The following is a 71,882-nucleotide window of genomic DNA, read 5'->3' as shown; positions in this document are numbered from 1 at the left end:
ATTTCTGACAGTGAAACGAATTTCTATATAAATCAGTACTGACATAAATACAACTAAAGACTAAATTACTAGAGAAGAATAGAGATACACAGTAAAAACAACAAGCAACATGGAGGAAATGGTAAGTCATGTGGCACCATTTATAGCAATACTAGATGTATTACATTTGTGCCACATGATTCAGATTTTACTATTCCATTGCAAATTTTTAGGAAAGTGTTTGTTGTCATAAATTATTTTAAGGATAAATCCTTTGTGTAAAACCACAACATGTATTCAATTATGGCAAAAATCTGAGTAATTTGCCATTTTGTAATATTTTTAGATAATATACCGGTTGTGCGACTACAAGTATCATAGGAAGGCAGAAGCATTACCTACTTTAGAGTTTACTGACACAATTATAAAAATTCAAGCAGTGTGACAAGTGACATAGCTTCTAATTACTGCTGGAAGAACAAAAGCATAGTTTACACCATCATATAAATCATACCTAGATTTAAAAGGCCCTCATACCATACTGCCCTCAAACACCAAGGAGTACAACAATAGAAATACACTCTGAGAAGACCTCAAAATCCTTGACGCCTCCCCACCTACGGAATTCAACCTAACAGACCGAGGAGAGGAGGGCTGCTTTAACCAGGTACAGCTCCTACCTGCTGCACTGTGGGCAACCTCACATAACACATGGGCGACAAAGAAACTGGGAAGGATTAGTGAAAAAGACAAGAGAATTGGGGTCAAGTGTGCTCTTGGGGTTAATAACAAGCAAATGAACCCGAAACACCCTGACTCCCTATTCCACAATCTCAATTCTCACTCAGCTTATCTTTACTCCATCTCACCCGACCTCATGTGTGTCCTAGGCCTCCTTTTCGCCCTTACAGAGCAAGGATGTACAGACACACAATATTAAAAAAGGAAACAACTTTGCTATTTAGAGAAGGTAGGCTTCTTGCCTATAAGACACCAATCTCTAATACTGGATTTGAAATGCCCAATTTAAATCCTGTGAAACATAAATAAGGAAATAAAATGGAGTAACCAAATCCAACCACAGAATTTCTGTTAAAAATCCAGAGGCAGAACACAAACACATTCTCAGAATATTTTAAATATATGCTGCTTCTGTCAAGGACAAGTGTGCTGTACAGGAAGCAGTAATCAATGGCGTAGAACAGTGATTTTCAACCTTTTTCATCCCATGGCACACCAAACGGAATTTCTGCACCACGCCAAACAATACATTTTTTGCCAATCTGACCCCAAAAAAGGTATAATTTTGACTCACTCACACAGGAAGGCTATTGTTGTGTTGGCTGTTGTTATTTTTGTATTTGACAATCTAAAGGAAAAGAGGTCAGTGTCCTTGACTAAACAGTCAGGTACTGCATGTTTCAAAAATTCCCTCGGCGCACTAGTTGAAAATCGCTGGCCTAGAATAATTTCTGCTGCTTTTAACTTTATTCGTCACAAAAGTTCTGCGGAAACACTGACTGAAAATTACACTTCAAAGACACCATTCACTACAGAGATGGCAATGAGCACTAGGACCAAGTTTAGGATTCCGCCCAAAGAAGAATTATATAAAATGGAGAAAAATGTGATTTAAGCAAAAAATACAAAAGTAAACTTATTGAGGAGGATTTTAAAGATGAGAAAACAAGGGGATCGGAAAACGGTAGAATTGCTATTAGTAGCTTCTCTCGGGTGAAACCTACCCCGAAACTGCCTTTAGGTGTTAATGTCCAATGAATTGCCTGAAGGTTGCCGGGGTTTCTTTTCTATCTGTCGATAATAGCAGGCGGTGAAACCTGAACTAATTATTACGGGCAAGAGGTGAGTGCCCGCCACCATGCCACCTGGGCGCGCTCCCCAGGACCAGCCTACAGCGGGCGGTACTTGGTTTTGATCAGTTCATTAGGTAAAGGATCCCCGCCGGCGCTCTACGACTTCGTTTAATGAGAAATTTCGGGGCGGGATTTAGAGTGCATTGCTACCCGAATAACCTTTTTGCGGTATCATAAATTTGTTAGAGGGAGGAGGACGCAAAGACAGAAAACCGAACGCCAGTCGCGGGCTTGGTGTCAGCGCTCCGCCCCTAGGGAGACTCTAGGACCCAAAGATGGGGAAAGTAGGGGGTGAACAGGGTGCGTTCCGGACGAGACACTCGCGGGGCGCTCTCCGGGGCGATGCTTCCTGCAGGACGCGGTCACCGCACCCTGCAAACTCCGAAAACTGTGAGCCTCCGTGACCGCTGCCGCCCCCGCCCCCAGTACCTGATGATGTCGTCGCTGTGGCCCCGGTAGAACTTTTGCCGGTGTTCCCGCGGGCTGTACACCACGCCGACGCCCGCCACGAAGTACACGATCTCCTTGGCCGCCGTGTAGTAGAGGTTGTTGCGGCACTGGTGGCCCCGGTAGCCGTACACCCACTCGAGCCGCAGGTGGCAGCTCGGGGCGCTCCGGGCCGCCATGACGGAGCGCCCACCCCGCCGCTCTGGCTCCCGGCTGTGGCGGCCGCTGGCGGCGGCAGTCGGGCGAAGAAAGCCGTCCGGCTGGCGCCCGGGACTCGCCGCCGGGCCGCGTCCTCTAAACCGCGCCTGGCAGGTGCATGTCGCTTCTTCTGGACGCCGCCGCCTCAGCCCACGGGCGGGAGGAAAACCTTCGCCTCGCGAAACATGCCGAGAGCCGCGGGCGCCGCCAGCCGTCAAGTGGATGCCGCGCGCCCTTCGCCCGCCTGGGCTCGCTTCGCCTCAGCCCGCTGCGCCGAGGCGGTGAGCGCGGGCCCGCCTCCCGCCTCCACTCCCCGGCGGCCGCCCGCGCACCGGCTCCCAGCCCAGCCACCTGCGGCGCCCGCCGTGCGCCGCGGCCGCGTCCCACTGCCCCGCGAGCCCGCGCCGCGCGCCCGGGGACCGAGAAAAGCGGCCTCGCGCGGCCCCGCCCACTCGCCGGCGCCGGCGCGCGCTGGTCCCGCCCCTCCGCTCCCAGCGCGGGGCCGTGAGCACGCGGCGTGATCCCGGGAGCCCTCTCCGGGTTGCCGCTCCTGCGCCGTCGCGCTCCTCCAGCGTCGAGCCCCGCCACCTGCGGCCTTGAGCGGCTACCGTGGCGCCCTGATCCCGACCCTCCCGCACACGGGGAGCTGAGCTCTCAGGGAGACGTCCAAGTCGCGGGCGGACCCTCGGCGACCCACGGCCTCTATTGCTGGGAGTACTCGCCGGGGAAGCACCTGCTGGTCTCACCAGGTCTCAGTACCGGGCCAGGAGTACAGTGAGGCCTGGGAAGATCAACACCGGCATGCTAACCTCGTTTCCCCCCTGGTACCGTGTGTGTGTTTCTCGCTGTTTCATAGTGCTCGCTGCACCAGACATTGAGTGGGGATAACACCTGATTTCTTCACTGTACATTTTCTCATTTATGTAGGTGACCTTCAAAGCTAAAGGAATTTAGACCGTAAAATAACATGCCAGATCAGATTTACTAATAAATAGCTATGGTACCTGAAATTTTTTAAAGTATTATTTTGAACGCCAATAAATTCAGGATACTTCTTGCATTTTAGTAATGGCTTGAATATTTTGATCCTGCAGAATGCAATAGATGCCTGGCTGTGTCAATTTCCCTGCTGCTCTGTTTCCTAGGTGCCCCCTTCTCATAGAAATATGGCCAAGGTTAGCCAGTACCTGCAAAAAATATTTTGAAATCCACATTTTAAGAGGTTTTAAGTGCAGGATGATAGCCACAAGTTTTACAACAAGAAATTCTAACTACTAACATGAATCCTGTGTCTAAAAATCACCGTTTTGGTTTCCCTGAGAAATACTAAAACTTGGAAATCTGACAAAAGTTAGAAGAAACTAGCTTCCTTTTGAGGAAAGGGGACTACTCAAAAGTGATGATTCCTATGTGGTACCGATACCTTGTAATGGAGGTAAACAGTCTCTACTTCCATGCAAATTATCAATCTCAGACGAGAGGATACCTTTCAGTTTTGGTTGACTTCCAGGATACATGGAGGGGAGAAGGGCCATATCAGAGGAAGGAATTTGCATAAATGTCATGAAAAGCAACCTGAAAAGAAGCGAGATTTGGTGAACTCTGTGAGGAAGGCTGAAAATAGAAATCCAATTCACTGGAGTTCACTGTTTTCATCTAACAGGGTAGTGAGGAACTATGATGCAGAAAAATCTGTAAGGACTTCATAAAATTCCCAAGCTTTCAGATGTCCTTCAGTTTATTATTTTTGCAATTCTTAGAGTGATTAGTCATAAAATTCTGGTAGTGAAAGGGTCCTAATTTTCAGAAAGCAGCCAAGAATTAGAAGAGGGTAGTGAGCAGGAGTGGGGAAAACATACCCAACTCTGTAGCTTATCTCCCGCTAGGGATAACAAGCATCTTAGCAGAAGAAAGAGAGGAATGCAGATTGGGTTTCTGGTGGAAAGAAAATAAACTCAGGCCTGAGAAGTGGCTCTGCAGCCAGAAGACCACGGTGCCACAGTGTTTGTCACCTATATTTGTTTTTTAATAAGGATATGTTTGCTCACTCACTTGTGAGTTCCCTAAAAACCCCTGGTGAGAAAAAGAATAATTTGAATTTAAGCAGTGACCTTAGAAAAGATGGGTATTTTGTTGCTATACGTTTGTGGTACATTAATTGCTGGTTGATTACTAGTACATGTAATATATATGAGATACAGGATGGTGAATACTTTTTTCTGTGTTTTAGATTTTTCAACACAATGTGTTCTGAATCCCTTGATACACATTTAAGAGGTCATATTAATAACAGACTTAAATATTTTTCCACTATCATATTTTCCATTATGGTTTTTAATGATCCAAGGGTGGAGCGTGAGGCAAAAACATTCTTAATTAAACCACCCGCAACTGACAACCCAAGACCAAAAGAGACAGCTGAGGCACAAAAGTGGCTGGAAAATGAAACACTCATGAATATTAGAGGGAGAAAACCTGATTAGTTCTTACTCCTACAACTTTATATAATCTATTACTAATGTCACATCAGAATGCCTAAGCAAGTTTTCATTGCTAAATGAGACTCCACCATCTGTACCCTTTGAAAGTAATGGAAATGAGGATGCAGGAGGAAGACCCTCAAATTCTGCACATCGGTGAGAGGACACGTGTTACACATTTTACATATAAGCTACAATACCCTTTGGTAATCTACATCGTGAAACTTGAGTTCTTAATATGGAGTTTTCCATTCCAGACATTTGAAATGTCTCTGAAGTTGAAGCAAATAAATTATCTGCTGGCTACTGATTTTAGCTGCCCTTTTATCTAGAAAAGAGAAATAAGGCAAACTACATAAAACCTAAAAGCCAAAATTCACACTATTCTAGCTAGCTGATTTGCCAATTTAGGATTGTAATGATATTTTAATAAGCTCTTCATAAAAATATTTTTGTAACTAGAGCTTTAACTAACCTGTGTTGTGTATGAAGCCTAATACAGTGCCTGGTGCTGCAGTAGATACTACATACACCTTTGTCAGCCATTAAATATAAAAGAGAATTCTCATATAGTTACGATAGGATGCCTCTCGGTTTTACCTTGATTAGCTGAAACTTTTGAAAAGTAGGGACTTTTGCTGGTCTCCAATACTGTATCAGCCAGGACTTCTTTGGTTGTATATGACAGAGGCTCCCTCAAATGCCTTAAGATTAAAAAAAAAATTTAATACCTCATGGAACTGGAAGTCCTAGAGTTGTCGTCAGGGCATTTGGGTACCAGGGCTTAAGTGACACCATCAGAACAAGGTCATTAGGATCAATTCACATCTGCTTTTCGGGGGGTTGACTCTTTTGCCAGACCAGCAAATCCACTGCCAACAGTGGCGGGTCTACATCCTGTCCTCTTCCCAACTCCTGTGGAAAGAGCATTTTTCAGCAGTTCCCCTGGCATCTCCCAGACTTCAGCCCCATTGGCTCTGATTGGCTGACTTGAATTAGGAGCACGAAGACCACAAAAAGGGGGAGTGGGAGAAGGCTGAACCTCCTAAGGGAAACTGAAGTGGGAACAGAAGAACAAGAAGGAATGGATGCCAGCAGCGCCTGCCTAAGGCTGAGTCTGGTAATTCATCATTTTCCGGCCTCGATTTATGTAACCAAATATGCATAAAATCTAAATTTAAAAAACAGGTGTCTGCTAAATCAATGCAGCTTTAAGACACGACTTCTAACCGCATTGCCATCTGAAGACCCTTTTCTAAAAAAAAAAATTCTAAAGCTAGCCCAGATGCAGGCAAGCCAAAGAAATCACAAACCAAATGATCTTCTATACATTTTACTATCTTCTGTTTCTATACTAATTTTCCCCAATTAGGCAGGTAGGAAAGCTAGGCAATTGTCTTTGGCTCCTCACTGTTTCTCACCTCTCAATATCCAGTTACTAACTCCTTTTGACTATTTTAGAAATATTCGTAAACTCTACCCTCACATCCTCACAATCCTGATTGCTATAGTTCAAGTTCTAGTCATTTTTCCATAGTCTTCGCATTCTGAGTTATCTGTAAAAATCATGTGTCTGATCATACTGTCCCCTTTTCAAGCAACTTCTAGAAACAATTTAACACTAGACATCGTGAACCTTGAAATGTCATCCTCTGACTCACTAATTTCTCATCTAATTATTTGTTATAATGTAATAATTAAAAATGAAGATCAAGATGGTTTTTTACATTTCATTTATTTATTTTTAGAGAGGGGAAAGGTTGGTTTAGAAAGGAGAAAGAGAGGGAGAGAAACATGAATGTGTGGCTGCCTCTTGCGCTCCCCCAGCTGGGGACCTGGCCCACAACCCAGGCATGTGCCCTAGACTGTGAATTGAACCAGTGACCCGCTGGTTCACGGGGCAGCACTCAATCCACTGAGCCACACCAGCTGGGGCCAGATTAAGATGTATGTACCAAAATATTTATTATGGCATAATTGAGGACAATAAAAATGAAAAGGAAACCAAATTGTCCAATCGTAGGGAAAACTTCAGATGTTAGCCCACATGAAAAATATTATAAAACCATTGAAAATTAGGTTTTTGAATAAATTTTGGCTCGTTTACATCCTATAATAAAATTCTATTTAATTGCATTAAAATTCCATTGAATTTTCCCATAATAGAATACAAAACATTTTTTAAAATCAGTGTAAAAATCTATGTACAAAATGAGCAAGTTATGAAACGTATAAAGACTGGAACAAAGACTGCCAATGTTAACAGTGTTGTAATAATTTTACAAAATTTGTAACAGTCTGGATAATTTTATACTTTTATTGGTATGTTTCTGAGTTCTTTAGAAAATAATCATATAATGAGACAAGAAAATTTTATTTATCAGAATTCCTCGTGGGAAGGCAATTACATTTGTTTGAGAGAGGAAATATCCAAATAGGTGCTTGGCACAGAAAATAACATCCCAGAGGATCCAAATGTAGACAGAACTGTTCTTCATGAAGATTGAGAAAGAATTTGTTGCTCCGGAAAGATGAGGAAGGAATTAAGTCAGAAAGATGGCAAAGCTGCAGTTTTAGCATGCAACTCTCTTCAAAACCTCTCAAATCTTAAAGTTCCCAAATTCATGAAATGTTAGGTGGTCTTTTTTAAAAAAAAAACGGAAACTAGAGAAGCAGGGCTTCTCATCTAGATGGGCATAGTAGGAAGCGATCCCCCGAGAAGTGCTTTCCCTAGGTGGGCTGCAAGGACAACTTGTGGCTCAGAGTAGCTCATGGAAGGAGGAAGAAGGCAGGGGAATTTGTTTATGCAGCTCTCCCCGCTCCTTCCCCACCACCCTGTCTCCTCATTCCCATTGGCTAATACCGGGAGTTGGTGTTAGTGTCCACATTTCCGGGTTGCGTCATCTAGAATAGCTTCCTTGGTGATCTCTGGGCCACTGGCTCCCTGAGCCCCAATTCCCATGGGGTAATGCAAAGAGGGCCAGAGAGTAACTACACACAGTGAGCTCCGTTACTGGAGAGGAATCTCAACCACGGTCAGGGAACCCAAATCTTTCATAATGGGCAGGATGCCAGATCTGAAGGCCCTGAAGGCCCTGAAGGGAGACATCCTCTTTATTATATTGGACAATAAACAAACCTCCCTTTATCTTCCAAGGTTGTTCACTACACAGACATCCTAGAAAAGATGAGAAAAAAGGCAGTCCAGTCCTCTGCAAACAAGACATGCAGAAACAGGGAAGACCTGTGATGCTGTCCCCTAACACAGATGCAACATTCAGCAGTCTGTGCTTTTTTCTCAGTAGAAACGCTACCAACCTGTGATCGACATGTGAAATGTTTCTGCAGCAACTGAGAGTACTGAGTCAAGCAGATAGTGCAACATGCTGTTGTCCAAGGCTAAGCTGGACATTAGTTTTAAAAAATGAGGACAGATTTTATTCAGTAATATTATATAGCAATAAGGAGGAGGGTCCAGGATTATCGAAACTCAACGTCCCTGAAACAAAGGGCTGGAGACCCTTTATAAGGTTGGTGTCCTAAGAGAAAGGCATGGCAGGTGTTCAGGGGCATTAGTCCCCGTGACCAGGACACCTGGATCTGTTCATTGGAGCTTATCCAGGGGAGAGAGGAATAAACCTCTCCTCTCTTTATCACGGGAGGCAGTGGGGCAAGTTGGGGCAAGGCAGCAACTGAAGTTAGGTGCTAGTCCTCCACTTAGCCATTAGCAGATTGAATTTTAGGAAATTATTTATGCAGACACAGGGACAGAGAGTGAGAGAATGTTATCTCCCTGAATGTTTGCATTTCAAAGAAACAGCTCTCCAGTCCTTGAGGAAACAGTCTGGATGGTAGATTTACATCTCAAAGGACAGAAGTAGGATTCATGATTAATTGCAAGCTTTCTTAAGCATCTTCTCTAAGAGAGAGAGAGTTCAGGGGCCTATATGTTTCAATAGCAGGTTTTGGCTTGAACAAATAGTAAATTCTCCTGACAATGTTCAGCTGATTTTCAGGCAGGCATTTTGAGGTGGGTCGAGGTCATTCCAGAGACATGGCCTTGAGCTGCCAGAGCCGTGATAATCTGGACTCAGTGCAAAGGTTTGGATGGACTTGTTAGATGCCAAGAGTTCTGTCATTCTTGGTATAGCAGTGGTACAACTAGCTACCAATAAGAAGTAAAAAGCATATCTTGACATCAATCTATTAAAAGAAAACATGAGAAATTTTTGCTCAATGAACTTTTTTTTTTTAAGAGCTGACTTGTTTAATGTTTCCCAGGTGGGGACAAGCTATGTCAATGACTAGAACTAATAGAGTGGTAGGGCTTGGCTAACAGCTAGAGCTTCGGTCATTAACAGTCTATCTTGGGAAGGAGTAAGGTTTGTGTCATTGGCTTAACTTCTGCCAGGGCTGTTATCAAAGGGATTCTCTGGGGCTAGGCGATAGAACCTGTGGCTTGGTCCCACATGCCCTTTCATCTCCAAGAATTTTCAGATCTCTGCTTTTAGACAGATCCTGAACCCTTATCCACATGCGTACGCCAAGTCTTCTCATCCAAGCTGGGATCCGCTGGGGAACTGGCCATGTGTATGCCTTTTCTGTTCCTGTTTATCAGGAATTTGCAAAGTCAAATGTCTGCAGGGCCCAGATGAGGTAAATGAATGAAGAATTCTGGTTTTTCCAGTGCTGTCGTATTTAGTCTTCAGTATAGGGGACTCTTGGTCTCAATATAGTTTTTTCAATCAACTTTTAACCAAACACCTTCAGCACAAGAAACAAGTGTACTCAAATGGGAAGGGGACTATGTGGCTGCCGGCACAGACACTGACAGACATTATTATTAGCTGGAATAGTGATTGTTCTGTAATGATTGTTGACTTGCTTCAAGTTCTCAGGCTTCTAATGCCTTCAAGTCTATCACCAAAAATTCTATCCAAAAGCACACCACAGGAGGGCAAATCGTTAAGAACCACTGCCATAATCATTCCTTAACACATATTCAGCACCCACATGTGAATCACTGGGCTTGGTACTGTGGAGGAGTAACCAAGGAAATTGAACTCAGTCTGTGCTTTGAAGAATTTATGTATGAAAAAGGAAAACAAGAAAAAAACACGTTTGTACCTTTAAAAATAAGTGAAAAGAGCCCTGGCTGGTGTGGCTTGGTGGATTGAGTGCCAACTTCCCAAGCATAAGGCAAGCTGGTTTGATTCCCAGTGAGGGCACATGCCTGGGTTGCTGACTGGGTCCCCAGCTAGGGGTGCATCAGAGGCAACCACACATTGATGTTTCTCTCCCTCTTTCTCCCTCCCTTCCCCTCTCTCTAAAAATAAACAAATAAAATCTTTAGAAAATAAGTGAAAAGGTAAACAAGTGAATAATATATAAATATATACACATATTTTAATCTAACTAAAATACCATACCTAAAAAGTTATAAAAGGGTTAATAGGGTAGACATAATCTTATCAAAAGAGACTTTATTGAGTTCTACTGGTCATTAACACCTATTACATTTAAAGAGCGGATGTAGGAAAGAAAAGGAACAAAAGTAGATTTCTCCTAGTCGCTCAAAAAAAAAGAAGCGTAGGTGCAAAGTATGTGTGAAAAGATTAGTCTTAGGCTGATTTTGATGTAGGAAGACGTTTCCTGGAGAGGGCAACACAGTCCAGCTATAGATGGTACAGTTCTGCTAGAAAAAGAAGATATGATAATTAGACATAAAAGAAGATAAAGCCAAGACATAAAAGACAGGACAGTAGTGAAAGGCCATGTGTATTTTAAAGTCACAGATTTTACTATATTGGGAAAGTATTTTAGTCAACAAATGAAACACCATCTCTGAGCACTGTCTTTACATTTGTAATGTGAAAGTAGTATTCTTTCAAATATAGAAAGGCAATTGTATACTTTCCAGCACAAGCTAAAATATCAATTTGTTTTAGGCTGGATCTCATCTTGGATATCATGGCTATTTTATTTTGATATACAGTCTTTGTTTTCCTCCATTTTTAAAATTTTAACTTTGAAATGATTTCAGACTGACAGAAATGATAAAAACAACTCTTGTATATTTTAATTTTTATCCATATCCCTGACTCCTTGAATACCGACATTTATCTTTTTAATATTTTTTCTATTTTTTAATACTTTAAAAAATTTTTTTATTTAACTCTTGTTCAAGTACAGTTTTCTTTCTTGTATTCCCAGCCCTGCCCCCCCAGTGCTCCCCACCTCCCTCCCATCTCCGCCCCCCACCTTAGTTATTGTCCATGTGTCCTTTATACTTGTTCATGTTCTATTTTTAATACTTTTTTAAAAAAACATTTTATTCATTTACCTTCAGAGAGAGAGGAAGAGAGTGAGAAAGAGGGAAGGAGAAACATCAATGTGTGAAAGATATACCAACCTGTTGCTTCTCACATGCTCCCAAATGGGGCACCTGGTCTGCAACTCAGGCACGTGCCCTGACCAGGAATTGATCTGGTGACCCTGTGATTTGCAGGCCAGCACTGAATCCAGCCAAAGCTGGTTTTTCTAGTTATTGATTTGAGAGAGAGAGAGAGGGAGAGAGAGAGAGAAAAACATTGCTTTGTTGTTCCACTTATTTATGCATCCATTGGTTGTTTCTTGTATGTGCCTGTCCAGAGATCAAACCCATAACTGTGACATGTAGGGACAACGCTCTAATGAACTGAGCTACCTGGCCAGGCCAGATCATTTATTTTTTTAGAATATTCCTCAGTTAGTTTGTCTGATGTCTTCTCAATATTAGATTTAGAGTATACATTTTTGGTCAGTAATACCAAAAGCAGAACATCACATCCATAGGCAAATGATATCTATTTGTAAGATGCTGCCTACCAGATTTCTCCACTATAAAGACCCACAATTCAGTAGTATACCGGGGGTCATTCGTCATAAATTTCAGTATGAAATGTTGCTTCAGAAGCATTGGAAAGTAAATTCATAGTTAATAATTGCAGTTTGGTACATGTGATCTTTTAGACGTGCTGTTCATGAGGAGCATTTGATGGGTAATAAAAGATCATAAATTACTGATTTAGTATATCATTCTTTTCATCTCTGGTGATGAAAAATGCATGTAACAATATCTTTAGTTTGTTCATGATGTTCATTATACTCTGTAGAGAATTTCCTATGACTGGTTAGAATAAAAATCTCACTCAGGGTAATTCACTTTGCTTAAAGGACAAACAGCTAGTCTACTATATATTGAAAAATTTTTTTAAAGGACACAATAAGGCATTTTGAATGTTTGTGCATCTTAAACACATTCTTTCATGCAAATTAATCTTTGTCGTTGATCTTTTTATCCTTTTCTATTAATGTTTAAAAAACAGATAATACACAGGCCTGGAAATAAAAATTTGATTATTGAAAGAAAACATTATGAATATCTCATAATAATTTTTTAAAATATTTTATTCATTTATTTCTAGAGAGAGGGAGAAAGAGAGGGAAAGAAACATCAATGTGTGAGAGATACACCAATTGATACTTCTCGCACGCCCCCAACTGGGTGCCTGGCCCGCAACCCAGGCATGTGCCCCTATTTGATTCCCCTATTGGGAATCAAAACAGTGACCTTCCGGTTCGCAGACTGGTGCTCGGTCCACTGAGCCACACCAGCCAGGGCTGAATATTTCATAATTTATGTTGACCAATATCCCAACATTATTCACACAGTACATTATTAGATCCACAGGAGTCTGGAAGACTGCAAGGAAAATAGTCTCATTTAACTCATTCTTCAACGAGTTATTTGAGTTATTCCGTCTTCTTTTCTAAGCAAGACTGTAAAAAAAATTAAAATTTGAACAATGATTTAAAGCACTAGCCTAGAAAAAATGGGCACAGGCTAAAGTGGACAACTAGAGAGAAAGGGGAAAACTTAATAATGTTGAACACAGATTATAAACTTTATTTGTAAGAAAAGCAATATTAACATTATACATTATACATGAAGAAAGTGAGTATTAAATTGGGAAGGCACATAAACAGTATGGTCATTTCAGAAAAGAGTTGTGGAATATCCTTAAAGGAAGCAATGATTTAGCTAATTAATAACTCATCATTAAAAAAACAAATAATAAAATTAAACTAAATCAATGGCATTGATTGTTCTCAGTTTGATAGACATTAGATGGCCTTCAGTTGAGTTCCAATGAACTGGTAAATTAAAAAGGAAAGCAGCATCATAAAGGTATCATATAATACTTATTACTGTGTTATTGTCATTATCATAGGCATAGAGTAAAGATTTGTTTCAAACAATGTCACACACAGGGTCTGGTAATATACCTAGACGAAAATCTGTGCCACGGGAAGAAAGCCTGGATTAGTAACATATAATCATGGGTTGTGCCTTCTGGAATAAAAATAACAAACAAATAAAAAATGTGATGGGCTAAGTTTAGATAACAGAAAAAGTGTCAGAAATCACTTTTTAAAATTTTATTTATTTTATTTATTTATCTTTAGAGGGGAAGGGAAGGAGAGAAGGAGAGAAATATCAATGTATGGTTGCCTCTCGTGAGTCCCCTGTTGGGAACTGGCCTACAACCCAGGCATGTGCCCTGACTGGGAATTGAACCGCGATCGTGTGGTTCGCAGGCCCACGCTCGATCCACTGAGCTACACCAGCCAGGGCAGAAATCACTTTTTAGAAAACATTCTACTGTAGTTGGAAGAGAATATGAGATGGCTTTCAGCTACGTAATCATAAATCGAAGGGTTTGTAGCCTTTGACCACAATGTACCTTTCAGAATAGTTTACAAAGTATACTGCTGAATATTGACATCATCTGATACAGCTTTTTAAAAAAACTTTTTAAAAAGATTTTATTTATTTATCTTTAGAGGGGAAAGGAAGGAGAGAGGGAGAGAAATATCAATGTATGGTTGCTTCTCGTGCACCCCTTGCTGGGAACTGGCCTGCAACCCAGGCATGTACCCTGACCGGGAATCGAACCATGATCGTGTGGTTCGCAGGCCCATGCTCAATCCACTGAGCTATGCCAGCCAGGGCTGATACAGCTTTTAACAATCATTAATTTTGCTAATACTTACTGCTCCATACCTTGTGAAATACTGTTTAGACAAATTATAAAAGTTGTGAAAACATTATTATAGGAGTGCCTTAATGTATGTAATAGAAACATGAAACAACGGTAACTAGGAAAGTTAGCCGTCTTCTTTTTGTGTCAGTGGCTTAATGTAGAATGATGACAAAACGTGTATTGGCTTTGAATCCTTCCCTAGAAAGCATGCAATTTCCTGACTGAACACTTACTTCCATTTTTAAAGGCATGAACTTGTATGTCTAATCTCATTTTTGCATTCCAAATTTGGACTCACATGCTTTTCTTTCAAAACCTAAAACATGTTGTCACGGAATATTCAGTCACTCAGCAAATAGGTATTGAGTGTTGGCTGTGTCCTTGGGGACATGATAGTGAAGAAAGAATCAAAAATCCCTTACTTCATGGAGCTGACATTGTAGTGGGAAAAACAAATAAGAAACACATAGATATTTATCTCTGTAAAGAAAAATAAAAGAAAATAAGGAGATAAGGAATATGCAGGTGAAGTTGCCCTTTTTATGTGACATTCCCAGCGAGAACGGCTTCATGGGGGTGTGGCATGCACTCATGAGTGGCTTAATGCTCTGTGGCTGATGCCTTGAAATTATTAATAACGAAGGGCTCTGTATTTTCACTGTGCTCTGAGCCCGATAAGTGATGTAGCGAGTCCTGGTGGTCAGGGATGACCGCTCTAATGGGGTAACGCTGGCTGTGCGACACGAAGGGAGAGAGGAAGCGATCCTCGGGGACACCTGGGGAATGAGCACTCGTGATAGAGGAAAGAGGAAGTGCAAACGCCCCGAGACGGACTACGTTTGATCTGTTCAAGGAGTAAGACAGAAGAAGCCTGTGTGACTTGGGTACAATGAGCCAATGTGAAGTGGCATTAAACAAGGTCAGAGGGCTGGAGTGGATGCGGGCATAGATCACGCAGTAGGGATGTCTGACCCGTGGCTCACAGGCCACCTGTGGCCCAGGATGGCTATAAATAAGGCCCAACACAACATCGTAAATTTACTTAAAACCTATTTTTTGCTCATCAGTTTTTGTTAGTGTTTGTGTATTTAATGTGTGGCCCAAGACAACTAACTCTTCTTCCAGTGTGGCCCAGAGATACCAGAAGGTTGGACAGCCCTGATAGAGCCTTCCGAGCTAGTGTAAGAACTTGGCTTTTAGGACCACAAGTACACTCTGCAGGAATAAGTGAACATTTAGAGAGAAGAAGTAGTTTAAGCTGGGCCACATAACTGGTAGGTAGATAACTTGTAAGGGGCAAAGACGGACCTTCCCAGAACGTGTAAAGCTACTCAGAAGAATAGGGGTGTGTATGGGGTGGAAGGTGGCAGAATGATACTAGATTTTTCAATTAACATTGTAATATATAAACTCCTTATAACAATTAAAGAAATATTAGAAGTGTGTTTCTTTTCTGAAGAATAAATGTCTAAAAGTGAGGTCACTGAATCAAAGGACTTTTGTATCTGAAACTTCAGAATTCCCAATAGACCTGCAGTGGATGAATAGGTTGTTTTCCCCCTGTTCTTGCCAGCACAGTTTCTGTCTTTCAGATTTTTCCTAATCTGCCAAGTGAAAAACAGCCATTGCTCTCATTTTTATTTCTCCAATTAATAGGAAGATGGAGTAACTTCTGATATGTTTATATTGTGTCTATCATGTATTTCACAATTTGAAGGCTATTAATTGTGCATTTTTTAAACTTTATTCCTAGTTTCTTTTGCTTTACAGGAGTTTAAAATGTGTTATGTAGTCAAATAAGTCAGTCTTTCCAGTGATGATTTTAGGGTTTTTATACTTGTTTGACAAAGACCAGCCCAAGATTTTTTTTTCCTAAAGAAAGCTTCAGGCTTCTTGACTTTTCTTCTTTTATTTTTGTAATTTATGTTAACCAAGAGGTCTTTATTTTTATATACTGGTGAGGTTGACTCAATTTTTTCTCCAGCAGGATAACTATCCCCTTCAATCTGTTTAAAAGACTATCTTATCCTCACCCTTTTTTTAAATACATATGCTAAAATATCACAACCCTGGGGCCGTTTCTGGCTTCTCTGCTCTATTTCTTTTATTCAGCACATAGTTTTTGAGCACATACTATGTGTCAAGCACTGTTATAGGCACTTGGAATGTGGCAAAGTCTGAACTCTTGGTGCTTGCGTTCTGGCAAAGGAGAGTCAGTGGTAGAAATAGAAGACAATGTCCAGGGACTGAGGGAATGCCTGCTTGAGTGTGGTTGGCAGGTTACGTGAATATCTCGCATGAGAGGGACAGCAATTTGAACACTTCACTTAAAATGTCTTGTGGTGTGTTTGCATGTGAGAGTGTTGTGTTACAGAATTACATGCTTATGACGTTGCAATAAAAGATTTTGTAATAAACCAGGGGCATTATTTGTGCTGGACCTAGTATATGTACACACTTACGAAATACATCAAACTGTAGTAAGCACTAGAAAGAAAAATGTGGTAGGGAAATGACAAGGGGGCGGTTTGCATGAGTCTCTAAAATGAAGTGACATTTCAGCAGGGACTTTTATGAAGCGGGAGAAGTCACAGAGGGAAGCAGGTGGATACCCAGGGGATGAGTGTGGCCCTCAGCAAACAGCGAGCACAAAACTGCCCTGCTAAGCCCAGCCAAGAACCAACGGAGGAGGCCAGTGTCTTCTGAGTGAAATAACCAAGTAAAAAGGGGTGAGGGATGATCAGAGAGGTAGCCAGGAGCTAAAACCTGTGGGACTTTTAGGACTTGATAGGGAGTTTGGGTGTTGGTATTAGAACATTCCAGAACATAACGTTTTTAAGAGCAGTACCCTCGCCAAATCAAAGATACTTTCTTACTCATTGCCCTCCTCACTCCTATGTGTCCTGGTGGCAGATCAGAGTAGAAAGCAGGGATATACGAATATAGTGTGTATTGCATTATAAAAATCAGTCCTTTTGGTTTACATTTTAAATATGTGTACCAGGATTCCCTATGCCATTTGATGTGTTGATTTTGGTTTGATAGAAATGCCGTTATTTTACCTAGACATTTTTACTTAAGAAATGTTTTCAAAACAATCTGCATACCTCTGACCAGTGACGAGGAAATAAGGTGCTCTTCCATACCACTTTCGGTCACGTGAGGCTAAGATGCAGCCGGAACTGGTTGTTCACACCAACAGAGTTCTAAGCTCACTTCAGTTGTTGAAAATTAATTCATTTTCAGGCTTCAGAGTCCGATTTTCAGAGCGCAAGAAGCTCGATGGAAAAAGTGGTTGAATGTAATCAGCCTCTCCTGATGTGCTCGTTTTCAAACCGTTTAGGCTGTCGTATATGATATGAATCAGAGGGGTGATGAATATTTCCAAGAGCACTCTAGATGGCTCACCTTAGGTGGGTGTGTAATTGCCTATGAAATTCAGATGGAAACAAGCAAATGTAGAATAAAAGGGAGTGTTTAATGATTGTATTTCTCCTCTCGTATGACCTTTGCCAGAATACCAGGTGGTAACTTCACTGGAAAAGCCAGGAGAGGAAAATGGATCTTGGCAGGCGGCCAGTAATTTAAGGTGGATGTAATGTGGTGCATGTACAGAAATCGAGAAGCACTTTATTTATTTTCAGGGCAGTCGCTACTTTTAAAGTGCTTTTCCTACTGGAGTTTACTATAACAGTAGCAGAGTATTAAGGGATATTTTGAACCAGGGTAGGAAAATTATTGTTTAAGTATTTGGAGCCAGTAATATTGGATTATGACTAACTTTTTAGCATAAAATAGTTGTGTATGTGTGAATAAGGATTCACATGGTTTGAAGGCCTGAAAAATGTGAATATTTGTATACAGAGTTACAGTATAATATCATAAATGCATTAAATATAATAAATATTGGTGTTAAATGTCATAAATATTGGACTTGCCACCCATGGCCCTGAATACACAACCCCAAAACAACATACATTCTATGCTAGAATTTGGCATATAATGAAGGTGCCATTCCAAATCACCGAATGAGTGTCCAATCAATGACAGAATACAAAATAGATATTAAAAAAACAAAAGCTTTCCTACATGACAAAATTTCCTAGAAAAACAGTTATCAGCAATTGGCAAATAATAATAATTTTGGCTCTGCTCTTCCAATAGCCAAACCTCCTATTCTGTTCATAGACTTGACTATAACTTTCTGAACACACACTCCGTGGGTGACTGTTTTTAAAAAATTTTTATTGATTGATTTTTAGAGAGAGAGGAAGGGAGAAGCAGAGAGAGAGAAACATGGATTTGTTGTTCCACTTACTTATGCACTTGCTGGTTGTTTGTGTGTGTGTGTGTGTGTGTGTGCTCAGTCCAACGCATTTAATGAAAAGTGACTCCTACCGACCCCACTCTTCACATCTTAGTATGCCTCCTGTCTTTCTCAAATTGACTAGCACCAGAAGTTAATGAATAATTTGTTTATTGTTATATTAAGTTATATAAATTATTAAAAGTAAATTATTAACAAGGCATCAGACTTGGAGACTTCAGCAACCCTCTGTCAGAAACGGACAGATCTGGAAGACAGAAAATCAGCAAGACCATGTTTGAACTCAACAACACCATGAAGAAACTGGGGATAATGAACATCTGCAGACAACTCCACCTACCAAAAACTAAGTACACATTCTTCCCAAGTTCACATGGGGCATTCACCAAGATAGACCACGTCAGCTGGCTATAAAACACATCTTAACAAATTTATAAATATAGAAATCACACAATGTCTATCCTCACACCACAATGGAATTACACTAGAAGTTGATAACAGAAAGATAGGTGGAAAATCCCCAAATACATGGAGAGTAAGCAATACATTTTTAAATAACAGAGGTAAAAGAAAAAATCAAGAGAAAGTTTAAACTTTTTGAAATAAAAAATAAAAATGCAACTTATCAAAATTTCTGGGTTGCAGAGAAGACAGTACTTACAGGAAAATTTACACCACTGAATGCACATATTAGAAAAAAAGAAAAATATGACATTAATAATGTAAGCTTCCACCTTAGAAAACTAGAAAAAGAGAACATTCAATCAAAAGTGAGTAGAAGAAAAGCAAAAACAAAAATTAAGCAGATATCAAGAATACTGAAAACAAGGTATCAATAGAGAAAATCAACATAACCAAAAGCCAGTACTTTAAGAAAAATCAATAAAATTGATAGGCATCTAGCCTATCAAGAGGACTCAAATTACTAATATCAGAAATGAAAAAGGACAGGCCCGCGAACCAGAGGATCGCAGTTCGATCCCCAGTCAGGGCACATGCCTGGGTTGCAGGCCAGTTCCCTGCAGGCCAACTCCCAACAGGGAACACGCGAGAGGCAACCATACATTGATGTTTCTCTCCCTCTCTCCTTCCCCTCTAAAGATAAATAAATAAATAAATAAAATTAAAAAAAATGAAATGAAAAAGGAGACATCACTACAGATGCCATGAACATTAAAAGTATAATAAAGAAATACTATGAAATTTTCTGTGCCCACAAACTTGATAACCTAGATAAAATATACAAGTTTCTCAAGACACATCCTACCAAAACTCACACTAAGAATAAAAGAACAATCTGAATAGGTTTATGTCTATTAAAAAATTGAATCGATCATTAATAATCCATTAAAAGTGAAGATATTAGGCCCAGATGGATTCCCTGGTGAGCTGCAGCAATTAAAAAATAAAGTATATCAATTCTCTATAATATCTTTCAGGATGTAGAAGTAGATGGAATACTTCCAAATCTATTCTATAAGGACAGCATCACCCTAATATTAAATCCATACAAAGATCTTACAAGAAAAAAACTGGGACACATATCCTTTTTTAATTGTTGTTCAGTTACAGTTGCCCCAATTTATTCCCCTGTTGCTCTTCCCTGCCCTGTCCAACTCCTGCTCCCAGACCATCTCCACCCCATTGTCCTTGTCCATGGGTCCTTTGTACATCCTCCCTGACTTGGCCCTTCCCCTTCTTTCCTCTGTTATTCCCCTCCCCACTTCCCTCTGGTCACTGTCAGTTTGTTCTTTATTTCCATGGCTCTGGTTCTTTTTTGCTCATTTGTTTTGTTATTAGGTTCCACTTATAGGTGAGATCATATGGTATTTGTCTTTCACTGCCTGACTTACCTCACTTAGCATAATACTCTCTAGTCCTATCCATGCTGACAAGAAGGGTGGGAGTTCCTTCTTTTGGCTATGTATTCCATTGTGTAAATGTACCACTCATTTACTGATGGGCATTTAGGCTGTTTCCAAACTTGGCTATTGTAAATTGTGCTGCTATGAACATTGGGGTGCATAGGTTCTTTTGAATTGGTGTTTCAGGATTCTTAGGGCATAATCCCAGTAGTGAAATGTATCAAAAGGCAGTTCCATGTTTAGTTTTTTGAGGAAATTCCATACTGTTTTCCACAGTGTCTGCACCAGTCTGCATTCCCACCAACAGGGCACTAGGGTTCCCTTTTCTTCACATCTCGCCAGCATTTGTTTGTTGATTTGTTTTTTTTTCTTAATTTTATTTATTTATCTTTAGAGGGGAAGGGAAGGAGAGGAGAGAAATATCAATGTATGGTTGCCTCTTGTGGGTCCCCTGCTGGGAACTGGCCTACAATCCAGGCATGTGCCCTGACTGGGAATCGATCCGTGATGGTGTGGTTCGCAGGCCCGCGCTCAATCCACTGAGCTACACCAGCCAGGGCTTTGTTTGTTGATTTGTTAATGGGCCATTCTGACTGGTGTGAAGTTGTATCTCACTGTGGTTTCACCTTGCTTTTCTCTGCTGGCTAGTGATGCTGAGCATCCTTTCTTATGTCTCTGGGCCCTCTGTATGTCCTTCTTGGAGAAGTGTCTGCTCAGGTCCTTTGCCCAATTTTTAATTGAATTGTTTGTCTTCCTGGTGTGGAGTCGTGTGAGCTCTTTGCATATTTCAGAGATCAAACCCTTGTCCTAGGTGACATTAGCAAATACGTTTTCCCACACAGTTTGTTCCCTTTTCATTTTGCTGACATTGTCTGTAGTCATGCAGAGCTTTTTATTTTGATGAGATCCCATTTGTTTATTCTTTCCTTTAGGTCCCTTGCCTCCTCTTTGCTGGGCACACAGCCTCAGGTCAGCGGTCAGCAGTCAGGTCCTCTCTGCTGGTTGCTTCTTACATGTGCTCTGACAGGGGATCGAATCTACAGCCTTATCAGGATGACGCTCTAACCAACTGAGTTACCAGCCAGGGCTTTGAGTGGTGATCTTGTCCTGTCCATCAGAAAGACGTATAACAATATCACATTATACCTCCACCCCAACTTCTTTTTATGGCCTCTGACATGTATCTGTGCCCAGTTACCAACAGAAGATCTTTTCTTTTTTTAAATAAGAGGGTTTTTAAAAAATATATTTATTTATTTTTAGAGAGAGGGGAAGGGAGGGAGAGAGGAAGAGACATCAACGTGTGGCCGCCTCTCATGTGTCTCCTACCGGGGACCTGGCCCACAGATCAGGCATTTGCCCTGGCTGGGAATCGAACCGGCAACCCTTTGCTTTACAGGCCTGTGCTCAGTCCACTGAGCTACACCAGCCAGGACCCAACAGACCATCTTCATCTGGCTGTCCCCAGAACACTTAAAATCATTATACTCCAGTTGAATTTAATCTTTTTTTTTTTTTTTGGTAACTCATTCCCTCTCCTTCATTCCGATCTTGGTGACTGGCCCCCTTATCCACACACTCACAACCTGGAAACCTGGGAGCTAGCCTAGCTTTCCCTCTTAGCCAGATGCCCTCCACCTATCCAGTCTGTGTCCCAGCCTCACTGGTCCTATTTCTTTAATATATTTGAGCCGCTTCTGCGCATCCGCATTCCTCCCAGCATTCTGCACGTTGATTCTTGCTCTAGTATCCAAAGTGACCTCCCTGCTCTCACTCATAGTCAGTCAAGTTGTTTTTGTCCTGGTAAAGCGTCTCTGGTGGCTTTTCATTGAGTATGTGAACTCAGCTGCGTGATATTCCCCTCTCTTGAGAATCTGCCCTCAGCTCACCTTTGCCTCGTTTATCCTTCCTCGTCCTCTTCCCTGGTCACGTGGTTTCATGCGGTTGTGAAACTTCTCCTGAGCTGCTGGCTACAGAGCTCTTTACCAGCCACGCTGTGCGAAGGTGGCATCGCCCCCATCCCGTGCCTTCGCTGCACTCATTTGCCCTGATAGTTTCTATCGAACTTATTTGTCTACGTGCATTATTCACTCTGTACCTCTTGCATCTCATAGTAGCACTTAAAAGCATTTTTGCACAAATACCAGTATCAACAGATATTTATCAAACACCTCCGCAAGAAACTGGAAAAACATATAAACAACCTCTAATTTCTTCGATATTACCTCAAAGTGCTCAGTCTCTAGCTTGAAATAAATGCTGCCTAACAGGAAAGTGAGAAGATCTCTGGTCGCATACATTGTTGGTTCCTACCCCCGTGTGTTTCTATTCGCCTTGAAAAGGCCATGTAATTATGCCTTATTTGACTTAAATTAATTTGACCTCCACAATTATCCCATAAAGTGTCATTGACATCGTCATCGTTGTCATAGTCATTGTCATCATGGGGAGATACTAGGGTGGTCTCTAAGTGTACAACCTGGCGGGCTATCCCAAAGGTCCTGGAACTGAAAGGCTCATAAACGCAATTGAGATGCTCAAAGGAGCCATTAAATCAATGTAAAACATATAGTGAGAAGCAAGAGGAAAGAGATTGGGTAGTTTAAGATATGGAGCACAAGCAGGTGGAAGAACCACACTGCCGTGGGTGTTCAAAGTTCCCGTGTCCTCCCTCTTTGCGTCATTTTCCCTCCCTACAGGTGGTGTTGTTACAAGGAACAGAGCGGAGGGCAGGCAGGAAGTTTCAGAGATGGAAGGTTTGTGGTGCTAACACACGCTCACTCTACTGGAGAGAGGAAGAGATTCGATTAGGTCACTCGATCACCCGATTAGGTCTACAGTACACAAGACTGTAGACCTAATCTGGAGAGTGGTATATGTTTTAAGCACAAGACAGGTGGGCTGCAATGGCTGGTACCAATGGGTGGTCAATTTGATGTAAACAAACCTGATCCATGCTTTGTGAATATTTAAGGTTTATTTTGCTTTCCATCTTTTTCCATCCACAAGTAACACTCTCATTTGTTTCTTTCATCCTTTTAATGTATGTTTAACACATAAATGTCTATTTATTGTATGTTTAATGTGTTGTACACATTAAATGGTTACTTACTACCTATACTTAACATTTCTTATGAGTTTCATCTATCCCATTCTTTTCCTTGTCCTTTAAACTAGAATCAGAAAGTTCCGAGAGTATAGCCAACACACATGACATGACTGATAAAGCACGTATGTGAGCTCCTTGACCAAGGTCCCCACATTTCGTGCATGGAGACTCAAGGTGAGAAAAGTTAATAAGAAGCTAGGAAAATTCCTCGACAAGTGGAACGAGGGAAATGAAGATAAAATAGTGAAACAGCTGAGTAATTAACAGCAAGCTAATAAATCGCAAGACTCGATCATTCCCGACCAAAGATGCTCAGGAGCAGATGGTTTACGCTCCTCCCAGCAGAGAGCGAGGAGCTTAAATCGCCCTGGTCAGGGAGATAGATAACAGAGACCCAGCTGATGCCACTATGCCAGCCAAACCCCAGGACGGATAAAGTTAGGGGAATAAACAACAACCGCAACAACAAAAGCCGGTAAGAGCTAGACAAATCCAAGACAAGGTGAAGCTAACCGGAAAATGAACCCAAACCCCGCTGTACCCTCATTTTAATGTATCCGCATACTGAAAGACTCCCCTGAGAAGCTGGTGAATATTCTGTGGAGATCTGAGCACACCAGCATCTCCCTTCCCTCAGGTGCGTGATTTCACTTCCTTTCTCCTGCGCTCCCAGGGCCTTTCTTTGTCTAACGTCTCCGTGAGCAGCCCAGCCGAGGCTCACTCCTGCGGTTGTGATTTACTTCTTCTATCCTAAGCTTTTCCTCTGTTTCCCCATCCCAAGTTTTAATCCACGTACTCTCAACATGACCCACTAACGAGGATTTCTTTCCTGTACCAAGAACCCACGTGTTCTAAACCCTGCCGGGGCAGACATCTTTCCTCTTTCCTGTGACAAAGGGGTTCACACATAGGAAATCTGGTTTCCTGTCCCACTTCTGATGACCATCCCATATTGACTCCCAATTTGCCTGAGAAAACATGGTAAGTCTGAACTGAAGTTCAATGCTCTTTCCACTAAACACTTTGTACACAGAGTGGGGAAAAAAGTAAGTTTACAGTTGTGAGTACACAAAATACAGTTTATTCTTATAGTATTATTTATTAATTATTGCTTTACTTTCCATATGAGCAACTGTAAACCTATCTTTGCCCCACCCATATATAAATACCCTTGGGGCAGGAGACCTGTCCTGTGCAAAGGGCCTACACAAATACTTGTTGACCGAGAGAATATCTCATTTTATACTTTTGCTTTTCTAATGTGTTACATTTAAATGACCTGAATAATTCCAATTTGACATTTAGGAAAATTTAACTTTTGCCATTTAAAGTTACATTATCTTCAGTATTTGATTTTAAACCGAATTAACCTAAAGGTGTATCCAATTGCTAGAGACCAAAAGATAAGGATCTGTGGACCGAGATTAGCTCTGACTGTGAAACTGACCCTTTCAGAGCAATTGTATTCTTTTGCTCGCTTTCATTTTCTCCAGGAGGAAAATGGCCTTAGTGATTCTTGTTTACTCGCTTCACCAGGAACTGTTACAACTACTATTTTTCCCACCAGTAGCATGATATTTAAAAAATGGTTTCTGCATTATGGATTAGAAATGATAAAAAAACATACCTTATAAAATTAACATAAACATATTTACATGATGAAAAAGAAAAGGTTTATTACTTTTTAAAGGTACATTTTATGCTAGCTTTGGGTATAATTAACATTTTGCAATTTGCTAAGTATTCTACAATTTTCCTCATCCATTGACTTTTCTGAAAAGAAAAAAGTAACAACAGTTTGAAAGAAGCTAATATGAATTATACCGTCCTAACATATTTTGAATTACTATTTTGTCCTATATTTTAAAATATATTTATTTTAAAGATTATTGTACCTTATTTACAAAAATTGTGTTTCTCTCTAGGAAGTTGGCAATAACTCCATATATACAACACCATTTAGAACTCAACACAGTGGTGGTTCATTCTTGGTTGCCCATTAGAATTACCTGGGAAACTTAAAAAAAAAATAGTGATTCACCAGCCCAACCTCGAACCATTCAAGTCAGAATCTCTAGGGAAGGAATTTTGGCATCTGTATTTTTAAAAGTTCCCCAGACATTCTAGAAAACATTTGACCAGCACTCTTCAAAACTGTCAAGGTCACCTTAAACAAAAAAAGTCTGAAAAACTGTCACAGTCCACAGGAGGCGAAAGGAGACATGATGACTAAATATAATACAGTATCCAAAGTGGGACCTTGGGAGAGAAAAAAGGTATTAGAGGAAGTTACTGAAATGTGAATAAACTGTGGAGTTAATAGTAAGCAATGGAGATTCTTTAGTTGTGACATGTGCACCATGGCTTTGTGGGATGTTAACAACAGGGCAAACTGGATGAGGAGTGGAAGGGAACGCTCTGTCCTACCTTTGTAGCTTTTCATGAATCTAAATCAGTGCACCCAAGACTGGGGGTCGCTTACACAGAATATGCTTACATTGTACAGAAAACAAAAAGATCTTGTGAAATATTGAGCCCAACAGTCAAGTGCCAGCTTGTGTGATCCTACAAACCCAATACCTGAAACAATAAGCTCCTGTTTTAGAGCAGACTGCATTTCTCCAGCTACTCCCAGGGAAAAGCAATGGACTAACTTTAATAAACATAATTGTGATCATCATAATCCCTATAATTAATGGCCTCCAAGATGCAAAATTTCAAGAAAGACTGCTAGTGGGGGGGCGGTCGGGGAGAGCTACTCACTACCCATTCTCAGAAAGGTAGGTTTAACTTTGATATCTAAAAAATATGTGTATACTTGTATAAACATCTGGATGAAATTTATCTGCATTTTGGTACCCTAGTGGTTTGAGAAAATTGCAAGTGATTTGTCTTTCCTAAGAGCTGTTGGCTGTTCATTTCTTATCTCTAAAGGAGACTGAGACCTGATCAGAAATTTATTCAGTATTGAGTTAATTTTTCCTATCTTGCCTCTCCCACTGTGGTAAGAAGGAGGGAAAGAAAAAAAAAAAAACGATCTTCTAGTTTTCCATAATAAGTCTACTTGAATTTAGCCCGGTCACACTTCTCTTTTCATAACCATTAAAGATATTTGTCGTGTGATAAATCTCTAGAGGGAAGTCAGAATTGTGCCTGGAGAAATTACTGCACAGGTAAACATTTGACAGGCAGCAAGTGTTTGGAGATGGTGTTTCAAAGGCTCCTTTCTAATTTTTTTGCACAAATTATTTCGTTTGGTAAAAATGAATAATTTCTCATCACAATCCCTACGCTGCATTGAATTAACAAACAGTATTAACAGCCTATAGCCGCAGATTACAACCCAGATACCTAACTCCATGCGACCTAGGTAAATAATTTTTTTTCTCATTCTACCTCTCCGTAAAATGAATAGGTTGGACTAAGCAATCTCCAAGTCAGACTTTGAGATTTGGTGAGGACTCCGAGAAGCAAACTGGAGAGTTTTAGTTTTAGGGCTTATGTAGGGCTTTGGGTTCCAATGGGCAGGACGGTATTTAAAAAGCTCATCACATGCTGGTGTTTATAGAGTCGGAAGGGTAACTGGTCCGGGTAAAAATACACAAAGGAGGCAGAACGTGACAGTGACCCGTTGGAGGGTCAACTCCCGGGACTTTTCTGGGACCAGCAGAGTAAGAAAAGCGTTTGGCTGCTAGGCAACCGCGCCTCCTGGGTGGTGGAGGACCCCCGCCCCCCAGTGGAAGGTGTCTAAGCCACTGCCTCTTAATTTAGTCGAGGTGCTGTCTTCTCGAAATTAATAAAATATGTAGCCTTTAAAAGGACATATTTTATTGCACCAAGCTTTGGCAAGCCCTAGCTTACGGGTAAGCCAGTAGCTGAGTTCTGTTCGCGATGGTTTTTCTTCTTCCTGTTTTCAGGCGCTAGGCGGGCTCCTCTCTGACTAGGCCCCGGTCGCCGCGCGTTGCCAAGCAGAGCTGGACGCCGCCCGCTCCTCGGTCCCCGCCCTCCCTGGGTCCAGCCCGGGTCCTTCACTGGAGGCCCTCAGCAGCCATGGGCTCGGAGATGGAACCGCTGCTCCTGGCCTGGAGCTATTTTAGGCGCAGGAAGTTCCAGCTCTGCGCTGATCTGTGCACGCAGATGCTGGAGAAGTCCCCGTACGACCAGGTACCCGCCGGATCCCATCAGCCCCTGTGGATCCCGGACTCGTGGCCGAGTGCTCAGAGAATGCCCAGGCCCCCGGGTGGGGACTTCGAGGGGAGGGCCCGGAGCGAGGTTGACCCTGCGGTCAGCTCAGGCGCCTGGACCGAGACCCCGGGAGCAGTGGCGGGCGAGTGCCGGTCCGCCGCGTACCCCAGTCCCGAGGGACCCACGACTTCTGTGCCATTACCGCCCCTCCTTAAACTTTGGCAGCCCTTTTACTTGAGAGGGTCCCTGAAAGGAACACTTAAAGCCCTGACTTTTATCTTTTTAAGGAACTTGAATCATTTATACTTGCATGTGAACGAGCTCTTAAGCTCGCTGCATGCGCGTTAATTTCTAAAACAATTACATATAAACATAAACATCTAAAACTTCTCATCTTCTGTTGAAATACCTGTCTTGTTTCTTTTGGATGAAATGTATGATCCTTCCACTTCATCTTAAGACTTATTTAAGAGTGAGGAGGAATACTAGGAATTAAGGCAAATTAGAGGAATATAGGAGTGGAAGAGACACATTTACTATTAGGAGGGAGAGATGGGGAGAAAATTTCTCCCTAAAAGAAGGAATGATGGCATTGATTAAGAGAGATCTTAAATGAACTACTTACTTAAAAGTAATAGTTTAACTTCTCTTAAATAAGGTGTAATATTAACTGAGTGAAAAGGGCGTATTCTACACATGTGAGTTACTGGTCGGTTTGGCAGGTAGTTTCTGGAAGAGGCAAAAAGGAGGAAGAGGGAGAACAGGAGCAGAGCTGTGGCAGTTTGTCAGTGCTTCTAGTCAATGCGAGATGCAGTTCCTGTTTTCCAGCTTTCCCTCTAGTTAAAGAAAAAAGAAGAATTGAGGGGAAATGTATGAATATAAGCAGAGGCATGGGTGTGAACACGGTTCCTAGACTCTGCCTTAGGTCCTGGTCCCAGCAAACTGACAGAGGCTAACCTATCCGGGTGAACATTTTGGCCTTCAGGTAGCTAATACATCTATCCTGCACAATCCACGTTAGTAGAAATGCTAAGCGAGGTTCTGCTTGTTATTTAATATGATTGTGTTTCTGTAGACAAGCGTTTTCCCAAGTGTGTTTCTTTGGACAGTATTAAGATGCTGTTCAGAATTTTCCCCCATTATCAGATAGGGGAATCATGACCAAATACTGACCCATTTACACTTGTATGACAAAAATTAGTTATAGACCTATGATGTACCAGACATTGTTCTAGACATGATGGTTTTCAAGAACTTTACACGTTGTTTCTGTTTTTCCATTGAGTTTGCGTAGTTTCCATGCTGTATTTCAGAGAACACCAGTCCCAAGAGCTGGTCAGTGAAAGTTTCCTCATTAAATGCATCTGGGGAATGTATATTCCCTTCTTAGGGATTCAAGATTCATACTAAAGGCTCTAAGGAGTACTGAAGAAAAGGAACTCAATTTCGCCTAATTATTATTAACCCAATAGTTCTGAAACTTATTTGACCACTGATTTTCTTTTATGGCAGCTGGCAAGGGTCAAATATCTTTATTGTCATCATCCCAGGGAGATGTTGTCATATTGGGAAATGTGGATAGAACTGCAGTGTTTTTATCAATGGTTAAGACCCTATAATCTTAGCGATACATAATCATAGTACATTCAGTTCTGCACGTATGAATTTGGATTCAGTTTGCGTTAGGCACTGTGATTAGGACTTTGTGTGTGTTCAGTTTAATGCCATTTTATTGAGTGCTTACTGCTTGCCAGACACAAGTTCTATAAATTGTATGTATTTCTATGCTTAGAATAACTTTGCAAACTAGATAACAAAAATAACAGCTAACACTTACTGAGTCTTTACTCTGTGTCAGACTTGGTTCAGAGGGTTTTACTTGTCATCTCATTTAATCCTTAGCTATTTTAGGAAGTTGGTACTCTTTCCCCTATTTTCCAGGTTGAGCAAACTGAGGCACGAGGTAATTTGTCCAAAATCACAAAGCTGGTAAACCCCTTCCCTTTGTCTGTGCTGTCCTGTCTCTTCGGCAAAATGCATAATTTTTCAACATTGTGTGTTTCCGAAATTTTGTCAGTCTGTTTTCCCATCTATTGTGACTTTTTCAAGATTTTTGCTAAGAGGTAAGGAATTTTGACATATCTGTGAACTTGGTTGGATTAAAGGCTCTGAGAAGTCTGAAGGAAAGAAATCTGCCCATTCTTTATTATATCAGTAACTCTGAAACTTATTTGACCGCTGGTTCCTTTTTTGGGAGCTGGAGGTACAACTATCTCCCTTGTTATCCTGGCAGATGTTATTGCTTTGGGAGATGCCTAGCAAAGCGGCAGTGTTGTTATTGGTGGTTGAGAAGGCTCATAGAGGAGATGTTGACTTCTTTCCTTTTACCTAGACAGAATAGGGCAAACAAGTTAAGTACTTCGTTTAAAATCTCCCAAACCAGCAGCTAAACAAGGTAAGATATTAGATGTTTAAAGGCTTCTTACACAGCTCCCATTAAGCCTTACTGACTGACCCTCTTGCAAGATTAAAACTTGCCACAAGGTATGCTTGGTGGAACTGTGATTTTGATAATGATAAGAGAGAAGAAGACACAGGTTCATACTGAGAAATATTGCTGTCATCATTAGTTTATTGCTACACATAGTTAAGGCCATTATCACAGTATGTCTTGTTAGGTTCTGGCCTGTTCCATTGGCCTATTTAAGTGGATCTGAAATATCAATATTTCACAGTTTAACATATAATTAATTCCTAATACCATAGATACTTTTTATTTTTTAAAATATTTTATTTATTTATTTTTAGAGAGGGGAAAGGAGAGAGAAAAAGAGGGAGAGAAACATCAATGTGTGGTTGCTTCTCCTGTACCCCATACTGGAGACCTGGCTTGCAACCTAGGCCTGTGCCCTGACTGGTAATCCAACTGGTGACCCTTTAGTTCTCAGGCTGGTGCTCAATCCACTGAGCCACACCAGCCAGGGCCTAATACCATAGATATTTTTCTAAATGTTATTCTTCATCACTGTTTTATTGTTACGAGCAGGGGTTGATATGTTCAATTCCCACTAATGTCAGAGTAGGAGAATCAGTATCAGATCTACAAAAAATTGATCATATTCTTTTCCTTTGTAATCCTTTTTACTTGTTTTGCTGAGGCAGTTTGTTTAACAGGAACTGTGTATGTTGCCAGGACACTGATTAGTGTTTCACCAGGAATAGAAGTTTAACTTGATGTTACCTTGCCAAACTGGGCTTTTGGTACCTGGATAGGGCTGCCGAAAAGTTTACAGGGTTCACCTGGGTTAGTTTTGCTTCGAGCCAATCTTTAAACACCAGGCTGTTGCACCGTATGCTTTCCTGAGTACCAGTTTAGGTAGTGTTTTGAATCCAGTTGTTATTTCATTTTAGGTATTTTCCCAGTCTGAGTTTTCCAAGCTTGAAGAAACCCTGCTTTTTTCCCTTAATTCAAAAAATTTAAATATTTATGTTAGAATGCTGACACAATTAATGAAGAGCTTTCAGAAGCTTGAGGAGGTTCCTCTGCATAAAAACTCGACAGATCTGTATGGTATGTGCAAAGTCTGGCTCACAGGGCCTGCCATGGACTTGCTGAATGAGTGCATCGATCGTGTCTATCTGTGCATTTGGGTGGCGTTACTCTGTGTGCCAGCTTCCCCTCCGTTTACGAAGATCATCCTAGTTGCCTGGTGATCATCTCTCCACTCCCTGCCTCTCATTCTTTATTCTCAGCACCATAGGTTCTTAAATGTACATTTATCTTTTCAAATAAGGGTAATTGCATTATGGACATACTTAATTCATTTCTTGTTAATTAGTCCAGAACATTCCTCCTGGATTCCTCCAGGAGGGTATGTCTGATAGCATCTTCACTGGTATTTCTTTCAGTGGAGCAAATTAAGTGATGGTGAGACTAGCGATCTATGAAAAGCTACAGAAACATGATGAGAGCAGAAGTAGATGGTCCTCGGCCCCATAGTTAGCTGCTTTGTCTTCATGTGCTCCCGGGCTTTTTTTCCCCTTCCTTCTGTTTTCCGCGTTTCCACCTTTTACATAAGTAAACTTGCCCTCCACAGTGAGTTGAGTTACCATTCCTGTGCCACCAAACTGACTTAAGTGCAAATGAGTGACTTCGAAGCAGAACCGGGACACGTAGAAGAGTAAGGAAATTACAGTGTTTCTCCCACGTGCCCAATGGATTCATTTTCACTCTTCCTTTTTTTCCAAATGAAACAGCTTTTTTAAAAAAAATATTTTACTTATTTATCTTTAGAGGGGAAGGGAAGGAGACAGGGAGAGAAATATCAATGTATGGTTGCCTCTGCCGAGGACACACAGTGTATCCTATGTCCCCTGCCGGGAACTGGCCTGCAACCCAGGCATGTGCCCTGATTGGGAATCGAACCGAGATCCTCTGGTTCGCAGGCTCGTGCTCAATCCACTGAGCTACACCAGCCAGGGCTTGAAACAGCTTTTGATTTGTTTTTACTTTTAGTTTTGCTTATTTCCCCCCCCAAAACCTCTCTAAAGGGATTTGTTATTTGTTAATCTTTTTATAAGCTTGGCCAGGGAGCTTCAAAAAGCTAACATTTCGGTCTTCCTACATCAGCCTCTTTGATAAAGCCCACATTTGAGACTCTTCCTTCTACATTTATTTCTCCTTTAAGAGATACTGTTTTAGTATACTACGATAAAAAATATTTCATCCGTGTCTTGTGTTTTGTATTTGGACATTTGGGTTTTATTTCATTTTGGTTCTTGCCAGTCAACACTGGGGTAGTCACGTGGGCCAAAGAGGCACGCTCCGCTACGGAACAGCCTGTCTCCTTAGAGCAGTGCATTTTTGTTTGGCTGCAGAAGCCCTGAGGGTAGGTTGAGTATAATAGCAGGGCGGTTGATAACAGGGGAGGGTTGGTGAAGAAGATGGATTCTGCACTGCTTTTCTCAGATGCAGAATGATGAGAACCAGAGGGCAGGGTCCGTGAGCGTGAAGGACATTTATGAAGGTTCCTAGTAGTTAAGAAGGGAGAGAGAAGGATGACTGCTTAATGTGGCATAGTTCCCCCTTTTGATAAAATACAGTAAGAACAAGCAATTCATGGGGAGATGTTGTCTTTTTTCAAAATGTTCTTTAAGTCGAAGAAGGAGTTAAAATTCAGAAGATGTAAAAGGGGGAAGCACAGGATGGCCTCTGCACACCAGCCTGACCTGAGGGGAAGGTTGCTTTTACAGCTCATGTGGGTCATCCTGATTAGTTGCTTAATCTGATTACTGTTCTTTGTGTTCCATATGTCAGAGTCGGGGCTTTAAACCCAGTCCTGATACTTTAGCTCCATTATAATTAAATAGTTCATAACATGGGGAGGTTTTTCTGGCAGTGGGGATTTTTAATGACAGTGGGGTCGATTTCTGATAGATTTCCAGATTATTAAAATTTGTGATTCTGGATGTCGGAGTGTTAGCTGTATGTCGGAAAGGGGATAATTCACATTCTCCTTCCCCACCCCCAATCTCTGCTTGTAGTTAGGGATGTGACAGAGAGGAGGGGGTGAATACTGAGGTTGGAGACAGGCTGAAAGCCACTGGCTTAGATGAGAGATAAGGGAACCAGGCTCCCCATTGAGCTGTCTGTTAGTGGCTGGTTGAGACCATGATCTGGCCATCCAAGCCAAAAAACATCTTTCTGTATGATTAATTTATTTCCTCTTTGGGGCCATGGAGACTTAGCCACGCTTAACCTTTTGATTCTGCACCCCATGAGGCAGTTCATTTTATGAACGATACAGGTTACATTCCCACTTGCCTACTTGGTCACTAAGTCTCCCTAACCTTCCAAACTCCATCCATTTCTCTGTTCTCTTTCATTTTTTTCCTTCCTGTTATTGTTGAGTTCTAAATAATAAATAACTCAGAAGAGCAGATTCATTAGCCAGAGTAAGTGTTGGTGGTAATTAGGGAGTCGTATTCAGAATTAGCTGGAGATTTAATTCCCTGAAGTAATAGCAGCAACCCAAGAGAAAGTCTAACCATAGGGAGGAAGGGAGGAAGCAAACTGATGTGAATTAAAGTTGATGCTAATGAGTATTTGCTGGTTCTAGGCGGTGCCACTCTGCTTTCCGTGACCTCCTGCTCGCTTTGAAGGAGACTCACAGGGAAGGTTTAATTTGATGTGCCCTGGCTGGGAGTTCCTTCTGAGCTCTGAAAAGGGAAGCAATAGAGCTTGGTGCTTTCCCATGCGGTACTTGTTTATAGAGAAATTCTCTGTGGTTGATTGATAACTCTTTGTTGAAGGTGCTACCACTTTACACTTCATTACCAGTGATAGTATACATGTAAGGATTCTGGAAATTATTAAATTTTCTTAGAAGTGCAAGGTTTTCTGTTATAAAGTAGGCACCATGACTCCAATCTGAGAGGAGAACTAGGTAGTGGAGGTTGCACGACTCCTTGAAGGTCATGCAGCTAAGTGACTCCCTGAGGATCAAGTTCAGGTCTTCTGACTCTAGGGCTAGGCCTGGTGCTTTCTACTCAACTGTGTGGTTGTCCATGGAAATAGCCTAATTTGTGGTTCCTCATATGGTGGATTCATTGATATCACAAAGCTATAATTGAGAGAGAGCCAAAGATGTAGGCTTCGGTGATTTTTTTAAAAAAGTTTTGCTTTGTCTCTAAATTACAACATCCCGAGTCTTTTCTGTTATAGTCCTGCTGTTCCTGATGGACCTCCAGACCAGCTGTCCTTGGCCTTGGACTCCCCATGCCCTACAGTAGTCTGCTTTCCAGCCTTGCTGTGATCTCACGTTCTCAGCAAAGTACATTCTATTGAGCCAGAGTGCCTACTTTCAGATACTGCCTGTGCACCTTGACCTCAGAGTATTCTTATCTGCAAAATGGGGATGATACTATTCCTACCTCAAAGGGTTGTTGTGAGGGTTAAGTTCATTAACACATGGTGAGTGATCAAAAATGTTAGCTGCTATTGTCTCGACATAACTAGAGGTACTCACATGTAGAATTTTGTCATTTATGTTTGTCTGAAAGGATTGCTGGCAATCCGGAAAACATCTGGAAAGCATGTGAGAAAATCACCCAGTGAAATTGATGATGGAATGCTGTTGAATATGGTTCGTAGACCACTGGCACACAGTGATTTCCAGAATAATCTCTCTCCCTTTTCTCTGAGTAGCTTATCTCCCATGTGTTCCGTTCCCCCTCCATCTAAGTCATCTATAATTGGTCCCTAACTTAAGTGTAGAATAACATGCTGTATTGTAATTCATTAGTTGTGTGCTTTCTCCCATAGCATGTTTTCAGCTCCTAGCAGAGTGCCAGGGGTGTCGGGGAGTGTCACGGAATCAATGCGTTCTCTGCCCCACACTCCTGTAGGCCTCTTCTCCGTCTTCCATTCCTACGACCTCACCTGCCATCTTCTCATCCTCCAGACCTCTCAGTTTCTTCTCTCACCTTCTCATTCCCCTCACTTTCCTATGTGCCGTGTCACCTGCATGGTAAGTTGTAAAGGTGTCCCTGAGGGACAGTAGAGTGAGACAGAGCAGGAAGGCCTTCATCAGCGCTCTGAGGCTGAGCTGGCGTCAGCTTGGCCACGGGGGCCACTTCCTGCCCTTGGCTGCGTAACACGCCTCTCCTTGAGTTGTTTTCTTTGCCATTTCTTTGCCATTTCTTTGCCTGCAATCACCTCTGGTAAACTACCCACCCCCCACCCCCTTCTCAAAGGACTTATCTTGTGTCTCTCCTATGCTTTACTCTTCAGTCCTACCAACTCAGTTTTTATCTCCAAGATGCGCTGGCAAGAAAGCCCTGGCTTCTTTGTGTAACCTTGAACAGATTACACAACATCCCTGACTTTGTTTTATTATCTGTAAGGTGGATGCTAACACTTACCTGCCTCTCTCAGATGGTTGTTACGAGACTTACATGAGATAATGGGTCACACAGACATGCAGACAAACACAGAGAAGAAAGAACAGAAGGGGTTACTGCTGATGTCTCGTTTTCCATATCAGTGTATTTCTCCAAGTGTGGATCGTGGGCAGTCTGTACTTTCCCCAGATCTTCCTGATGCACAGGGGAATTGAAAGCCTCCAGTTGCTACGTATTCTCAGCTGCCGTTTTGCGTTAGGTTCGGCTGACTTTAAATACTCTCTAAAATCCACCCTCTGTGGCCTGCACTGTCAGCCTGGCGTGGCCTTTTTCTCTCGTGTTCCTACCGTGCTCCATGCTAAAGAAACTGCTTATCCTCGCTCGGGGACCAGATGGTTCACACATTGCTTGCACACATAATGTAGGGTGTTCTTTTTGGATATTGGAGCTGTAGAAAGCAAGGCAAGCAAAGATTTTTTTTCTTCTTTCTGTTTCTAAGTAGATTCCTCAATAAAACACGCTTGGGTGTTCAGCAGAGGCTGCTGACTGTAGATATGTAAGTGTAGATGTTTTATAAATAAATTTGTTGTTAGTCTGATTTTCTAACCAATGGATTTTTATAACACTTAATTTGGACAGAAAAAAACCCTCCTAGGTTATCAGCACCTGGCACAAATATATATATATATCATGCAGCCTATTTATAAAAGTTTCTCAGAGCACATTGCAGTCAGAATTAACTTCTTATCTTTAGTCATTTTATAGTATGCATATTTTCCTTCTTCTTCCTAAATTATTAAAGTCTGGATATTTTAACCACCATCAACTTATTTTGAATATAAAGAAATATTTTTTGGTACAGTTGTCAAAGTGTTTTTAATTTGGGGGGCTACTGCGTCTCCATTAAATGAGCAGTTAGGGTAGGTTCTCTGTGCTCTAAATGAGGTTAATTAGAATTTTCTGATCATAGAAAATTTAGTGCTCTTCAGAGTGTATCAATTTTTTTTAAGATTTTATTTATTTATTTATCTTTAGAGGGGAAGGGAAGGAGAGAGGGAGAGAGATACCAATGTATGGTTGCCCCTCGTGTGTCCCCTGCTGGGAACTGGCCTGCAACCCAGGCACGTGCCCTGACTGGGAATCGAACCGCGATCATGTGGTTCGCAGGTCCGCGCTCAATCCACTGAGCTACACCAGCCAGGGCCCCCAGAGTGTGTTAGTTTTATAGAACTCCTGAGAGCACATGCAGAGAAAAAATTAAAGTTATTATTTTGATTTTTACTGAGTAAATCTGAGTTCACCTACAAATACTTGGTTAGTCAGGAAGACTTTTTGTTTCAGGAACTGTATTTCTTAAAAATGTTTACTGCCTTCTTAATGCTTCCCAGGAACCAGACCCAGAATTGCCCGTATCTCAGGTAAAGGTGTAGCTGCTTCCTGTAGTTCAGAGAATTCTTAATTACTGTCGCTTTGTCGTTGCTCTAGAGTAGAAAACGTGCTGCTTTTCTCCCTGTGATGTTGTAAAATGGGCCACATCTGTCAGACATTCTGTACCTTCTCCTTCTGTAGGTATTAAATTTCTAATACTTCTGTGTGTGTGGATGAGTAACTTTGTGTAACGCAGGCAGTCTATTCATTGAGCCGTGGAGCTTAGGTAGAAATAACCAATGCTGACCAGACGGGTGGGAAAAAATAAAGGAAGCCAGGGGAAGCAGGGGCTTAGAAAGGGAGCAAGGAGTTAGCAGAGCCACAGGTGTCTGAAAAGACTGCGATAGATGGGACATGTCTTGAAAAACAGTAATCTGAATCTGCTTCAGAAAGACTTGATTTTGGACAGAGGTTCCTGTCACAGGTGAAGAAGAAAGGAAGGGCCACTGTCCAGACAGCTACGTCTACCAAATCTGCTGGGTTAGAGATGGAAGGTGGTCAGAGAGGCCTTACCTGGACAGCACACAGTGAGTGAGGGAGGAAGCAGGTCTGGTTAGGGGAGCACCTGGCCAGTGAAGCTTTGAGGCCACTAAGTCTGGAAATAAGAAGGGAGGAAAGAGCTGTAAATCCGAGAGTTTCAACGTTGCCAGGTGTTTGCCCTGCCAAGCGAGAGAGAATTTTAAGTTGTTTTTTTTTTTTTAGATGAATGAGCGATTTGAACCTTATATGGGGTTTGTATGAATACTCATCAAACCTTTTAGAAGAAAGCGATGTATATAGAGAGTACTCATTTGGAGGCTTAAGCAAACCTCATAAATAGGTTAAAATGTAGTACTCTGTTCTTTAAAAGTATGCTGTTTGTCTTTGAAATGTTTATAACTGCAATTTCCAAATTGATAGATGGTGCAAAACTATTTTGTGCATAGTATGTACAAATCATTTAAGAAGGACCTGAATTATAAATAGAATAAGTAGTGTGCCTTTTGTTCTCAGTAATTTTGGAATATTTTGATTAAAATTAAATTAAAACATCAATAATTTGCATTCTTTTTATGGTTTTAAAACCGTAAATGGCCTTTGCAAGTTTCAAGCTGGCACAGGGACTACTTCATGAAAGACCCGTACTTAGTATTACTTTGCTGTTATGTGGATTTAATTACTCACTCAGTAGTGAGTTAAAAGAATAAAAAAGAACAAGGTTGACTGGGTTCTTTTGAGCTCACTATTTACACTTTTTTGCCTTTTTTCTTTTGAGCATTTTTACAACTTCAAAATACATGAGGCTTTGCTATAATAATGAAATATTTTGTGCCTGTTTTTATTTTCGTAGGCTAGGCAGTCCCAAATATTACAGGTTCTTATGATGTCAAAATCAGGTTAGACACTGTAATTTGGGTTTTATTCTAATTTAACCTTGCAAAATAATTTCTTACGTGCTTTTAACTACTGGCCTTGCATTGTGTATTAAGAGGAACAGAACACTTGAAACATGTTTCCCTCAGTCAGTATAATTTTTACCTTTTCATATGTTTATTTTTATAACTAAAATTGGATTAACCTTATAGAAGGTAGAACACACCAGTATTTTCCTGATGTTAGCCAGAAGATATTTGCCTCCAGAATAATGCCCTGTAGACCGACTCAGTAGATGGTGAATTCGATGGGATTATGTTTCACAGATACAAAGGGAAATAATTAATGTGATGATTGGGAGAATCTATGCTTTTTCTTTAAAAAAATGTTCCTAAGCATCTATTATTTCTGTGGACTTCATAGTACTTCCAATACAAGGTATTCCAATTATTTACACAAATTGCTTGACCCTGTCATTTCCCAACAAGTTAAACATATCTGATAAAGCTAATTTATATTTTTATTCAAATTCAAGGGGCCATTTGGGATCACAGTTTGGGCTTTATTATGCATTTTATTTTAATCACTGATTCGTTTTGAACTTTTAAATTGGAACAGACAGAGGATTTTAGAGCTGTAAAACATACTTGGCTTTTTTCCAAAATAAAATTTTTTATTGTTTTAAAGCCAAAGCCCCATCTGCTGTTTTTTATTAAAATCTCAAGAATTGCTCACATTGCCAAGAGCAGTTCTTTGAATACAGTCTGATCTTTCATCCAGCAATGGTATGTGATGTTCAAGGTCATTTTTTGTTAGGATAGAAGGAAAGTCAGGGAGATTAATATTCTCAAATGCTGATGAAATTTAAAATTTAATAATGGTTTAAGTGGATTGTATTACAGAGCTTTAAGTATCAAAAATTCACATCATTATTTCTGCTTAAAAATCAGATTTTAGGAACTGAAACATACATAGCTCTGTTTGGCTTTTTGAGAAAGTGAATTACTATGGAATAAAATTAAAAAGAATGTTCTTATTTGGTCCCTGAAGTGTTTGTTCCTTTGGTGAGGGAGGGAACAACAGATTTACTTCCCTATGATTGCTTTGCCTAATGTAAAAAATCTCACCTCCTTAATATCTGAGGGACCAATAGGAAGATAGATGTTGAGTAGTGTGATGGATTGGACTGTGAGATTAAGTCTGGACATGGAAATAATTTTAAAACATGTGCATGAATAATTAATACCCAGATGTATAAATGATACTGTAACAATAAAAACTCGGCTTTTAGAAAGTCAACGAAGACTCCAAATCGTTGCTTTGAAGCTTTATTAGCTCCTCCTCGCCAGGATAAAAATCCCTATTCCTCACTGTGGCACATGGGGTCCGTCGTCTGTCTGCTCCTGCCTTTTCCTCCAGCTTCTTCTCCGACTGCTGCCTCGGCCCAACCTGAGTCTTCCACCACGTATCAACTCTCTTGCAGACTCGCCCGCTTCTGCCCTGTTGTTCCCTTTGTCTGGCACGAGGTCTTCTCTAGAAACGCTCTCTACTCTCCCCTCTGCCCCCAGGCACCTGGGTGCCTTTCCCCTCCCACAGCTCCAGAGTTTTGTGATTAGTTTCCACATAACACTGAAATTCTCATGAGCTAGAACTAGGACTGCGGCCTGCTTATCTCTGTTGCCAGGACCTGGCAAGCAGCAGGTGCTCCTGAGTTACAAATGCGGGAACGATGCAGCAGAATCAGCGAAGCCCGCTTCCCGCTTACTGTTCCAGCAGAAAACGCCGCAGTCCTTCTCCCCGCCCACCAGAGGGTGCTGAGCACAGAACGCCCTCTGACAAATGGAAGACGCGATATACTTGCAGGGCAGTATGAACTGGGGGGGCTTAAATCAGGATTACTGATTTCCATCTTTGAAGTTAAATTAAACCATCAGTCTCAGCCAGTGATTACTTTCCCTGACCCCTAAGGATAGTTGTATAAATCTGGCAACTTTCCTGGTGTTTTATGAGCAAAAACCTAGGGTTGTTTCTATAGTTTGGTGGTTCCCACAGTTAGATGCAGTTCCAAATGAAATTGACTTTTTTCTAACAAACAAATTAGTTTTTAAGTCCATATTCCGTTCATTTAATAGTATCAAATTCACAAATAACATTTGAAACATTTTATTCTAATTTATCTAATAAGAATCTAATAAACCTCAACCATAAAAGTACAAGCCAAAAAAAACCCCGATCATCTAACAAATGTAATTTCACCTTAGGAACCTAAATATATTGTGAAGATAGTCGTTATTCCCATTCCAATTACTTTAGCCCACAAAGCCACCTCTACTTTCTAATTTCTATAAAGCTATTTTCCATGCCGCATACACTTGCACTGCTTAGCCTTGCTGTATATTCCAATAGGTGGTACGCACAGGGAAATTAGGATCCACGGTTTAATCTTGTGTTTCCTTCTTCGAACCTCGGCCATTGCTGTAGTTAGGAGGTACTCAGTAGATGTGGACTGACTGGCTGAATGCGCCTCGGGCCCCTTACGTGAGGGCTGCGTGGACCTCTGGTAGCTCTCGTGTGCTCCTCTTTGCGTCCCTTCCCATCCACTCAGCAGGCTTCCTAGCCAGATCCCTAGTGCGGTGAGCTCCGACCCCACCCCAAGCTTCCCTTGCTGCTACCTCCTCTAGACTGTAGAGTCCGTTCTATGCTGCTGCTTTGACACCTGCCTGCTCCCCATGCTGGCCGCAGGACACCGTGCTTTATTGTTCTCTGCTTCTGTTCTGCAGTGCAGCACAGAGGGAAATGTTTCTGATCAGCAGTTTCACATGTTGAACAAAATATGCATTTGTGTGCACCTTTACATCTAATTTCTCAAGGTAAAGCAAGGCTGTTAAGATATTTTCTAGATTCCTTAATCACCTTTTCCTCTCCTGCCCCCTTTCTAGCAGGTCTCTCCTGGCTAGATGACGGAGCAACCGAGATTGTGTCGATTAGCTATTGGGGATAGAGAGACACTGGTCTTAGTTAATTCAGTATTTTTGGAATGCCTGTTGTGCACAAAACGTCACATAGGTGTTATGGGACATTAAGAAGGGAACAAGGTAAGAAAGCTTGTATTCTGGGGAAGAGGGGGCTAACCTATGCCCAGATAATTGTAGTGTTGGTCGAGTATGGTAAGTACATAATGATGGACGTATGAAGAGAGTGCTCCGTGAGGCAGACGAGAGCGAAGCAGGTTGGAGCTGAACTACTGGGGGGTCATCGTGAAGGACTTGGCCCTGGAGGGGGAAGGCAGAAAGAGCACAGTGGTTGTGTCTGCTTTCCAGTTATGGCTCTAGTGAAATTGTCTCTAAAGATCTTTCATTTACAAAAGGGCATGTTAGAAGTCCACAAGATAATTACCATACCTTTATTCCTCAGGCAATTGATACATGGGTTGTTTCATGATAAATAATGGCCTTTCCTTATCGTGTTAGTTTCATGAGATAGCTCTTTGAATTAGTATAATGCACAGGCTTACTGATCAACTGGATAATAATGAAGGAGGGCTGGCTTCTACAGGCTTCGCAGTATCTCTGATGATGTGTGATATATACTTCCCTTTATCCACGTTTTTTAGGCAGCTTGGATTTTGAAAGCACGAGCACTCACAGAAATGGTGTACGTGGATGAAATTGATGTCGATCGGGAAGGCATTGCAGAGATGATCCTGGATGAAAACGCTATTGCTCAGGTTCCACGTAAGCCTTGGTTTTTCAGTTAAGGAAGTGAAGTGCCCTTGGGAGGAGGAAATCCTGTGTTTATCAGATAAACACAAGACATTATATACATAAGAAAACACTACCTCAACTAAATGGTCTCTACCCCACCTTGTAGTACAAAGACTTCCCTTCCACAATTCAATTATATTGTTTTGAACTTAAGGTGGGAGATGGATGTATAACCATTTTTAAGGACAGCTATATCGTTCATTTAAAAATGTATGAAAATGCACTCTATGTGACCTGCTTACCTAGTACATCAGAAGATTGTTTATTTTGAGAGTCTAAACATAGGAAACATCCTATTAACGTGTGTTCTAAAAGGATTTTTAAAAATGACCTTCCAAAAACCTCACTTTGTTTTAAAAACGGAAGACAGTTTGTGCTGATGCAAGGTGCGAAGTGGTGGAGTGATGTGTTGGGCTGTGCCTGCCAGTCAGGGTTGTCACAGAAGCCCAGGCCCCAGCTTTCTGGTGAGCGAGTACCAGTGGCATTGGATGGTTACCATGACAACGGCAGTCTTGCTGGTAACGTATTAGTTAGGACAATCATCATTTGTATTTTTGGAAGGTAATCGCTATTTTAAAGCTTCAGATGGAAATCGGGAAAACATATGTTTTGTCTTTAAATGTTTCTCCCCCCCATCATTTTGCTCTTTTTGAGTTAAAATACCTAAATTCTACATATGTTGGTAGATGATCTTTTATGGGGAGAAATTCGTATGAAAAATAGACTATGCATATAAAACCATTACATGATGCGGCGGAGCCTCGGAGCCTGCCGGTCCCCAGTAGGAGTCCCAGCTTCCCTCCTGGTTGGCCCGTTGACTCAGCTCTAAGTCAGTGATTTTCAGCCTTTTCCATCTCACTGATCTCACATGTGATCTCATTGCTAAAGTTCTGAGGCACACCAAAAAACATAGTTTGTGCCAATCTGACACAAAATAGGGATCATTTTGACTCATTCACACCGGACAGCTATTGTTGTGTTGGCTGTTGTCATGTTTTTATTTAACGATCTAAGGGAAGCTGTATCGGTTTAGCCCCTGACTAAATAGATATAGTATTGCCTATTTTAAAAATTCTCGTGACACACTGGTTGAAAGTCGCAGGCCTAAGCCTTTGCTAAATGGGGTAATACTACCTGCCTGACAGACGCAGTGTGAAGACTAAATATGATAACACACGTAGCATGGTAGGTGTGCAATAAATACTAGTCTCACACACATTTCCCTAAAATATATTTCTTGTTAATGTCTTTTTCATCAGGCCAGCACATTTCTGAAAATTCATTCGCTGACAGTTCTTACAGTTTAATAAACACTATCTAAATTGAATTTACCGTCTCACCTCTTAGGTCCCGGAACATCTTTGAAACTCCCTGGGGCTACTCAGGCAGGAGTGCCTAGTCCAGCCGTCAGGTGTGTACTTCTGTTTCATACCCTCCGCCACTAAAGATTGACCGGGCTGCTTGAGAATCTTTCTTTTTCTGTCGTGTTTGTATTTTCACAATTGGCCACCATCGCAGGCCGCTCACTCAAGCTGGAAGACCCATCACAGGTTTCCTGAGACCCAGCACGCAAGGCGGGAGGCCAGGCACCATGGAGCAGGCCATCAGGACGCCCAGAGCCGCCTACACCGCCCGCCCGGTGACCAGCTCGTCCGGGAGATTCGTCCGGCTGGGAACGGTAACTTCCCTCGGCTCTCCCATAGCCTGGTAGCCGCGTTGGGGCGCTAGGTCCCACTCCTGCTCACTGTTGTTGTAATGGAGGAGTAGGTGGAAGGTTTTCAAAGGTGATCCTTTCTCCTTGTGTGGCCTTTATAATTCTCATGTATGCGTTTTGATTTGGTTTCAAGAGAAAGTTTTCTATTTCTTACATTATCACTTTCCTCCATAGGCTTCCATGCTTACAAGTCCTGACGGGCCTTTTATAAATTTATCTAGACTGAATTTGACAAAATATGCCCAGAAACCTAAATTGGCAAAGGTATGTGCTTCAAGTTATGTTATGAAGTAATGTTAGGAGTATTACTGTAAAAACACTGTAGGAAATAGATAAGGAAAGGCCATGTTTTGATTGAAATGGATATGTTCGATTACTGCGATATGTAAAATTCCTCTAGGCTGGAGTTAAGGAAAGTCAGTCAGAAATATCCAGTTTACCATTATTATAGGGCATTCTCTTGTTTCCTATAAGGAACAGCGGCGCACAGCAGGGAACACGGGTAACGGCATCACCCTCAGGGAGTAAAGCCTAGGCGGTCATCTGTGTATGTGTGTATTTTTTTTTCTTTTTCTATTTTTGAGGATTTTAGGTCTGTTGAAAAGAATATACAAAGCACGTACTCCTTGAAATTAGTAATGAATCAGGCATCTCAATAAGGATTACTCAAACCAGAGAGTGACAAGCCAACTACATTAGTGATTCTAACTACTCAAAGATTAAATGCTCCTTTAAATTAAAGAAAGAGAGAGAGAGAGTGTGTGTGTGTATGTATGTGTGTGTGTGTGTGTGTGTGTGTGTGTGAGAGAGAGAGAGATAGAGAGAGAGAGAGAGATATCAATGACCTTTCCAGGATAAAAAAAAACTTGGAGGTGAGTGTGGAATAACTCAGAACTAGGAGCCCTTATCTTTTGGAAACTGGTTTAAGCCTGGCTCAGCATTTTAACTGTCATCTCTGTGAGTCTGTGCATGAGTCCTGAACTCATTTCTAATCTCGGTTCTAATGGCATTTAACATATTTACAAAATATCAAACACTGTAGGAAAAACCACAGTGAGCACAAGCCATACAGACTTCAGGTTTAAATCAGGAAGAGAAATGCCAGTAGGTAGAAAGGGAAGCAGATATAATAATGCTGATGATGTTTTCTTAATTTCTTACTTGACAGCAGTCCAGTTAACTTCAGTTAGCAGAATCATAAAGCTTTTCTTGTTTCTCTTTCCCTTATGAGAGTGGAGTATTAAAAGCAACCCGTGTGGAATACCTGGTCCCTGACCTTTTTGGGCTGTTCACTGAAGGTGGCTGGATGGCTCATTGGTTCCAGTCCTGTTTTCTTTTTTAAAAAAATATATTTTATTGATTATACCATTATAGTTGTTCTATTCCCCTCCACCCTGCACACCCCTCCACCATTCCCCCCCCTTTAGTTTATGACCACGTGTCTCAAGTTCTTTAGATTCTATATTTCCCTCACTATTCTTGCCCTCCCCCCATCTGTTTTCTACCTACTGTCTATGCTATTTTCTGTACCTTCTCCCCCCTTCTCCTCCTCCCACTCCCCTGTTGCTAACCCTCCATGTGTTCTTCATTTCTATGGTTGCACTCCTGATCTAGCTGTCCTCTTGGTTTGCTTTTGTTTTAGGTGTGGTTGTTAATAACTGTGAGTTTGCTGTCCTTTCACTGTTCATATTTTTCATCTTCTTTTTCTTAGATAAGTCCCTTTAACATTTCACATAATAAGGGCTTGGTGATGATGAACTCCTTGAATTTGACCTTATCTGAGAAGCACTTTATCTGTCCTTCCATTCTAAATGAAAGCTTTGCTGGATAAAGCAATCTTGGCTGTAGGTCTTTGGATTTCATGACTTGGAATACTTCTTTCCAGCCCCCTCTTGCCTGTAAGGTCTCTTTTGAGAAATCCGCTGACAGTCTGATGGAAACTCCTTTGTAGGTGACTGTCCCCTTATCTCTTGCTGCTTCTAGGATTCTCTCCTTCATTTTAATCTTGGCTAATGTAATGATGATGTGCCTTGGTGTGTTCCTTCTTGGGTCCAACTTGTTTGGGACTCTCTGAGCTTCCTGGATTTCCTGGAAGTCTATTTCCTTTGCCAGACTAGGGAAGTTCTCTTTTATTATTTGTTCAAATAAGATTTCCACTTATGGCTGTTTCTTTTCCCCTTCTGGTACCCCTATAATTTGGATGTTGGAATGTTTAAAGATGTCCTGGAGGTTCCTAAGCCTCTTCTCATTTTTTGAACTGGTTGATTATAGTCACAAATTAGAGGAACAAATGAAGGGTAAACTAATTGAAATGAAGAGAAATGCACAGGAAACCAATAGTGGTGGAAAGGAAACTGGGACTCAAATCAATGGAGTGGACCAGAAGGAAGAACAAAACATCCAACCAGAAAAGAATGAAGAAACAAGAATTCCAGTCCTGTTTTCTAAGTCAGTGGAGGCGTTTTCCTAGTTAAATTATGATGCTTCCAGGACAGACCTCTGTGACTAGATTCATACTGAACTAGGTTGTACACTTTTTCAGTGTGTGGTAAAAGTAATGCCAGGTCTTTCTGTCTTTGGCCCCCAAATGGCCTGGACTCTGCAGGACTCGCCTCTAGTGCTGACTCATTGCTTAGGGGTCTGCGAAGCCTCCCTGGCACTGTCTGAGGGGCTGTCATGGCTTTCGCATGGCAGTCGCAGCACCGGCTGTACTCTCTCTTCTTTCTAAGTTGTTTCCAAGTCCTCTGTGTTAATAACCTTGACATCTTCCAGGGTTCTAGCCTCTTTACATGTGTAAATAATGTGAGTATGGGCAAACATAGTACTACCAACAGATAATCCAGTAAATGCTGATTTATCCAGATGAGCTGGGTGAGGATTAAAATAATGGTTCTCAGCCCTTGCTGCTCATTAGAGTCATCCAAATAATAAGCAAAAAGTGCTGCACTTTATACTTAAACTCGGCTTTGTTTTGGAAGGAATGTCTAGGTTCTCCTATGTATAAAGTGTCATTCTTAATATCATAATCACTGTATAATATATGTAAAGTATGTAAAAAACTGGTTGAATCTATTTTATGGCAATTCTAAAGGCAGTTTTTCCTTTGTCCCTCTGTATTAAGATAGTTTGTATAATATGAAAAAATGTTCAGTTATTTGTTTTCCAGGTTGTATTCGGTAAAAACAGGAATTAGTTGTAAATATCATATTTTAAAGTAGGTGATCATGACAAATGATGGAGAGACCCATTATTTATAATCCCATGCACATTAGAGTACCTTCTTATTTAGGTTCAATTTAGCTGTTATCAAACTGCCTTTGAGTTTTGATATAATAATGGCGTGTTTTTGTTAAAATAAAGTCTAATGTATGTTTGGTTTTTTTTCTTTGTAGGCTTTGTTTGAGTATATCTTTCATCATGAAAATGATGTTAAAACTGTAAGTTTTGAATTCGTGCTATTTTCTTTTATTTTAAATTTTCTGACTGCAGGGATTTAGATTCTGAAATGTTCTGTTTCTTTCCTTTCTTACCTTATAAACAGCTGGAATTATTAAAGATTGGAGAATTACTAATACTTTCAACTCCATGGTCAATTTCAATAGAAAAATTTGTGTAAATATGGAAGTGGTAAGAACTGTGCCTAATCCATGGAGTGCACAGATCTCCATTAAAGGACAAACATAGATCATTGAGAATACTGCATAATATGCTCCTGTTAAAGTTTATTTTCTATAGTCAGCATTGTTGATCTGTTTTTTCTTTAATTCGAATTGTGTATTAAAATAGCTTTACCAATACATCTATTTCTGACTTCTTTATAGTGCAGCCCCTCTCCCCTATTAACATTTTATGATAGAAAATTTGAAACATATGTGTAACCAAAAGAAAAAATAAAAATCAAACAACCCTCAAAACAAAAAATATTTCAAACATATGAAAGTAGACAGAATAGTAAAATGAGCCTGTACCATCCATCACCCAGCTTCAACAATAACCACTCCTCTTGGCAGCCTCTTTGTAGGGAATTTGAAGGTTATATACATATGACTTCTCCATTTGTTTCATTTTTGCATGTTAATATGCAAATGAACAGTAGCTCACAAGTTTTGTTAAATCGAATGTAGTTGATTCTGCAGTGTCTAATGATAGTATTTTCTTATTAGTTCAAGAAAGTAGCCCTGGCTGGTGTAGCTCAGTAGACTGAGTGCGGGCTGCAAACTAAGGGGTCGCCAGTTCGATTCCCAGTTAGGGCACATGCCTAGGTCACGTGCCAGGGCCCCAGTAGCGGGTGCCTGAGAGGCAACTACACATTGGTATTTCTTTCCCTCTCTTCCTCCTTCCCTTTCCCTCTCTCTAAAAACAAGAAAAAAAGAAGAAAGCAGTTTTATATTCATACAGTAAGTATTCAGGAACATAAAATTAATTTCCTCAATTTTGTTTTCTGCTGGCTTCACTATAATATCAGGGCCTAGAATAGTGCTTGGCACACTGTCGGGCCTCAAAAAATATTGAATGAAAGAATACATGTCAACCACTATGCTCTGCACAAGGAAAACTAATAAAAATGGTATTTTTCTGCATTTGCAAACCATGCAGTCTAGTAGAGGAAATGGCACTTGACCTAATGAAACAAAGAGGTAATTGCCAAACTGAAATTGTTACCAAGTGGCAAAAGGGAGACTATCAGAAGGGGGGTAACTTTAGTAATGATCCATACAATAAGTAGGATTTTTTGGAAAGGAAGGAAAATAAATGTAAAGAAAGGGCAAAAACATGGTCCAGATGTGGAGTGAGAAAGACATAGGCCATGTTCTGAAAAACGGAAGTGCCAGAGAGGCATGTTAATGAAATAAGTATCAGGACATGATAGTGGGCTTGATTTGGAGGGCAACAGAGAGACGCAGCTCAAATCTGCCTCCTGAAGATGCCATAAGAAGAATGGTTTTACTAACAGAAATAGGCTAATTGAAGAAGGAAGTCAGTTTGTGAAGAAGCTGAGTAATTCCCTTGAAGGCATTTCACAACCTCACGGCTGTGGAAATAGGTTTACCAGTCCATCTCTTGGTCCCATCCATCACCCATTTCACAACCTCACGGTTGTGAGATGCCCTCCACGTGGAGATGGCCCTGCGCATATGGAAAGATGCAGCGCGAACGAATGGACGGGGGAGAGCCTGGCCCGGGCAGGCAGAGTGCGGGACCTCTCTCTGGGGAAGTGCTGGTGGATGTGGTTTCGAGGGACAAGAGGAGACTAGGTTTGGGGCAGCTGCAAATCCAGGCGCAGTTCTGTGACTGAAAGTCAGTACGTGCCATCTTCACTTAGTGTGAAGGGAAGCCTGGTCAGACGCGTTCAGTGTGATAGATGAAATCGCGTCGTCACACTGACATTAAAAAGAAACATCAAACAGCGTTTCTTTCCATAAATGGGTAAATGTATCTGTAACCACTAGAGTACCATAAAGCAATCGCTTGACTTTCTGAAGATTGCTTCATTTACTGAAGAGACATTTATTCTCTCAGTCAGTGTATTTTGAGCCACTGCCGTGTGCCAGGCACTGTCCTAGGCCTGGGATTACAGAATGAAGCCAGCAGACAAAAATCTCTGCTCTTTGGGGGATTATAATTCTGATTTGGCAAGGTATACAGACAATTAGCAAATTTAAAAATATATAAAATGTCATAGGATCACAAACAATTGGAAAAGAAACAAGCAGGAAAGCAGGTGAGAGTAGATAAGGACGTGGGGGGATGCTATTTTGGATGGGGTGGGCGGTAGTCAGCGAAGTCCACTCTGAGAAGACAGTGCAACAGAGACCTGAGCAAAGGGGGATGAGCCCTATAGTGTTATGTAGGAAGATCATACAGGTCGGAGAGAACCTTAACTGCAAAGGAAAAACCTTTCCTGCCTGGAAGCGTGACTGGGCTGTTTACGGAACAGTAACGAGGCCAGTGTGGCCCGAGTGAGGTCTGTGAGCAGGGAGGTTGTAGGCAATGCATTTAGAAAGCAGACAGGTCAAGTGCTGTTTGTAGGTCAGCCACAGTGATGATGTCGTTATTAATACATTCATGTTGAGGATGCCATTCTGCACCTTTGCATTTACATAATGTTGAGGAATATGAACTAGATTGAAAACAAAGATTTATTCTCTGCCATAACTGAGTTTATAGTCTTAATAGTAGACTTTCACGTTTACATATTATGTAAGTATTATAGAATGCTTCTACAGTTCTTTATCTACAGTGATTTTTAAAAATTTGATCTTAGGCCCTGGCTGGTGTAGCTCAGTGGATTGAGCACAGGCCTGTGAAGCAAAGGGTCACCAGTTCGATTCCCAGTCAGGGCACATGCCTGGGTTGCAGGCCAGGTCCCCAGTAGGGGACACATGAGAGGCAACCGCACATTGGTGTTTCGCTCCCACTCTTTCTCCTTCCCTTCCCCTCTCTCTAAAAATGAATAAATAAAAATATTTTTTTTAAATTTGGTCTTAGTAGAGCAATGACATTTAAATTTTTTATTTAAGCAGAAAACCTTTTTTAAAAAAATGAGATCTTACCCAGACCCTAATACATAAGCAGACAGAAGTGGAGCCGCTTGAACTGAAGCATGAGTAGCAGACTAATACCTCACCCATGGGGCCTCCTCCCTGGTCCTCCTCCCACCGCCTGCCCCGCCCCTTGCCCTTCCCTTGAGCTCCTACCCTTCAGATCCTAGGACAGTTGGCTGGTTCCTAAATCAGGCTGTTGCTGAATTACCCCGGGAATTTTATTTTATTTTTATTTTAAAAAATATTTCATTTATTTATTTTGAAAGAGGGGGAGGGGAGAGAAAGAGAGAGAAACATCAAGGTATGCTTGCTTTTTGCCCGCCCCCTACTGGGGACCTGGCCCACAACTCAGGCATGTGCCCTAGACTGGGAATTGAACCAGCGACCCTTTGGTTCCCCGACTGACACTTACTCCACTGAGCCACACCTGGGGAATTTGAAAAGCATGGATTTCTGGATCTATGCTAGACTTCTTTAATCAGAATCCCAATTTGGTACATGTGTTGGTAGTAAAATCTCCACAGACAGTGCAAGTTTTCAACCATGATTGGGAACTGCTGCTTAGAATATAGTATGAAAACCAGTGATTAAGGCAAGGCTGTAATACTAGGCCTTCTGACCTGGGAACATAGACTTGAGTGCCAGAGCTCGGTATAACTAACAAACGAGAGGGGTGTGTCTCCTGGTTCAGCAAAAGGAATCAATGAAATAAGAAAAAGGGCGCAACAAGAATGACTCAAAGTTCCCTAAGTGAAAGGTAGTGATACAAAATGCTGTTGAGAACTGGAGTCTCCGTTTATAAATGTTATAGTTTTATTCTTGGGAACAGAGAAAAAGACTTAATGCACTAGAAACAAGCAACTTTGAACACAACTTTTGACTCTTTTTGACATAGAATCTTATACTTTATTAAAAACACTTCAGGAAATTAGTTTAAGGACTTCTTTTAGACATTTGATCAATGAAGAAATAAAAAAATGTAAACTGGCAAACAACAGAATATTTCACACATTTGGTTGGATTTACAAAGCAATCACAAAGGAAAATAACCCACCGATTTGTAGATATCTCTATGTAGTGAGCAGGAATAAAACCACAAGTGAAATGACGATAGAATGGTGAAATAAATACCTCAAGCATGATTTAAAAATATTAGTGTTTGTTAAATAGAAAGAGTTTGTGTTAATTTGTTAATACTTTCTTACTAATAACAAAAATGTAAATTAAAGAAATTTTGGGCTTGCAATTTTACATTTATGAAATTTGAAAAAATGCTGGGGGAAAATGGAGTATATTATGTATTCTAGATGATATCTTAAATGGTATAATAACTTGGAAAACACTATGATAATATATAGCAGGTAGCTATAAGATACTCATTTTTTTTGTAGTTTCACTTCTTAAGAAATTTGATGAAAAAGTAAAGTGCCGTCTTTGCAAAGATGTTCATTATAGTGTCAGCTGTTGTAGCAAAAAATCTGAGAAGCCAACCTAAAAGTTCAATGACAGAAGATGAGTTTAGTAAGTTATAATAAATTGAGCAATGAATTTTGTGCAGCCATTAAAAATCCTAATCATCCTGGCTGGCGTAGCTCAGTGGATCAAGCGAGGGCCTTCGAACCACACGATCGCGGTTCGATTCCCAGTCAGGGCACATGCCTGGGTTGCAGGCCAGTTCCCAGCAGGGGACTCACGAGAGGCAACCATACATTGATATTTCTCTCTCTCTCTGCTTCCCTTCCCCTCTAAAGATAAATAAATAAAATATTTAAAAAAAAATCCTAACCATAAAAACTAGGCAGAAACAAGAAAAGTGTTTATTTTATAATGCTAAGTATACCATTTAGTACTTTAAAAAGAATTGTAACTCTAAAAGATGTATTGATGACTGAGACTGTAAGGCATTACCTAAAAATGAAAATGGTGGGATTGGGGATTAAGATGTATTCATTCTGCAGACCCTTGTGGGCTGCATCCATTGTGTCAGCAGATTGCATTACAATAGTAAGTAAACAAGTTAGAGCTGATGGCACTGATGGGGAGTAATAGCATGTTTTCATTTATAAATTTAGCTATTAGTGAGGGCCAGTAATAAAATAAAATGCTTATAATCATACCCTGCTTGTTATTTTTATCTGCTTACCTCCCATACATCTACACTATCTTATAGGACTTACATTAAGCAATTCGTTTTGCTTTTATTTAGTAAAAAGCACAGTGTTGGTTCCTCTCTTTCCCTTTTTGTCTGCTGATTTGTTTAGTGGCTTGCTGTTTGGTGGGGTTGTTCTTTGACCAAGCCCTGGTTGAGTGCGTATGCGTTTGTCGTGTGATGTGTTCTGGAAGCACCAAGGGGGCTGGGAGCCCTGTGCCCGTTTCCCACCCATCAGGGCTCATAATTCTCTGGTGGATCAGATCGTTTCCGTTAAACTGTCACTTCAGATGTCCCCACAAATGTTATTTTCTGAATGGAATAAGAATTTAGATAATGAACAGAAAGCATGCATAAAATACTTTTTGTATGTTTTGAAATTGAGCTAAAAAATAAAAATAAGAATTCTGGTTTTTAACATGCTGAAGAAATCAGAGGTGCTTTCATACTGGCTGTTTTGGGCAGCCACCAAATTTCTAAGCACATGGTAGTCGCATGTGTCTTGTTTTAAAATTTCCACAGCCTTCAAGTGGAGATGTTGATTTTTTAAGTCTGTTAGAACCCCAGCCGAGTGACACCATTTTTTAAATCATTTGCATATTTGGAAGTCTCCTTTGGGCCAGGAGAAGATGGGAACACAAAGAATGTTACTAGTTTTGCAGGAGGAGATCCAAGGAATGTTCCTGGCACTTATTTCAGTTTTAAAAGAGTTAATATTAAGAAATGGACAATAATATGGGATCCATTCTGAGATCATCAGAACTGAACATCTAAGAGTTACTGTAACTAAATTGTTGGCCGTCATGATTACACTAACACTGTCTAAAGAATAAAAGTTTTTCAACCTTGAGAGAAAAAGTGATATTATCTTAAAAATTGGAATGCTCTTTTAACTAATAACTTGAGTTTTTATTCACCGAGTCTTTACATGAGCTTTCATTCACCGAATCTTTACATCAGATTTCTATGAGCTTCAAATTTGTATAAAGATCGGTTTGCCTCTTGTCCAAATGGTTTCCACTTCCTCTGTATACAATTTGAATTCCTATTTAGTCATTTCTTGTTGGATCTTGAATAAACATGAGAAGGAACAAATAAACTAGAAGGCAGGAGAGAGATGGGATAAACACATGTAAAATATGAAAGCAATCAAGGAGGGTTTTTTTCAGTCTGCAGCAAAGGAAAGCCTGGCCGTCAGAGTTACTGGAATGTGAGGTGACAGCAGAAAAACAAAACGAAGGTGTTTGAAGACAGCAGTTACCCACGTACCCAGCTTCTTCCTGATCCTGTTTCCTAGACCCCTTTCTACCGGCTTACTTGGTCTTTTTCTTTTTCTCCACATCTCTAGTTATAGCGGGGCCTGTAATCAGGCCAGGCTAACACACCAAGGGCGTAAATGCCCCTGAGTTTGGAGGCGTTTGGAATCAGTAGACAGTCGATCCGTGGTGGGGAGAGGGTAAAAACTTACAGCTTTTAAAATGTCAGTTTTGTGCCGTGCATATTAAAATCATGTTCGAATATGCTGTACCTCGGCTTCCCTTTAATCAGCGTCTGCTTCTCCTTTGCTGTCAGCCCTCTGGTCTGGAACGGATTATTCGGGGAAAATTGGCGGGGCCATCTGGAAACACGAGCAACTTGAGCCGCTCTCTGATTTCTAATGCATGTTTTGATTGATGCTAATTACATGGTTTATTGCATTATTTGCTGTTTCTGTTTATTGTTAGAAAAGAAAAGCCTAACCTAAAATGACTTGTTTTCAAAGGCTTTGGACCTGGCTGCCCTTTCGACGGAGCATTCGCAGTACAAGGACTGGTGGTGGAAGGTGCAGATTGGCAAATGTTACTACAGGTAAAACCTGGGTTATCTGCCAAGGGCTTAGAAGTGGCAACATATCTGAGAGTTTCAAACCTGATCATTTCTGAGAGGGTAGGGGATAGATTTCTCTCGTGCAGAAATGAAAAACTCTTTGGCTCCCCTGAGAAAGCATTTACTTAGCCATCACAGGGTGGCACAAAGAACCGACACCTTTAGAATAATAAAAGAGGAGAGCTGGGAAGGGGGAACTTTGAGGCCATCAGCCTTTACCAGTGTGGGAGCGGAGGCCCAAGAAAGGCTGCCCACTGCGTCAGGAACCTGTTGGTAACAGACCTGGAACTGCGATCGAGTCCCTTGATTCCCGCTCCACGCACAGCTCGCCTCTCGTGTGTATTTGCCATGTTGCTTCACAGCTGTAAAGTGCTTTACGGTGATCTCACCAGATCTCACAGCACCTGGGAGGGAGTTGCTACTATTGTCCAGATGAGGGAAACTGAGCCTCAGAAAGGTGAAGGGATTTGCTCAGATTCATGAGGCTGATACGCATGTGGTAGAACAAGAATTCGAGCTCAGCCTTTTGCTGCTGGTTCCCTTATTATTTGCACAATTCCATAGTGTTTGTCTAGGGTCTGAATATTCTTTCATTTTTACAATTTAAGTACATTTTTAAGCTAATTAATTGAGAGATCAGAAAAGTTCTAATGAAGTTCATAAACATTATACAGCAACTAGTAAATAAGATCTAAAACTTGTCTGATATTGAAATGCACTTGGAGCATTTGAAAAGTAGAGACAAATGGGAAAATTATATTTTATAAAGATAAATGTCTTTTATTATTCAAAAACAAGGTAGACTGGGTACTGTGAGCATCCTTCAGTATTTGTGAACTCCGGTTTTCAGGCAAATACTGTGAGGAAAAGGAACTATATAAATTCAACCAAAGGTATGCTTTTCCTTTTACTGTTGAAATTAAGAACTACTTTTTCATTAGATATTTCACATTGAACTCTATTTTTTCCTACTCTTAGATTGAGGAAGTGTTTTCTACTAAAAGGTCATTTTAGACCATTTTACAACATTAAACTCTTATGAATGTAATTTCCAAAGGCAAGCTTGAAATTGTGAGCTTTCACGCAAAACCTTCAGAAATCTTTAATAATTAAGGGTAAGCACAACTCAGGTTCCTTCTGCCATCCACATAGGGTGACATTTAAATGAGTATATTCTGTCCTATTATCATTCTCCTCTGTTTCTTAATGGCCTCTCATCCTTATTATGGGTGCGTTATTCATTTATTCATTCACTCACACTCTCAGTCAAATGTTTACTGAGCCGCCAAAGAGTTCGGGGATGGATCACCAGGTGATGGAGGTCCAAGGCGACCTCGTCTCTGCTTCTGCTGGCGCCTCCTCCGCGGCAGCACTGGCTCCCTTGCTACCCAGCACCAACCCTTGCCCTCACTCTGGTGCTTAGTGTCAATTGTTTGACGGTTACATTAGCTTCTTGTTGCTATTTTCTGCTACTATTTTATTTATTTATTTTTGCCCCAATCAGCCCTTCCTATATGCACAGTCTGAGGACTGTTGTGAAAAACAGCTCTTGTCAGATTCTTCGGTAAATTTCCATTACCTTTGGAGCCAAGTCGGGACTTCAGGTGTGATGTCCACGATCTGGTCTCAGTCTGCGTGTTCGCCTGTATCTCTCACTTCCCCCCTTCCGTACCCTGTCCTGCTTTTCGGTGAGATCAGGACAACTCCGCATTCTCCTGACAGGCCCTGTGCTGTCCTGCCTGTGTGCTTATTGTTTCCTTTGTTTGAAGTGTCCCTCCCCTGCCCCTCCCCCTGCCTGTCAAAGTATTGTCTGTCACGTCCTCCCTGGAGCTGTATTGGTTCACCCCTCTGTGCTCTTAGGGCATTTTTCTCATGGTCAGAATACCCGATTGGCTCGTGGGCATGCTTTATTTCAGTCTTTACTGGTGCCTTCAGGACGTGGTTGTTACCTTTGTTTTCACATCTCCTCCCCATCACGAAATGTGTGTGCCGTTGGTGCTTCACCGTGTTTATGGAATTAAATTGCAGAGAAAAAGTTGGCAGTTGCTAGGGATTATCTCTGCACTCTGACTCTGTGTTCATGAACTTGACTGATGTTTTCATTATGCCTTCTTTAGACATGGCCCACTCCGTTTCCTTTGCACGAGAACCCATGTGGTAAACCCCTTTTTGATAGTACTAGAAAAAATTATCTCCTGAGGATGCAGTGATAAAAGACATGTGACCCATCCTTTCTTCTTATTCTTTGGTTTCTGGGTAGCTCAATGGCTCATACTGCTTTTTAAAAAAACATTTGTTTATCTTTCCATCTCTATTGTTTTTTTAAAAATCAGTTCATCTTTTTTATATTCTTGCCCTATGTGTCTTTTTGTTGTAACTCCTTTTAAATCATTTTGGGAAAGAGACAAGTTACTAGATAAAAATACACATTTGCTCATGGAATATGAGGTGTTCATGAAAATCAGTGATGAGCTTCAGCCACGTGTTTTAGACTTGCATGTTTAATTGAAGTTGTTATATAAATATGTTGTTTATATAAACAACATATTTATAGGACTTTTAGAGTTCTTTGATAAAGTTTTATAAATACTCCTTGTGAAAGTCATGACACCTTAGAAGAGGTGGGGACTTCTGCCATATGACACATCCTCTCATTTTAGGACAGTTTTTGGAGGGTCACTTTTACCCCTGTAATTCTATGTCTTCCAACAGCTGTTGGGAGACAGCCACACCAGCACTTGAGGCTTAGGTTAAGAAAGAAGATCAAAGCTATGTTTTCAAGCCTTTAAATGAAAGTAGAACAGTGGAACATACTGTGTGTTGTCCTGACTTTATTTCACAAAATAAAAGCAATATTAGCCTGGCTGGTGTAGCTCAGTGGATTGAGCTCGGGCTGTGAACCAAAGGATCAAAGTTCGATTCCCAGTCAGGGCACAGGCCTGGGTTGCAGGCCAGGTCCCGAATGGGGGACGTGTGAGAGGCAACCACACACTGATGTTTCTCTCCCTCTCTTTCTCTTTCCTTTCTCCTCTCTCTAAAAAATAAATAAATAAAATCTTTTTTAAAAAGCAATATTAAAGTGAGTGAGTAGCTCTTAGACACTGGGGATGGTTAGTTCTTAGAAAGCCCGACAGACCAGTCAGGGACAGGCTGAAGTGTGCTTTAGTGATTTATGTAGGGGTAACAGAGTGTTCCCTGGGCAGAAGAGCTGGGAGGGGGGGACGCCAGGACGTTTATGGTTGGGCAAGGAGCAAGCCTCTCTTTTGTAGATGAAGGCCATCAGTATCAGAAACCAAAAAAGGAACAGAAAATGTCTCTAGAATAATGAAACGGTATAGCTCTCTACTCAAGTGACAGACACTACTTACACTGAAATTGTGTAAGAATGGCTCTAAGAATGAGATTTTGTCTCAGAGTAAAAGGTGTTTTCCAAGAAAAGCCATCCTTTAGCTCTTCCAGGAAAACAGAGACTCTGAGCATTTATTCAGGTCACTTGCCCTGTGTCCTGCTGATGGTAAGCCGTGCCACTGGCTCACCAGCAGCTTTTAGTCCTGCCGTCACTAGACTGTCAACCGACTCTCCACCCGGCATTTGGGGGTGAGACAGCGAGTGTGGGGAATGGGCAACTTTCTGCTAAATTACATAAACTACATGTTAATGTTCATATGTGTGTAGGAGTTTACCTCCTGTGTTACATGCTTACTCGTGTAGATATGATTTGTCTCTATTCATATTCTCAGGGTATGAATAACTGCTATATAGTATTTCTTTTTAAGATGAATGCCTAATTTTTTTAATGGCTATTCTTAGGTTAGGAATGTATCGTGAAGCAGAAAAACAGTTTAAATCAGCCCTGAAGCAGCAGGAAATGATAGATACATTTCTCTACTTGGCCAAAGTAAGTATTCTTAGTCCGAGCGAAACCTGTCTTCTCAGAGTAACTGTTTAAATGCATGGGGAGTGTTGCCAGTTTCTTCAGGAATATTTTGGCAGGTTAATGTGTTCAGACTTAATTTTTTTTGTGTGTTTTAGCAAGGGAAAATGTGAGACTATGAGAAGAGTAACTGTTTGAGGAGAAATTGATTGCCATGAAAAATAAGAAAACCCCTTTGAAAGATTAAGCATTGGAACCAAAGAAAATAACATGGGCTTCATGTCCCCATGGGTGACAGGCCCCGTAGAGACTGCTGGGTGGAGACAGTGTTCCCTCCAACACAGTCTTCCTTCGACGCACCCTGTGCAGGACAGGATTGTTCTCACGCAGGTCCTTTAGTTCTCGGCTCTGCCATAATAGAAACAGTATTTCCCCTCTGTGGCCACCTGTTCAGTGCAAAGTATGGTATCAGATCTATTCCATATGCAGTTTGACCCTATAGCACAGGTGGCAAACACAAGGCCCCTGGGCTAAATCCGGCCCTCCCCCTTGTTTTACCCTGCCCTTGTTTCTACCGGGCAGCAGGCCGAGCTCTCACCTAACTGTTAAGGAGTAGTTACATTTACACAGTCCTAAAATTACATTCAGCCCTTTGAAGGCAACCCGAGGCTGATGTGGCCTCTGGTGAAAATGAGTTGGACACCCCTGCCGTCTAGCAACCCCACAAGGTAGCTTTCAGTGTTTCCTTGTGCTCTTAGGGAAATGGTAAGGAGGGTAAGTAAGATTTCAAGGTCACTTGGCCCTCAGGAGCTAGTGTTCAGCCCCAGGACGAGGCGATTCTAGAGCCTTCTCACTGCCCCTGAGTGCCCCCCACAGCCACCACCTAGAATTGTCAGCATCAGGACAAAGCTGCTTCTGGACCCTCACCAGGACTACTTTAAGAGAAATATTCGATAAAGTGGTGGTTGTGACATCATCTGCTGTATCTCTAAGAATTTTTTCAATTAAAAAGTGTGGTAGAGCAGTTGAGAAGAAGATGAGATATAAAAGGAAGTGCTACTTCTTCCCAAAAGGGTATTAAAAATTGGCAGACGAAAAGGAAACAAAACGAAAGCTGTGCTATAAAATTTAGTGTGCTAATCTTAGTGTGTGTACAGTGGTTTTCAAAAAGGTTTGAACTGATCTGGCATCTAAGTCTGCTGTACATTATATATTAAACTTAAATTCTTAAAAAGGTTTCTAAGAATCACAGTCGTCTCCTAATTTTCTAACAGCTTGAAATTAAAATTCAGGTCACAGTATTTGATAATCTCTTGCCACGTGGTTTAAAAATGTACTCTTAGTTTTAACTACTGCTAAATACATGGTTCAACCTGTTTTTTCATAAATTCATTTGTTTAAGTCCACTATAGAGCATATAGAGGTAAAATTCACTTATTTTCTTTAATATATGAAGGAATAATTGTTGCGTAATAGAGATCAGATTTTAGGAACAGCACTATTTCTTAAAATTTTGGATGGTTAATTTAAAAATAATTATTAAATATTTGATATTGCTTAGCATATTAACTTATATTTGTTGTATTTTAAAAAGCAGTTTAGAAATACATAAGGTAAAAGTTGAAAGATTTTTACTCATATGCATCCCTCTGAACTCCTACTTTGGCAGTAAACACTGTCAACAGATTTCTGGGTATCTGTTTGCTCCTTCAAAGCACAGACCAGCTATAGGGGAACAAACAGAGGATCTGTGATCATGAAGAAAAAAAGTCGTAATCTTATGTTTCTCTACATACCATAAATCTCTGTTGTAGAGATTCCTCTCAAGTGTATGGGTCCTGCATGCTCACGTGCTGATTGCTCCTTAAGTGGATGGGAGCACCAGGTGCTAATCTCACATCCTGACCCTCGCTTCCCAAGCCTGTTTCCCCTCTATTTCCGAGGGCCTTTTCCGAAACCACGCTCTCCATTAGCCCTCCCTGCTGCTCTCTCCCAGGTCACACCTTCTTTCTCCTGTATCTTCATCTTCAGTCTTCTCGTCGATCTTTTGTGCCAACCTGTATAGACACACTCATGCCTGTTCTCTCCTGAAAACATTTTCCCTTAGTCCTTGTCTCGTTACTGCTCGGGCTCGGTGACAATAGTAAGCCCACGACAAGCATTTGTTGGAGGAATAAATGAATGAAAGCGTTATTTCCACCTGTGGAAATAAAACTGTAACATCATTGTTGGAAATTAATGCTACACAATGTTTTACTGTAATACCTGGGAGATAATTTATTACTAAGCAGTTATAAACTCGTCATAACAAATACTGTTATTATTTAAGAACCAATACTTTTACTGAAACGTGTCTTGGTTTTAGGTTTACATCTCCTTGGATCAACCTGTGACTGCTTTAAACCTTTTCAAACAAGGATTAGATAAGTTCCCGGGAGAAGTAACCCTCCTTTGTGGAATTGCCAGGATCCACGAGGTGAGGTTCATGGTATTTAAAAAGTTGGCATAACACTGAGGTTATGCGTATCTTAAGGCAGCCCATAGTCTTGTGGGGTCCTACAAGGAGAATGATTTATAAAACTATGATTGTTGGCCTCTAGTTTACCGACGGAGGGAGAGAATTTAGTGTATGCATTTAGTCAAGCCTACGCTTTACTATGAAGATTGTTTCCCCTTTTGGAATATAATCATGATAAACAGGTAAATAGACGACTTCGATCATTCAATAAAAATACTGCGTCAGTTCCTCTGTGTCTTTGAGTGACTCCACGTTGAACAGGCACAGAATTTTGACCGAGCAGCTTAGAAAGGAAGGATAATGGATCTCGAAAGCAGGGGCAGTGATGCACAGTGCCGCTCACCCCAATGCGGTCGGAGCTCCCGGCCCCTGACTGCCTTCTGCACACTGCAGTCCNAAGATTGTTTCCCCTTTTGGAATATAATCATGATAAACAGGTAAATAGACGACTTCGATCATTCAATAAAAATACTGCGTCAGTTCCTCTGTGTCTTTGAGTGACTCCACGTTGAACAGGCACAGAATTTTGACCGAGCAGCTTAGAAAGGAAGGATAATGGATCTCGAAAGCAGGGGCAGTGATGCACAGTGCCGCTCACCCCGATGCGGTCGGAGCTCCCGGCCCCTGACTGCCTTCTGCACGCTGCAGTCCCTCTGCTGGTCTCTCTCGGGCCTGAAGGGCTGGCAGAGAGCCCCGGAGGACGCCAGCACCTTTAACGTGCGGTTGCCGGTCGGTATTCCTTCCCAGCCTCTGCTGCGGCCCCTGTTGCCGTGGCTGGGACGGGTCGAGGCCCTGAGCAGATCCTGTGAGCCGCCACCTTCTCCGTTCCCTGCTCTGTTCTGGCCGGGCGTTGGAGGAACCTATCTCTTTGTAAGCATACATGGGAGGGCTTTGTGAGAAAAGTCGCATTGCACTTTGCACTCACGGGAAGAAAGCAGCAGAGAGGAAAGCATCCCGCCTGTGGGCTCAATGTCACGTACGAGGGGGTGGTCAGGACTAAGCACGGACTTGAAATAGTGGGACTAACTTCCCTCAGGGCAGAGCTGACCACGCAAAGGTTCTCAGTGTTTCTTTTTTCTCTTTGTGCGACTGTGGCTCGAGAGTTCGCGAGTGAAGTTTGTTCCGACTGCATGCGCCTCTAGAGGTTTTTCTGTCTGCACATAATACTTTTCTCTTTTCCTTTATGTTATTTTCTTTTTATTTGTCACTTTTGTGTTGGCCTTGTATCCTTTAAGTCTTTCCTATTTAAAAATGAACATCTCATGCTGCCTATTACTGCTCATTGCATGTTTTGTACAGAAACTTGTTTAAAGTGATTTATCCTGGCTGAATTTATTTAGTTGTGGTTTGAATTTTTCGTGAGGCATTTTGTTTATTCATTCACAATGCAGGTCTTTATTTGAATTGTTCTTTGTTAAAAAGTGCTTGAAATTAGAAGCATCGCCATGAGACATAGTACGCTTGTGGTCCGTGAACTTTACTGGGTACAAAAACGACTTTGGGGATGTCTGAGAGGTGTGGCCCCTTCTTTCCCTACGAAAGCAGGTGGGATGCAGGCATTTGTTTAACAAGCTCACCAGGGGCTTCTGCGTTTTGAAGAAAACTTTGGTTACCTCTTCTCTTAAGGAGTTAAATCCTGGCAGGATTTTTAGTGAGAACGTCAAATGTAAAGCATGAGTTTGGATCAACCTATGAGTGTTTTATTGGTTTTTTATGGGACTAATAAGTAACACCCGGGTCCTCACTCCAAGTTGAGAAACAGGGGAGAGGTCGATACAATATGCAGACAAATGGGGGATGAACCATTAGCTTTGTTACTGATACAGGCAGAACTGGAGCGGGTGGCTTTAGATCTGTGACCCAAAGGACGTACCAGTGTCCTACCTCTGAGATGGACTAAGCCGCCGTGTCTGACCTGACTGTCCACCCGGCACACCCTCTGCACCTGGGAGAGCCTGCACCACACGGCAGGGCAGAGAACATGGGTGCCATGCGGGCTGGCCGGCTTCCAGAGAAACCCAAGGGGGCCGACACATGCATGCCCTGTGTGCCTCATGAGGATGGGTGAGGGGGAGTGGGGAGAAAGGCCCCCAACATCATTCTAATGTCAGCATGTCTCAGTGTCGACCAGAGGTTCCTGGGGGTCCTGAGACCCCTTTCAAGGAGTCCACAAAGTCAAAAGTCTATTCATAATACCAACATTGATGAGATTGGTGGTAATATTAATGGATGTAATTTTTGATATTGGACAATGACATGCACTTATCTCTATAATGACCCTTCAGTTCTACTACAAACCTAACACTGCTGTAAAAAAATTAAGTCCTGAAGTAAAAAACACAAAAACCAAACCCTCCCAAACTGAAATCCATGGGCGATAAAAAAACTCCATGTGATAAAAGAATCACTGCGTGGTGCTTCTTACAACCATTGGAGTCTTGGATTTATTAAAATATGTTATGATTAAAATCAAACAAAAGATATGAGTCCTTCTGTGGTAAGAACCAGCGAGTGGTTCACCTAGTAGGTGCCCCGTCAGCTGCGAGGCAGAAGGAACCGTGAGAAGCAAGGGCGTTCGGACGTTGCCGTGAAGGGTGTGGAGCCCGACCTGGCCTTGAAGGTGGATTTGAGAGCTGTGACTATTACTAACAACATGAAGTGCACTTACTTGCGATTGTTGGGGAGACGCCCCTTATCCTTGCTACCATTCTTCTCTGCTTTGGGGTGTCCTGTGTGTAGCCAGCAAGTTACTCTTTGAAAATATAAAGACAATCATGTTACTCTTCTGCTCTTAACTCTAATGGCTTTCCCTCAATTTAGAAAACAACCTGAGGTTTCTACCACGGCCACCAAAGCTCCTGGCTGCCGAGAGATCTCCTTCTGTGCCAGTTTCTCTCTGCAGCCTCACCTGCTTCTGTGTGGTTCTTACGAGTGGCAAGTGTTCCCACCTGAGGCTCTTACAGTCGCTGTTCCCCATGCCCAGGTGTTGCTTCTCCAGCCGCACACAGGTCTCAGTCCCTCCCCTCCTCCAGGCCTGCTCACCTGGCACCTGCTCCGGAGTCCCTTCGGGGCAGCCCCCCGGCCTGTCTCCTTATCGGGCTCTGATTGTCTCTGCACCCCTCCCTTTTCCTTGGCACGTCCCGTCTGCTCCTTGGTGGTCTTCCCTACCAGGTGGAGCCACTTGAGGATAGTCACTTTATCTTTTTCTGTCTACATTGTGTCCCCAGGGCCTAGAACAGTCTGGCACAAGGCAGGCGCTTAGTGAATATTTATTGAATGAAAGAAAATAAATCAGTCGGGATGAAAATAATATCTTGGCAACATTAATTGAGCATCGCTGTCCTGTCTTGGTGGAAACTAGGAAATGAACGACATGCCCTCTGCTGCCGAATGCTACAAAGAGGTTTTGAAACAGGACAACACTCACGTGGAGGCCATCGCCTGCATTGGGAGCAACCACTTTTACTCCGACCAACCAGAAATCGCGCTCCGCTTTTACAGGTGCGCTTTACCTTTACCTTGTGAAACTACTTTCCTGTGCGGTACTGGTGAAACAGTAATAAAGATGGAACGAAACTGTAGAGAAATAACATACAGGCCGTGTCTGTGTGACACTAAAAACTCAGACACCCAGATGTTTTGCGAGCATTGAAAGTGACATCTGATCATTTGGAAACGCACAGGTACTTGGCATCTTGTGGAAACACACCTGGGTAATCGCCCGAGTTTTCAGCACTGCAGCAGCGTATGAATTAGCCATTTTCTCATTGACTGGGAACAGCTGAGTGACTGGCATCCTCCCTCTCCCCATCGCTGCCATCACTAGTTCCACTGTGTACGACACAGAGCTCGAAGCTGCAGTGGTGATGAGCTGTGCAGAGGGGCAGGCCCCAGGTTCTGGGCTCCGATAAGGACCAGAAACAGGATCCTGGGTTTTGTGAAGTATTGTCAACTTTTGTCCAAATAATTCTTCCATCTCCACAAATGCTGTTCTCTGGTTCTCTTTCGAACACATACTCATCTTATCCTACATCTGGTTTCTGGGTTCATTTTTACATCCTGATTTTCTCTTTGGCCCTTATGTAACATACAAGGAGGTAACTGGCAGGCAGCAAGAGTTCTCCTCAAATACATGTTGAAACGTGAAACATGATCATATAAGGCTGTCTTGTCACATGCAGCTGGTTCTAGTCCCCTGCCCTAACGTGGGTCATGGGTTCCCCAGGGAAGTGGGGGTAGATTTCATTTGCATACTTGAACTTGCTTGTCCTTTGGGATTAATGATGCCCAGAAGCTGACTGGGCTTCTTGAGCTGTGGGTACATTAGGCATCCCCTGGCTCTCTTGTCTTCCTCGGTGGGAGCTGTTGGAGGTCAGGAGATGCAGCTAAACTACAAAATGCTTATGACCAAAACCAGGGTCCAGCACAGCTGGACACCCGGAGCTGAATGCCGGACGCCGTCCCCAAAGCAGACCAGAGGGTCTGAGGAGTTTACCCATGGGCACCAGAGTGCTGCGAACCAAAAACCTGTGGGTGCTACTTTACACAACTATTTTTTCCTTATTTTGGTTCTCTAACAAAGCTTTTTGGGGGGGAAAATGTACATAAGTTGTTTTCGACCTTGCCTTTGGACACATTTCCCATAACTAGTACTGTCAAAGAAGACCTACTTCTGTATTTGCTTTACCATGTTTCTCATTGACTGCAATACTTTTTATTTCTATTTGGGCATGTTAAAATTATACAATCCATCCATTTCTAAATTTGTGAAAATGCGTGTGTCTGACTATTTATAGAGTCAGTCTGACACCGAAAATCCGTGTGCTCTTTTCGAAGGCGACTCCTGCAGATGGGGGTCTATAACTGCCAGCTCTTTAACAACCTGGGGCTCTGCTGCTTCTACGCCCAGCAGTACGACCTGACGCTGGCCTCCTTCGAGCGCGCCCTTTCTCTGGCCGAAAATGAAGAAGAGGCGGCCGACGTCTGGTACAACCTGGGGCACGTGGCTGTGGTACGTGGTCCCTCTAATGCACTGTCTGTCAGGGAAAAGGCAGCACAGGCTAGTCCGAGGCCGCATTCAGGTCTTGTGAACTCAGGTTTGGGAGCAGTCGTTTGCAGCAGTTCAGAGATTCCTAAGACCCACTGTCACTCATTTTATGTTCCCAGGTTAAACCCTCTTATACACAATTCACGAGTGACTCCTCTGATTGGTGCTTGCTGCTTTTCCTGCGGGAGCAGAAGAGATTTATGCAAAGAAAGGTGGGAGGGGGCAGCAGGAGGAAGCACATGGGTTTGTGTGTGCGCACGCATGTTTTTCCTTTGTAGGGGATAGGAGACACGAGTTTGGCCCATCAGTGCTTCCGGCTGGCGCTGGCCAACAACAACAGCCACGCTGAGGCCTACAACAACCTGGCTGTGCTGGAGATGCGGAAGGGCCACGTCGAGCAGGTCAGTGAACTGCGAGAGGCCTGGCGGCAGTCTGTTCTCTTTGCAGAAGAGCTGTCACGTGTAGTGCCTCCGTGTGCTATGATTGAACCGTGAGCTCCAGAGCCTGGCCAGCCTGGGTTCAAATCCCAGCACCATCACGGATTAGTGACGAGACCTTGCACAGGTTCCTTAGCCTGTATCCAAAAGGGAGCACTTGATTTTGTTAGGACAAATCTATACCTCCCAGTCTTCACTGTTTTAGGGAAGTGTTGCTCCATCCCAACCCCCCTACCCCCACCCCCACCCCACACCATCTAGCTGCTCAAGCCAAAATCCTAGGAGCCACCTGGAAGCCTCTGTTTTCCGACCACCTCTCCTGCCACCCCGTGTCCCCAGCATGGTTGGCCAGCCCTTGTCGGGTCTCCCTCCAAGCCCCATCCTGAACCCAACCACTTTCCTACCCACCACCCCTTCTCCAAACTGCTCTCACCTCCTGCCTGGATGGCTACAGTGTCTCCTAGATGGTCTTTGTTTCCACTTAAACCAGCAAGTTAGTGTGCCCTAGAGGACACCCTTTGCAGAACAACCACAGGGATTAAAGACCACAGGATTATTTTGTTACTACTTTGCTTGGCATGCTCCAAAGGCTTTCTCTTTTCACCAGAGTAAATCTGCACTTCAGACCTTGACCCACAAGGCCCCACCTAACGTGGCCTCTGGCTGCCTCTCAGACTACACCTTTGTCACTACCGTCATCCCCCACTTACGGTTGTGCTTTCCTCGGTTTCAGTACCTGCACTCAACCATGGTCCTAAAATAGTAAATGGGAGATACCAGAAATAAACAATTCATGAGTTTTCACTTGTGCGCCATCCTCCTGCCCAGGACATGAACCATCCCTTTGTCCAGTTCGTCCATGCTACTTATTAGTCACACAGTAGCTGTCTCTCTCGGTTATCAGATTGGTTATTAGAGGAAGAGAGACCACATTTATATAACTTTTATCACAGTATGTTGTCATAATTGTTCTATTTTACTGTTAATGTTGTTACTGTCTTACGGTGCCTGATGTATAAATTACACTTTGTCATAGGTACGTATGTATGATAAGAAACATAGACTGTGTAGGGTTTGGTACGATCCATGGCTTCAGGCGTCCACTGGGGGCCTTCGGGCACATCCCCGGTGGATGAGGGAGGACTGCTGTGCGCCTGTCGTACAACTTCCGGACACACGGCTGCCTTGCTGCCCTGCACGCACTAGTGACCGCCCTTCCTTTAGGGCCTCAGGACGTTCTTTCAGCTCCTGCAGTGACTTTTCCTGTTGTCACTGAGGCCTTAGCTCAATTACCAGCTCCTCAGAAGGGCCATCCCCACATCAGTGTAAAGGGGCCTCGGGCCCTGTCATGCAGCCTGTTGTGATCTTCACAGTGCTCATCATTGGATCGTTTATTTTCATGTTCATGTGCCAGATGTCAGCTGCATGAAAGTAGGGACCTTCTCTGGCTTCTAACTGCTGTATTTTCAGTGTCAAAAATAGTGCTGGCCAGTGGCGGGTGCTCAGTCTCTGTGTGAAATGCACAGGTGACGTGTAACGCAGGGTAGTGGCAGCACCTGGCGGTGTTTTTATGAAGATCAGCAGATCGCACACACAAAGCCCTCGTCTTGGTAGAAGCAGAGTGTTGAGCATGGGTAAGTGCTCAAGAAACTATATTATTATTATAACAGAATTTTAAGATGCTGAGTACACAATATTAGTGGTAATCAAGGGAATGTTATTACGTTCCAGACTTTAGAGACGAAGAAACAGAAACTAGGAGTTTCTGGGGAGTGAGTGACTCCCCAAGGTCAGAGACAGTGAGCAGCACGCCACCTGGTCTCCTAGGCAGAAAAATAAACTTTTAACTAAACCGGGAAAGAAACGTTGTTGGATGTTGCCTTTCTTTCGTAATTCCCCCCCAAAATGAGATGGATTTACATTATACAGACAAAAGCTAATACCTTGTCTGTCTCAAAACTTTCCTAGGTCCGTATGAAGCAAGTGCTTTTTGTGATTTTCTTTCCCGCTGACTTATCGTAGTTTCTCCAGTGTCCAGTTGATTTGAAATGTTTTGGTAAAAGGTTTCATGACCCTAACTCCATTTTATTATCAATCATACCTTAATTTAAAAAAGAAAATAGGTAGTCATAAAACAAAAGAATTAATATATTCCATTTATATGAACTGGCATTTTATTTTCCATCAAAAATAAAAAGGTACACGAATTTGTCCTCAGGGTCACCGGCGGAGGTTTTGGGTTGAGCTGCAAGTTGGAGGCCTGTTCAGCAGCTCGGAACGCCGAGTTCACGGTCCTCGTGCTGAGCGTGTGAACATCTCTCGTCCGTCACAGCCAGGCAGTGCACGATCCCTCTGAGCCTACAGGGGATGAAAAAATTGGGGTGGATTCTGTTTTTTTTCTGTTCTTTAGAGACGAAATGCTTGCTCACTGTCATTCAGCACAGAACTTGGGGCTTTGAAATTTAGAAGCCCACTAAAGCGGTCAACAGCAGAAAAACTAGAACAACAAGACTTTTTTTTTAGCATTGAGAGGATTATATTTTGAGTTGCTATACTGAAGTATAAAACTACACGAGAACAGTGGTTCTCAAATAACCAAACATACTCTAAACGTCCAATTCTCTTATTTTCTCCATATGTCAAAACATTTTATTGTTAATGCAATTTGGGCAAGATGTAAGTAGTTAGTTGTGTATCAGTTAGTTGTATTTCATGAGGAATGTCATCCATCACAGGATCATGTTTCTTAAGGTCCCTTCCTGGGTAAAGGATTCTTTTACCAAAAAAAAAAAAAAAAACCCCACAAAAATCAAAAATACATGCTGATATATGCTCATACATTTTTGGTTTTTCTTTTCTTTTTTTACACAGGCAAAAGCGCTGTTACAAACCGCGTCATCTTTAGCGCCCCGTATGTATGAGCCGCATTTTAATTTTGCAACGATCTCTGATAAGGTATTCTCTTTCTTTGTCAATTTACCATCTGATCTGTTTCTTTTTTCCCCCTCAGTTTTAAAAAAAGTACAGATAAATAAGGACATTCTAACTATAACTTCCTGAAAGAAATGGTTTTTTAAACACAATTTTTATATAACATGTGTGGTCCCATAAGGGACAGTTTAATAAACTTTAAAGAACTTGATCACTGAATATGGACTAAACATCATTTTGGATGGCAGAAGAATTATTGTATGCTTTAAAATATGACATTTTGTCATTGAAAAGATACTCGTTAAGTAATTTCTGGTGGGGAAGGATTTAGCAATTGCTTTTATAGCAGGGAGGTCCTGTGTATTGTTTGTAGATCATGTTGCCACCAAGCCTCTGGCACAATTGCTGTAAAACTAGGGGCAGTAAAAGCTAGTTTAGCTATGAACAGTACAGGGAAAATTCAGCTGTTAATACTGTTACAAGTCAGTTAATATCCAAGAGCTGAAAGGAGTCCTGTGCCGTTTTCAATAACAGCGAGAAAACCAAAGACGTGTAATGACTCACTTTGGCTTAGAAACCCCCGTTTAATATGGAAGGTGAGTTTTGAGGAGAAGGGAATGGCTGAAAGCGTTTGCTGATGTGACAACCCTTTTTTCAGTGGACCAGACATTATAAAAATGTCACTTTTCATAGCATGAACATAAAGCCATCCACACTCTCAATTCTATTTTGAAGATAAGATAACCTGTCACTCCTAAGTTGTCATTTTTGAGCGCTTGTTAAATGCTAGCCCCTATTCCAGGCACTCCACACAATGACCTTGCCATGTAGGCATTCCTTACTTTCCTTACTCAATTTTTTGATATAAATTGTGTTTTTTAAAAAATTGAGCCTCTGCTATGTACCAGGCAGTGTCAAAGGCACAGAAGATATGAACAATGAATAAGGCAGACAAAAACCTCTCCCCCTTGCAGCTTATATTCCAATGGGACCCAAGGCCTGGAAAGCTTGAAAGACTGCTCTACAGTCACAGGTGCAGACTCACGCCCAAGTCCTGGTGACGCCCGGGTGCTTTCCATGGTGCTGAGCAGAGAGGGCGCGTTACTCTCTCCCAGGAACGTTACCAGCTTTAACAATATGTAACTCAAATGAGATAGTGCTTTAAGCAAAAGGCTGTACTTCCATTAGGGAAAATAGTATGTTGAAAAGAAGTGCTAGGATTTAAAAACGAGAACTTATGTTTTTAATGCATATACATGTTTAAAAAACTTCAGAGTTGAATGTTGTAGATAATTTTGTGTGCACACACTATAAAGCTCTCTCTCTCTGGAAATGGACACATGAATCGAGGTACATTTAGATGGATTCAGATACTGTGTGTGTTTCTCTTTGGGACTGGACTCGAACATATAGTTTATTGAAATCAGAGACCCTCTTTACGAACTTTTAAAACCAGCTGTTTTTTCAACATGAATGTGTTATCACTATTTAAAACCTCTCAGAGCATGTTGTTTTATCCTAAATACAGGTTCCTGCTTGAATTTTCTGCCTGTTATGTATGTAATGCCCTAATCAAATGTGTCCTTGTGGTGCTTTACAAACAGTTGTCTCACCTTCCCAAACGACACCGAGCTGGCTGTCTCAGCATGCAGATGTTTTATTTTTATAGAACTGCCAGTGACAGAAAAGAAAACCTAGGTTTATACATTTATAACTAGACAGCTGTAATGGAGCAGAAATTATTTATATAATTGGTTATTTTATTTTTCTCACAAATTTTCAAGATTGGATTGTTTTGCAAGTGAAAGAATTCTCAAACCCAAGTAGCACAATGAAGCAGTTTACCCTTAAGAACCCTCCAAGTGTGTACCATATACAGATAGTATGTCTTATTTTGACTTCCTTACTAATTTTGGAGGTTTTATTCTGTTGCCTTATTCTGGTATTTCTTACAGATTGGAGATCTACAGAGAAGCTATGTTGCAGCTCGCAAGTCTGAAGAAGTATTTCCAGATCATGTGGATACACGACATTTAATTGAGCGGTTAAAGCAGCACTTTGCTATGCTCTGATTATTCCTTAGACCAAATGTCTATTTTTATGGTGGGGTATTATACAACAGAGGACCCGTCCCCACCATAAAAGGAATTATCTTCTGGAGGGTGGGCCCCTTGTAGTACAGGCTTCCCCCACTAGGTGAATGTTCCAGGAACCCACCTGTATCATTGTACCAGCTGGTGGTGTTGTGAGAGGCTGACCGAGCTTCAGGGAAGTTTTTTGAAGACTCTTTCAGTGTACTTGCCCATTTCATCATGGGGATTTTCAAGCACATCTACCTACACTGTGCTGAGTATTCAGCAATTTTTGACCAAAAACGGCATGCGCCTGTGTTCCATCCTTCCTATTCGCCTGATCTCACCCCGAGTGACTTTTGGTTTCCCTGGATGAAAGTAGTCCTCGGAGGGAAACATTTTGCCGACATGGACGAGAACAAAAACCCACAATAGCAATAGAAGGCATCAAAATTGACGAGTTCAAACACTGAGCAGAGAAAAAATGCCTGGATGGGTGTATTGCATCAAATGGAGAGCACTTTGAAGGTGACTGAGTTTAAACATGTAAGAATAAATACACAATTTTTAATAAATTTCTGTCTGGGGGAGTCCTCCCTTGTATAATCATATAAGGGAAAAATTGCATAAACATATCTATGTAATACAAACCTGTGCTTGATATTAGCGAAGATGACATGAGGGAGTTTAAATAAAGATGTAAATTAAACCTTTTGTAATACCTTTGTAGTA

The 71,882-nt window shown here is 41.7% G+C and overlaps 2 protein-coding genes across 11 annotated transcripts in view; one reads left to right on the top strand and one right to left on the bottom strand.

The window, feature by feature from the left end:
• EML5 (EMAP like 5) overlaps window positions 1-2,878 on the bottom strand; it is a 125,868-nt gene extending 122,990 nt beyond the window's left edge. For all 7 annotated transcript variants that reach the window (XR_005064362.1, XM_037031603.1, XM_037031604.1 and 4 more), the window contains exon 1: window positions 2,283-2,878. Coding sequence is in view for 6 of the 7 variants with exons in the window: in XM_037031603.1 (XP_036887498.1) it covers window positions 2,283-2,479 (197 nt within the window). In the remaining variant the exon portion in view is untranslated. The remainder of the gene's footprint in view (window positions 1-2,282) is intronic.
• A 24,430-nt stretch (window positions 2,879-27,308) lies between these two features.
• On the top strand, window positions 27,309-71,295 carry TTC8 (tetratricopeptide repeat domain 8). 4 transcript variants are annotated; one of them, XM_037031337.1, is made up of 15 exons: window positions 27,309-27,529; window positions 36,841-36,870; window positions 41,847-41,967; window positions 43,345-43,408; window positions 43,516-43,675; window positions 43,886-43,975; window positions 47,104-47,148; window positions 54,168-54,253; window positions 58,082-58,169; window positions 60,511-60,621; window positions 64,025-64,164; window positions 65,500-65,674; window positions 65,989-66,111; window positions 69,019-69,102; window positions 71,034-71,295. In XM_037031337.1, the coding sequence occupies exons 1-15, from the start codon at window positions 27,416-27,418 to the stop codon at window positions 71,148-71,150; spliced, it is 1,548 nt and encodes a 515-aa protein (XP_036887232.1). In that variant the 5' UTR covers window positions 27,309-27,415; the 3' UTR covers window positions 71,151-71,295. The 4 variants fall into 4 exon arrangements, with proteins under 4 accessions (XP_036887232.1, XP_036887233.1, XP_036887235.1 ...); XM_037031338.1 differs by lacking the exon at window positions 36,841-36,870; XM_037031340.1 differs by lacking the exon at window positions 36,841-36,870 and having other exon boundaries at window positions 27,441-27,529; window positions 41,851-41,967.
• Window positions 71,296-71,882: the final 587 nt, after the last annotated feature.

The sequence above is a fragment of the Sturnira hondurensis genome, unplaced genomic scaffold, assembly GCF_014824575.4.
Source record: "Sturnira hondurensis isolate 20B ecotype Veracruz unplaced genomic scaffold, ASM1482457v3 Scaffold0021143, whole genome shotgun sequence".
In the NCBI taxonomy this organism is placed as follows: Eukaryota; Metazoa; Chordata; class Mammalia; order Chiroptera; family Phyllostomidae; genus Sturnira; species Sturnira hondurensis.
The sequence above is the reverse complement of the archived record's forward strand: the minus strand, read 5'-3'. Positions and strand labels throughout refer to the sequence as shown.

Excerpts from the sequence above, each read along its gene's own strand:
- TTC8 (XM_037031337.1), top strand. The coding sequence starts at position 27,416 with ATGGGCTCGGAGATGGAACCGCTGCTCCTGGCCTGGAGCTATTTTAGG. Across the intron at positions 65,675-65,988 it reads ACCTGGGGCACGTGGCTGTG|GGGATAGGAGACACGAGTTT; the intron begins GTACGTGGTCCC and ends TTTCCTTTGTAG. Across the intron at positions 66,112-69,018 it reads GGAAGGGCCACGTCGAGCAG|GCAAAAGCGCTGTTACAAAC; the intron begins GTCAGTGAACTG and ends TTTTTTACACAG.